At 38.0% G+C, this 72,089-nt stretch overlaps 3 protein-coding genes across 6 annotated transcripts in view; all 3 read left to right on the top strand.

Annotated features, from left to right (window-relative positions):
* The first annotated feature begins 13,639 nt into the window (after positions 1 to 13,639).
* Positions 13,640 to 14,750, top strand: ARL14 (ARF like GTPase 14). Its single transcript, XM_081329910.1, has one exon. It carries the CDS (start codon positions 13,753 to 13,755, stop codon positions 14,329 to 14,331), a length of 579 nt encoding a protein of 192 aa, XP_081186036.1. The 5' UTR covers positions 13,640 to 13,752; the 3' UTR covers positions 14,332 to 14,750.
* A 13,326-nt stretch (positions 14,751 to 28,076) lies between these two features.
* Positions 28,077 to 57,907, top strand: KPNA4 (karyopherin subunit alpha 4). Of its 2 annotated transcripts, none has more exons than XM_081328634.1 (17): positions 28,077 to 28,489; positions 38,115 to 38,159; positions 38,896 to 38,985; positions 39,074 to 39,103; positions 39,197 to 39,249; positions 39,800 to 39,895; positions 40,009 to 40,094; positions 42,623 to 42,709; positions 44,197 to 44,366; positions 44,452 to 44,496; positions 45,786 to 45,917; positions 46,318 to 46,446; positions 49,465 to 49,569; positions 52,384 to 52,455; positions 53,911 to 54,073; positions 54,283 to 54,377; positions 56,006 to 57,907. In XM_081328634.1, the coding sequence occupies exons 1-17, from the start codon at positions 28,421 to 28,423 to the stop codon at positions 56,102 to 56,104; spliced, it is 1,566 nt and encodes a 521-aa protein (XP_081184760.1). In that variant the 5' UTR covers positions 28,077 to 28,420; the 3' UTR covers positions 56,105 to 57,907. The 2 variants fall into 2 exon arrangements, with proteins under 2 accessions (XP_081184760.1, XP_081184761.1); XM_081328635.1 differs by lacking the exon at positions 28,077 to 28,489 and adding an exon at positions 28,819 to 28,929.
* Positions 57,908 to 66,498: 8,591 nt separating this feature from the next.
* TRIM59 (tripartite motif containing 59) overlaps positions 66,499 to 72,089 on the top strand; it is an 8,853-nt gene continuing 3,262 nt past the window's right edge. Inside the window, exon 1 of one of the 3 annotated variants that reach the window (XM_081328709.1) lies at positions 66,499 to 66,643. Coding sequence is in view for 1 of the 3 variants with exons in the window: in XM_081328708.1 (XP_081184834.1) it covers positions 66,544 to 66,555 (12 nt within the window). In the remaining 2 variants the exon portion in view is untranslated. Of the gene's footprint in view, positions 66,644 to 67,095; positions 67,177 to 72,089 lie in introns of those variants that run through there. The other 2 variants (XM_081328708.1, XM_081328710.1) reach the window with 2 other exon arrangements.

Here is a 72,089-nt window from a genome sequence, read left to right on the forward strand (position 1 = left end):
TACACTTAAATATACCATGTTTTGCATCAAATGTCATAACATCATAGAGTATAAACAGATAAATGTTATTTGTCAAATATACACGTCCACCCTTATCACAGGAAGTTGCAATAATAGGAAAGTAGAAATAGCAGAATAAGCAGATTTCCGAGTGCTGTGTGGAAAAGGCCCAATGCTTGTTATACAATAACGTTAAGATCCATAAAACCTAAATTTACTGGCTGTGGGTTCTGGATGATGGAAAACAGTTCAAATTCCCATCACCTGGGGGCAATATTCCTTTGTACGGTTAGACTAGTATAGGAGGTGAAAATAAGTCATGAATAAAAGAAGTGATAGAACTATTCCTTGCACCAAGAAAAATTGGCAAGTAAATGGAATGATCTCTATGGAGTCCCTGGTGTTCTCTGAGTTTGGTTGTTTTGATTGTTTACTTGCAGACATTTCGTCTTCAACACTGAAGACATTACCTAGTTGGGTAATGAAATGTCTACAACAAAACATCCAAGTTCAGAGAGCACCAAGGACTTCACAGTTCAGTCCTAAACTACAAATATTCTCTTTTGGAATAGTCTCCATTTGCCATCAGTCAATGAGTAGAAACATGAGAAATTCTTGTTATGTAACAAAAGAAGTTGTGTAAATTTCTTTTATGGGAATAATATTGATTATCTTCTAATCTAACTAAGCTTTCTCTAGCTTTTTTTCCTAGAAAACTATGTTCTACTTATTTAATGAATAATTCATATGTCATTTATGTTCAGCACTTTCAAAGAGAGGAGATCAGGAATCATTTCAAAAGTAAACTGAACAATTCTGGGGGGCACCAAGGTAGACAAAATCTGAAAATCAAAGACTGACAATACCACTTTTACTATAAAGTTATAGTAACAGAATCTTGCAAGTCTGAATGCACTTTCTTTATCTTTGTGAGAACTAGGGAAGGTCATATATGAAATGCTTTTTTAAATTACATTTCAAGCCCAGACTTAGATTTCTTTCATGTGGCTGTTATGCCTTGGTTGCAGTTCCTCCTCCTGTTCCTGGTGGGTGCAAGAATTCTGGGAGGTGAAGTCCACATGTCTTAAAGTTGCCATAGTTGCCCATGCCTGCCCAAGATTACAATAGTTTTTTATCAGTTACAATATTTCTCTATCCAAGTGCTAATCAGCTTGCCTCTGCTGAACTTTTCAAGAGCAGCCAGAGTTGGCTAAGTACTGTTGTGACAATTTTGCAATGACAATAACTCCCCCAAAAGCTCATTTCGCTCAGTACGGTTTTGGGGTTGACTTTGCACCCTAATGTATGCATTCTGGGGTAAAAAATTGAAATCATTTAAAATACATTCAAAGATCAATTCCAAGAAGATTTTGTCATTAATATCACTGAAATTTAAAAGTTGTTGTGACTATGGAGAATTTTATTTGGAGTTGTGAAATAGGAAGATGTTTTATGGCCGCTAGAGGTCACTCTAGGTCAATAAAACACTAGTTTTATTTTAAAGAAATCAGTAATACAGTGATAAACACTGTTAAATTCATGGCAATATTTCAGATTATTGCAAATAGTTGAATAGTAATGTTTACTTATGAATTCCTCAGAAGCAAATGGCCAATGTTTTTATCCTGATTTTCTCTGGATCCTATTTTCTTACTTCTCAATGACCCAGTCTCAGCTAGAAGAGTTGAAGTAGTGGTTGACATTCCAGCTCCTTAACATCTGTCCCAGATGAGTTGAGTCTACAAGAACAAGAATCCCTACTGGAAAAAATGATTTGAGGCATTGGGGATGGGTTATTGTCAGCTGTTTCTCTTTTCAGTCTCTCACAGACACAGGCATGCAATTTTATGTTCTATTTACTAAGCAATCCCAGAGTCTTTGCCTCTGTCTCTTTAAGAAAGAATAGTTGATTGCATCCCACTTTTTTCACTTCTAAGTCCAAAAATATGGCTACACCATGGAAGAGACTCTCTCTTTCTCTCTGTGTGTGTGATACATACATACATACATACATACATACATACATACATACATATATGCACACTGTATATATATATATATATATATATATATATATATATATATATATATATATATATATATATATATATATATATATATATATATATATATATATATATATATATATATATATATATATATATATGTTTTCGTAGATTCTCGCGGGTGTCTGTATGTGTAGATCTAGAGTCTCGGGTTTCTTCCCGCGTTCCTTTCATCTTCAGAAAGTTGTGGCGACGTTTCGACGAAATCCCATCCGTCATCATCAGGCCGGAGTGTTCCTCCTGCTGCTTCCAGGAGCAATGCGTGGTCTGGCTGTTCCTTTCCTTCCAACTGCCGGTGGGGCTGTGTTCTGATTGGGTGGAGGCGTGGCTGCTTTCTGATTGGGTGGGGGTGTCCTCCGACTGGGTGGAGGCGTGGTTGTCTTCTGATTGAGTGGAGGCGTGGCTGTCTTCTGATTGGGTGGATGCGTGGTTGTCTTCTGATTGGTTGGAGGCATGGCTGTCTTCTGATTGGGAGGGGTGTGTTCTGAATGGGTGGGGTTTTTTGTTGTGTTGTAATATCCTGAGTGTTGTGATTTGGTGTCCTGAGGAGTGGGCTGTGTAGTGGCCTCCAGAGCTTTGGTTTGGTCCTCGAACTCGGAGCCAAACCAAAGCTCTGGAGGCCACTACACAGCCCACTCCTCAGGACACCAAATCACAACACTCAGGATATTACAACACAACAAAAAACCCCACCCATTCAGAACACACCCCTCCCAATCAGAAGACAGCCATGCCTCCAACCAATCAGAAGACAACCACGCATCCACCCAATCAGAAGACAGCCACGCCTCCACTCAATCAGAAGACAACCACGCCTCCACCCAGTCGGAGGACACCCCCACCCAATCAGAAAGCAGCCACGCCTCCACCCAATCAGAACACAGCCCCACCGGCAGTTGGAAGGAAAGGAACAGCCAGACCACGCATTGCTCCTGGAAGCAGCAGGAGGAACACTCCGGCCTGATGATGACGGATGGGATTTCGTCGAAACGTCGCCACAACTTTCTGAAGATGAAAGGAACGCGGGAAGAAACCCGAGACTCTAGATCTACATATATATATATATATATATATACACACGCTAACAGGTTAATCAACAGCAAAGTTAAACTTCAAAACCCTCTGTTAATCTGTTATTGTAATTAATTCATAAAAAGTCTACAATGGCTTCTTATCTATCACAGATCACCCCAATAATCTCCAATCCATCCACGATCAAGTATCTTCATTTGGCTCTTAATAATAAAATCTTTCCTTAGGATTTTAATTGAGAACTTTCTGAACAATTGCATCTCATTTCCAAAGTTGATAGTCTCTGTTATAAATATCTCTGCCACATCCATTGTTCTAAAAAATCTCTGGGTGGAAGCTTTTTAAAGAGAGCTCCAATGTAGAACTAAGGAGAAATTTCCTGACAGTGAGAACAATTAATCAATGGAACAGCTTGCTTCCTGAAGTTGTGGGTGCTCTATCATGGAAGGTTTTCAGGAAAAGATTGGACATTCATTTGTTCAGGATGGTACAAGGTCACTGGCCTCGGGCAAGGGGTTGGACTAGAAGAACTCCAAGGTCTCTTCTAGCCCTATGATTCTGTGTTCTATAATGTAAACAATTGCCCCTCTCAAAGAGCGATCCATCAATCCAAGTCAAAATGCCTATGGAGGGCATTGTTCAATAATGAGAGAGGAGGGGAGGGATCCATGATAGACCTTGTGTCATCATTGCCGACATTGTCAGTGAAATGTCATAGATTGTTCATATGGAAAAGGAAGGAAGGGAAAAGCTAATTTAATACTGGAAAAGTTGGAAGGTTATTAGGCTAAATATGCAGGAGGATGAGAAAGATGGTATCACGGGGCCATGTCATTTAAAAACAGGCATCTTCATGTCTTGGGAAGCAGAAGGTGATAATGATCACAGTTAAAAGTCCAAGATGACTTAAACAATCCATAGACTAAAAGTTAAAAAGCTGCATTTTTAGGATTTGGCTTTTGTCAGCATCATTTTCTTTTTATTAGGTCTGCATCTATTACATATACAGAGCCTCATCATACTTAGTTTGAAAGTCAGTAATCCAACCCATGGGGAGTGCATCAATCCATGTGAGAAAAACACCCACCATAAAAACTCTGGCAATCAATTTTACAGACATGAATAAGACTTCATTTTAAATGGGATTATTTGTGTGTATATACATATATACATAAGGGACACGGTGGCTCAGTGGGTTAGGACGCTGAGCTTGTTGATCAGGTCGGTAGTTTGGCGAGTCAAATCCCGAGTGCCAAGTAACAGAGTGAGCGCCTGTTACTCATCCCAGCTTCTGCCAACCTAGCAGTTCGAAAGCATGTAAAAATGCAAGTAGAAAAATAAGGACCACTACGGTGGAAAAGTAACAGTGTTCCATGCGCCTTTGGCATCTAGTCATGCCGGCCACATGACCACAGAGACGACCTCGGACAAGCACTGGCTCTTCGGCTTTGAAACAGAGATGAGCACCGGCCCCTAGAGTTGGAAACGACTAGCACGCATGTGCGGGGGAACCTTTACCATTACCTTTTACATATATACATACACACACAAACATGTTAAATATTTAACCTGATTACTGATTCAATAAATTTTCTAGGTTGGCAAATTGTTCCGCAGAATAATGGATCAGCCAGGAAAAAAAAACATGTTTATTAAAAGTCTGACATTCCCACCAGGGCCTTTCCCTTCGGCTGCTTCCAGGAGGGGGCAGGACCAACCGGCCTCACTTCAGAAGAGGCAGACGGACAATCCAGACGAAAGTGGAAGGAGGGAGGAAAAGTTGCGACCAGGTATGGGGTCCAAATTCAAGGAGTCACATCCTCTTCTGGCCTCCCAGGCCTCCAGCCGGGCTTCCCCCCCCAAAAAAATCTTTAAAATCCAGGTGGAAAATTTAAAACACACAAATATATTATTTCTGTCTCCCAGAAGACTACAGGAAAAAAATTCCCAGGGCTGCTGTTTTTCAGGAGCCGGCGAGATAAATTCCTGTGGAAAATATCTTCTTCACCAGCGACATCCGGTAGCTGCTGCCCACCAGCTCCATGTCAGCCCCCGAGACGGTGCTGCCCTCGCTGGTGAACTGGGCAGTCACTGGGCCTGCTGCGGCCATCCAAGGGCTCCCAGCTGACCAGGAGGCCGGGGAAGAGCAAGCACTTATCCAGGTTCTAACAGGCCTGGTGCTGGGGCTGGATGTTGGCCACAGGCTCCTCAATGGGCAGCAGCACTTGCACATTGGTGAGGGCCACGGCCGAGGCAAGGGCGTTGGTGTTGTAGGATAGTCCACGCTCACCTAGGTGGCCTCCGCAGTGCACCCCCAGCTGACCGACAGGTGCAGCAGGGCCCACTCCAGCCCCTGCCTGGAGTACTGGTATCTGAGCAGGGTCACGTTGTAATGGGGGTGGGCTCCGCCTGCTCAGCTTGTTTCTGGAGATGCCAGGTCAGGGCGGCCATGTTAAGCCAGAAGTCCTTGCTGCTGGGGTCGCTCTGTGAGGAGTCACTGAAGAGCAGGCTAGCATTGGGCAGGAACTGCTCAACTGGCGCTGTGTGCAGCAGGTGGAAGCTGAGAACTGGGGAGGCCGGGGCGCTGCTGAAGACCTGGATGCCCGCTGGGAAGGACATGGTCAGCTCCCCAGTGACATTAATGAGGCAGCTGTCCACCTTCTGGCCCTTGAAGTAAGTGTGGATGTATACAGTGAAGGTCGTGGCCATGGGCAGGGTGCCTTGGAGCCCAGGACCATGGGGGAGGGCCCATGGCAGATGCCCAGGGCCAGTGGTGGCTGCTGCTGGGGGGCTGTGAAGAAGCCATGCTTGGTCAGGGCAGAGGTGCTCTGGGAGGAGGTCAGAACATACAGTGGGGCAGGGCTGAAAGAGTGGGGCGTGTCTGCCCAAGGCTAGTGGCCGAGGGCCTCTTGCAGAGGGTTCGTCAAACAGGAGGCACTGTGGGGGGGGCCAGGGGGCATGTGGGGCCGAAGGAGAGAAGGGAACGTGCTCAGAGGAGGCATCTGAGGCAGAGAGACCCCTGCTGTCCAGGTCACGGCTCCGGGGGCCCAGGGGGAGGGGCTGGTAGAGCCAGAGTAAAACTGTTTTGTGGCCAAAAATATAGTGTCCAAAGCTGGGTTTTTGTGATAAAATAAACCACAAAAACCTAAACAGGGTTAACATTAACCAGGCTTAGAATATAATGCCAATTTGATGCTAGGTCTAATTTACCTAGTTAAATTATTTGGGCGAGCCCAGTCAAAGAGTGACATCCATGCTTAGTTCTTGACTTGTTATTAGAACTGACTAGCAACTGTTTGCGTGGATGAAGTCATCTCTATGGATCTTCATCCCACTGTCAAAGCATCCTCAGTGGAGGGTGATGTCATCCATGTCTGTCTTCCAGAAATGGTTGTCAGCTAATTCCAGCAGTTGGGCAAGAAGTAAGATGCAGCCTCAGTCACTGGTAAACAAAGTTAGTACAAAATAAAGCAATATTTTGTGCACTGTTGCAACAACTTTATTCTAAAAACACTTGTGTTGTTACTGTATACATAACTTATTCTTTGTGGTGTCACATTACAAACATTAAAAAGAAAATAGAATAAAATAGAAGCTGGCAATATAAGCATTGCATAATCTGCGTAACCATCAAGTAAAAGTAGCTAATTCCACTGAGGATTAAAATTAATTGAAATATCTGGGAATATAAAAAGAAGCTTGTTGTTGTTGTTGTTAGCTGCGAAGTCATGTCCGACCCATCGCGACCCTATGGACAACATTCCTCCAGGCCTTCCTGTCCTCTACCATCTTCTGGAGTCCATTTAAGCTCGCGCCTACTGCTTCAGTGACTCCATCCAGCCACCTCATTCTCTGTCGTCCCCTTCTTCTATTGCCCTCAATCTTTCCCAGCATTAGGCTCTTCTCCAGTGAGTCCTTCCTTCTCATTAGGTGGCCAAAGTATTTGAGTTTTAGCTTCAGGATCTGGCCTTCTAAAGAGCAGTCAGGGTTGATCTCTAGGACTGACCGGTTTGATCGCCTTGCAGTCCAAGGGACTCGCAGGAGTCTTCTCCAGCACCATAGTTCAAAGGCCTCAATTCTTTGGCGCTCAGCCTTTCTTATGGTCCAGCTTTCACTGCCATACATTGCAACTGGGAAGACCATAGCCTTGACTATACGCACTTTTGTTGACAGGGTGATGTCTCTGCTTTTTAGTGTGCTGTCTAGATTTGCCATGGCTTTCCTCCCCAGGAAGAGAAGAAGCTTGCTTGATACCAAAGAAGCTTGCTTGATACCAAAGAAAGGCTGTGCCAGAATGTAAATAAGATGTGCCCAGGACATTTTGCTGCCTCAGGCAGAGATCCAATCATCGAAACTAAAACTTGTGCCAAGTTACTTTGGCACTCTCTTAGGAGCAAAAACAGAATAATTATTAAACATGCACACAGATTCTTAACCATTCATTGTTAACCTAACATTCAAACCCTGCAGCGTAAGGCAACTACCTGGCTATAACATATGAGTCATATGCCCTTAAAAAAACTATAAAATTGTTCTTTGGAAAGCAAATATGATCCATGTAACAAATCTGCAGGCAGTCAAATACCCCAATTTAAGTTCAGTGAACTTTAAAATATCTGCTAGAGGCTAAAAGAGATGCCCCCCCCAAATCAATCCTAATGATCAAGAAGAAAAACAACTCACCTAGCAGAGGAATATGTCCTCTAGGGGAAAAAAAGGGAGTGAGAGGCTATGATAGGGATGTATAAGACTATTGATAAAGAGACAACCGTTTTTTATTATTATCATCACACACAGGAAGAAGTAGATCCTGCCTTTAGGGACACCGGAAGCCAAATTTTTCTTTTGGTTTTTGCCAAGCTCCACTGTGTATATAGGTGCAGAGGATTACAAGAACTGGGCTACAGAAGTACAGAGCACGCTAAAAAAAAAAAGAGTAAAGGTTTCCCCTGTCCAGTTTTGTCTGACTCTGGTGGTGATGTTCATCACTGTTTCCTAGCTGAAGGAGCCAGCATTGTTTGATGACACTTCCGTGGTCATGTAGACAGCATGACTATACACAGAAGGTGTACAGAATGTTATTACCTTCCCACCGGAATGGTACCTATTTATCTATTTGCATTTGCATGCTTTCAAACTGTTAGGTTGGCAGGACCTGGAGCAAGTACCTGGGTCTTGAACCGCTAATCTTTTGGTGATAAGCCCCAGTGTCTTAACTGCTAGGTCACTGTGCCATCATAGAACGCACAGAATAGCAACAAAGAGATACAGAAATTTTAATGTCTCATGAATTTTGGCAGCCCAAAAGTAGAATCATTTTTTTAAAAAAATCTCCTTTTTCCTTTTCTTTTTCCTCTAGCCAACTGTTAATCCTTTCTCTTCTCTCTTAAGAGTAAAGTTAAAGACACAGGTGAGCTTACTTTCTAGTACATGTACATGTAATGTTGATGGAAACAATTAAAAAGAGGAGGGGGGAGTTGCGAATGTGTTCTTCCAGCATTTCTTAAACTGAAGCCCTTTGATTTTCTGGAGATTCTATATCCACGTTCTAACCAAATCTGACTCTACTGGGCTGAATTCCTTCACTTCACTACAAGACCAGCTACCTCTTTCTGCCATTTGGTAACTTCATCTCTTATGCCCCAAATCCTCTCAACTTACAGTTGCCCTTCTTCAAAAGAAAAGGCAAATTTCTCATTTGCTTGCATTCCAACAGAATTATACAATAAGCTTTCGTTACATCTGCCTCTTTTTGCTGCTGAGATTTCTAAAGGGGCCAGAGGAGAAATAACTGGGAAGATGCATGCAACCGCCTGAACAGCGGTGCTTAACATTTCATGAACCCTTTTGAATTTTCAATAGTGGTAGTCCTTGACTTATAACCACAATTGAGCCCAAAATTTCTGTTGCTAAGTGAGACATTTGTTAAGTGAGTTTTAGCCCATTTTATGACCTTTCTTGCCACAGTTGTTAAATGAATCACTGAAGTTGTTCAGTTAGTAACACGGTTGTTAAATGAATCTGGCTTTCCCATTGACTTTGCTTGTCAGAAGGTCAAAAAAGATGATCACATGACCATGGGACACTGCAATTGTCACAAATATGAGTCAGTTGCCAAGCGTCTGAATGTTGATCACGTGACCATGGTGATGCTGCAATGGTCGCACGTGTGAAAAACTATTTATATTTATAATTTAATTTCTATACCGCCCTTCTCCCGAAGGACTCATGAACCTTTGCTTTCAGTTACTGGAATATCTTCTTTTGGCAGCAATAACAACAATTAAATGTTCTGTATGCATCAGAATTAAGTCCCAGCAGAAATACTGTAGATCTGATTGAACCTATGGCCATGTTTCACATCTTTAATCTACAAGCTTTAAATCGGGTTGTCAACCTTCAAACGAATTTGGCTTGTAATGATAAGGTAGCTTGTCATTAGGTTTTGAGACAAGCTATCCCATTAAAGAAGACTATTCTACATTTTGTCAGATTCCTCTAATTAGTTAATTATTTCTTCTGTTCTGATCCTTTATATCACCCAGTACAGGTCCAAAGCTTGTAACATATTTTATCATCAAAAGCAGGCTCAATTGGCATCCCAATATCAGATATATGTCAGCACTCAAACCAACCTCTGAAACCTGAGAATACAATTCTGTTAGTAATTAACTTGTTCAAATTTACCTGCCCACTCCTTTTGGATTATATTAGTTGACTTATCTCATTTTGCCTGTACTTCTGGTTTATTGCTTAACTTGATTTTCTATTCAGTCAGTTTTAGAACTTTGTCCCAGCCGTGTTTAATGTTTACATTCTCCACTGGAACCTGGTCCTCCTTTGCCATATCTTCTTCATAACTAGAGTGAGGTGCTCTTCAGCTGAGTCATCCATGTAAGCCTTAATTCTTCTATCTTTTTAGAATTGCCTTTCTTATTCATATTCTTAATACTATTCCTGTCTGTTATTTGACTATTCTGACAAACATGAACAGTTAAAATTATCAGACAAGCTGAGCTGGGAAGAAAGCCATCAATTCAATGTACCATGGTTCCCGGCTACTAACCATGCCATCCCCAATAATTTTTTTTTAAAAAGCAGGATCCTGTCTTAGTTGGGAGAGGCACGGTACAGGTAGTTCTCAAGTTATGATTACCATTGGGAAAAATTGTGCTAAACAAGACGGTTGTTAAGTGAGTCACACTTGATTTTACAACCTTTTTTGCAACAGTTGTTAAGCAAATCACTGAAGTTATTAAGTGAACCACATGGTCATTTAGCCAATCTGGCTCCCCCCCCCCAGACTTTGCTTGAAAGGAGCTGGCTGGGAAACTCACCAATGGCCATCACATGACCCCAAGAAAAAATCTTGCCAGACTGAGGACTCTACTAACTGCATCTAAAATATATTCTGTGAAATATGAAGGAGAGGCTGTCTTCACCCTTTTTACAAAATAAAAAAAAATCCTGTGGATTTTATTACAAAGTCTTTGCCAACTATAGGGGGCGGTGTTCGTCTCTGTTTCAAGGCCATTGAGCCAGTGCTGTCTGAAGACATTTCCACAGTCACGTGGCCAGCATGACATTGCGGAATGCTGTTACCTTTCCACCGAAAGTCACCCAGAAGTGGTACCTATTTATCTACTCACATTTCCATGCTTTCAAACTGCTAGGTTGGCAGGAGCTGGGGCGAGGACAGGAACTCACCCCATCACTTGGCACTCAGGTCTTGAACCTGGGCTGCTGGCTTTCCAGCTGACAAGCCCAGCATCTTAACACAAAATATCTGAACTAAATTGCCTCTTACATTTCTGGAATATATCCCCTCCCTCCTGGGAATCCATCACCTTACTACATTCCATCACATTGGGTGTGCAATGAAGGCCATTTCAAGGCTATGTTGAGTATGCTTTTTATGGTTTTCCAACTGGGTTGTTTTTTAGTTCTTGTTTTATTTTAATATTTGTATGTATTTTGATTGCTTTTAATGTTGTGAGCTGTCCAGAACCATGTGCGTGACAAGGGCAGCTACATATGTTTTAATATATATAAATGAATTTCAACCTAATTCACACGTTTTAACAGCCTTTCCTTCCCTGTAATGCTTTCTAAGGGACAATGAGGTACAATGGGACACTTTTATCACTAAAGTGGGAAGGAATTGTACCATGTTTTTAATAAATGTTATTCTTCACAAAATATGGGTATGTAAAAATACTTCAGAAAACATCAAAACCAGGCTTTAGATAGAAAAGATGGAAAAGATTCCTGGATTGACTAAGCCATAACGTGGCTTGTTTAGCATTACAAACAAACCCAGCCACTACATTTTGTAAAGCATATGGTTTAGTGACTGAATGAACCCAACCAAGCATGGTTTACTCAACAAACTATGACTAAAACAAATAATTTCATACAATAGGCAAATTCAAATATAATCCGATGCAGCCACTCGGATCCAGGGTATAGCTGTATAGAGACTGCAATTCAAAGTTCATTGCCAGCACTGCACCAACCTGAGAAACATTGCAATATTGACTTAATGCGTGTTTCATGATTTAGTTATGCTGGTACGGTTAATTGACAGCATGTAAAGCTGTATGTTTCTATTCCATCATTTCATTTTTTCAAGGACAGGTGACTTCAGCTTCACTCTTAGTTTTGTTGCAATGTTAAAAAAATGTTATGATGTTCAGATGTTGCACTAAAAGATAATGTTTTTATACGGTTGTGATTTAGAGTTATATGACACCCAGACCTTAAATGTTGTATAGTATGGCTTACAGCTTATTATTATTATGATAAGTAAACATTGCCATAAGTATTTTGTTTAGTAAATTATGATTATGATACGGGAAATGAACCACAGAACTGCCTTTTAATGCAAGATTGTTTAAAGGGTCAACATCCCCTCTCAGTGAGTGCACTAAAATATTAAATATATATTTATTCAACTGAATGCAAATTTATCTAGTTTCTTAAATAACAAAATAGAATAAATTCTAAAATAGCTGATCTCAAGAATCCTGATTGTTTCTAACAATCAGGATTTGCAATCAGCTTCAGCTTCAATTCCTCTTGAGATTAATCCAAGGAGAAAATGAAACATTTAAACCCTGCAGGATGACTGCATTTCAAGTGTAAGCCTAGTGGTGGGATTAAAATATGTGAACAACCGGTTCTCTGTGTGGATGCCGCTTCCAGAAGTCCATTCTGGGCCTGGCCAACAAAAAATTAGCTACTGGTAATGCCGAACTGGTGCGAGCTGGTTAAATCCCACCACTGAGTAAGCCCCTCAGTTAAATTCTATACTCATCTAGCCAGACATTTACAATTTCTCTACATAATTTTTTTAAAATTTATATGATCTAGGGTTTTGCACAAGCAGTTCAAAGTGGCCCATTTTAATCAAGAATCCCTGATTCTCTGGAAAGTTAAAAAAATAGCTTAACAACTAGCTAAATTAGAAACAATTAACAACTTGGTAACTTACAAGAGTCAGAAGGATATCTGTATGCTATTTCTGTTAAAGTATTCAATCTTCTCATGGTTATTGGGAGGCCAAAAAAAAAAGTCAGGATAATGGCTACTACCATGCAACAAAACCCCTGTCTTTTTGAGTATCACATAAACATAAGGAAGACAGGACTTCAATTGCGTGAGTGTAGCAACAATCTTGATTTTTTTTGCCACTGCTCCCTCACACCCCTCAGCCTCAATGAGAAGTCGGTCTCTGGTGAACATCTTTGCTTTATTTCATTCCTATGAAGTCCAGTGAAACCCTATCCAGAAAAACAGCATGACCAACTGAGATTTGGATGCCGTAAAAAAATTAATCAAGAAAGCTTAAAAAATAGGGCCTGACAGTGATGGGAGCCTGGGAAGAGAAAGTCATGGAATGGGTGCTTTAATAAGAATACTGTACAGGTAGTCTTCAACTTACAACAGTTCATTTAGTGACCATTCAAAGTTACAAGGGCACTGAAAAAAGTGACCTATGATTGTTTTTCACACTTATGACTGTTGCAGCAAACCTATGGTCACATGATCAAAATTCAGATGCTTGGCAACTGATTCATATTTATGACGGTTGCAATGTTCTGGGGTCATGCAACCACCTTTTCTGACCTTTAACAAGCAAAGTCAAAAGGGGAAGCCAGATTCACTTAAGAACTGTGTTACTAACTTAACAACTGCAGTGATTCACTTAACAACCATGGCAAGAAAGTTTGTTAAATAGGGCAAAGTTTACTTAACAATTGCCTCGCTTAGCCACAGACCTTTTGGGCTTAATTGTGGTCATAAGTCGAGGACTACTTGTACTATAACATTGTGAAAAAATAATACTTACCCTTATATTAAGAGTAATATGTCTAAAGAGAAATGTCACAAGAGCAAAACAATAAAACCTTTGTATGTATTTTACTTTGGCATTAATCACCTTCTGTTTTTTATGTCAATATAAATCTATGCTTAGATAGCCTGTAAAATTCTGTTTGCAGGTAAAGTCATAAAACAAATACATGCCCAACCTTATTCTAATTGCAAAGCAGAAACCGGATATTCTGTTGCTTCCTCTTATACTAGCCTTTCTTCTCCGAGACACAAACCAAATCCATAAGGAGAACAGCAAACAAAACTAACAGCTTAACAAATGGGGCTTAGAAATTCTACACCACTGAAAATCAAAGAAGCCCAGATTATAATGCTTGGACTTGATTCATCTGGGAAATCCACTCTTTTATACAAGCTAAAATGTAATGAAGTCTTCCTAACTGAGCCAACAATTGGTTTTAATGTGGAGATGATTAAAACATCAAAAGATATGACCTTAACAATATGGGATGTTGGAGGTCAGCAGAAAATGAGGACCGCTTGGGACAACTATTTGGAAGACACGGATTGCTTGGTCTACGTGGTTGATAGCTCTGACAAGCGGCACTTGGAAGAATCAAAGAAAGAGCTGGAGCATATTTTAAGACACGACAGTACAAAAAACGTACCGGTGGTTGTCCTGGCAAACAAGCAAGATCTTCCTGGAGCTCTGAGCGCTGAAGAAATAACTCGGAGACTCAACATGAAGAAGCACTGCCAAAACCAAAACTGGTACGTACAACCCTGTTGTGCACTTACAGGAGAAGGACTCTCAGAAGCATTCCAAAAGGTGGCAAAATTTGCAAAATGTTGCATAAAATCTAAACAAGAAGGCTTTGCAATTTTCAAACAACTTTAAATTATCAATTCATAATCTGGATAATTAACCCATTGCTGGGGTAGAACAATAGTCTGTTCATTAACCGTCTGATTTTGTAATATGTTTTCCTAATTTTTTTTATAAAGTGAAATATTTGTGACAGACTTTGGGCCAATCACTTATTTCTATTGGCCTTCAAAATTATTTTGTTGCTCTAAGGAAAGAAATATGATTAAATCCTGAAGTATGAAACTGCAAAAAAGAATAAAATCAGCCACAATATGAATGGTTATGGAAGCGTGTTCCATGTCATCCATTTTGCATCCAACAATTATGTAATAATTAATGTAACAATTTTGAAGCTTCTGCAATAAGTAATTGGAAATGATTAGACAAAACCCCTACTTGTAATTAATACGCTATTAATATAAGATCAAATAAAATATAGATATGCAGTTCTGTCCTAAAGTTTATGTTAGCATATCTCCCATACAAAGATAAAATATTCAATATAATATATAAATAGTAAAAAAATATGTTTTATTTTAATTAAACCAGGTAAAGTGCACAAAAGGCTAAAGAATTTATTTTTTATTTAATTATTTGTTCTACAGCTGCCTAAAGTAATTATATCCCAAAACAAAACAGAGACCTCTCATAGAAAATCTTTAATATAAAGTTTCTTTAATTTTCATAACTCAATAGTATCCAAATTCCCTTTAAGAATTTATCTAGTATAAACATTTAACAGTAACTGATACCAGAGATATTTTGTCCCAACTGTTTGTTTCCATGGACAGGAAATTCTCTTATAAGGTACGTTCACAATGATCACAAACCACAGCAGTAGTTAAAAGAACCTGGGTTTTGTTTGTACAGAATCAGAACCTGGGTTTTGCTTAGCCAGGGAAACACATTGGTAATTTTGAAATACCTTTTATACTGGAAGAATGCAATGAGTGTTTGATGCATTGCTTTGTTGGGAAATGCTTCATAAAGCGTCTCATAAGTCTTAATAGGTATAATAATCTTTTCATTAGTGATATGAAGTTCTAACTTTCAGTTGGCTTCTAACTGTCATAGAATATCATGATAATAAAGCATTTGTACCTATTAAGAGAAATGAACAGTTATCTTATAGAGACATCTATTATGTCTGCATATTTTTAGTGTGTTCAAATGTAGTCTGCGTTAGTTGAATTTTTCTCACTCCAGCCAATGGATGCAATGATTACATGGTAGCCAATTCGTATTCTTGTTATGGCTTTCCTAAGTATAAAAGCAACACCATACCATTGTTTTTCACCCGAGTAATAATGGTGTGATCTGAGCCAACCCCCTGTCCATCTCAATTCAGTGATGCCTAACATGTCAGTGCATAGTAGTTTCATTTTATCTTTTATGGTCTTGGATTTTCCTGTTTCATGCTTCTTACTCTCCATATTCCCATTATAATTTGCATAACTTCAGATTTTTCTGAATGGCAGTATCACCAATTAGACATCCTGAAGGCTTTAATCTGGCCGCATCATAAATTCCATTAGAGTCTGAAAGATCCTCAGCTCTTCCTTCAATAGTAGGATAAATGCCATCAGAGAGCCATTATCCAGCACTATACAATTTTATATTAATATTTTATATTTTCTATCCATGGGGTTTTCATTGTACAAATAGAGGTCTTCTCCCACACACATGAATGGATGCATTTGCCGTGGTCACTAAAATGATCATCTATCTCCAGTATCTATAAAGGGCTGCTATCTTTAGCTGGGCAACTGGATGACCATCATGTCTTGAGTAACTCTGCTGGGAGTATATACTTTTGGTATATAATACCAATGTTTTTCATTCATCTCTGGCATAATAACACAACACAGCAGGGCTTGGGGGACATATTTGATAGCAATTTCAATATGCACTAAATCAGATAAGATACAAGTAGTCCTCGACTTACCACTGATTGCTTAGCGACCATTCAAAATTACAATGGACCCCCCCCCATATACGGTACGTATGAACTGGTTCCAAAGTTCTGACAGCTACCTCTCCTGTGGTCATGTGACCACATTTTGGTTATTCAGCATCCAGCTTCCATTTTCAACCGTTTGCAGAATCCCAGTCATGTGATCTCAATTTGAGACATTTTTTTGCTATAAACTGGTATTTACTTCTCAGTTCCAGCAAAAGTGCCCCATAGCAAAGAATGGTTTTGCTTAACGATTCAGATTTACTTAATGACCATGGTGATTCACTTAACAACCACTGCAAAAATATCATAAAATTTGTTTGGTCGCATGATGACCCACAACCAACATGACTTACAGCTGAAATGAGTAGTCTCAACTGGTTATAAGTTGAGGCCTACCTATAGTACTGAAAGTAACTGTACTGTAGCATGCATTTTAAAGCACCTCAGACTGAGAATTGTTTGGTGCATGTATATCACTTACAGGTTACTGTAAGTGCCCTGTGCCCCATAAAAATAGCATTTTCTGAGCTTTAACATGTATTATAATTATGGTGTAATATTAACCAGATTTGAAAAAGATTTCAAAATCCTGACTAACAATGCTAATCATCATGCCAATATGCCCAACCATAGTTAAAGCCAAGAAAATTATATCAGACAATATTATGATGAGGAAGAGTTAAGTATGATTAAAGGACATGTACGATACCCAAAAAGCAATTGCTATGGTGATGAAGCAATGCTATGGCAACATTACAAAGAGAAATGTCAGTATATCCATACTCATGATAGAAACCTTAACCCATTGTATAAGCTTTGACAAGGGGTGATGAATCTTTTTTTCTTCCACCACCCGATAAGTGGAAAACAATGGATCTCCAAAGGTTGTAGACCTTCAACACTCAGCATACTCTACCACAGGCCAGCAACATGAGTCCCACCTTTTTCTACATACATTCTACATGGTACAAGCTTATGGCATGATGCCATAACACAGCAAAGGGCGGGTGCCACCAGCCATAACAGCCGGTGGCATTGGACATTGAAACCTGACATTTGGAGGGTCACAGATCAAAAAAATCAAAGACTACTATTTCCATCTCATCTCCTGAGAAAGGCACCTGTATCCTTTTTTAATGTACTGATCTGAAAGTCAGTTCCCTCTGCCCCACAGTTAAAAGAGGCAGATTTTCAATGTTTCCATATTCAGATCTGCAGTTCAAAGCATCCTTGGAAGAAAGGAGAATTGGTTTTGCCCCATTTTCAAAATTTAAGAAAGATAATCTAACAACTTCCAGGGAATAAATATCACCTCACCTTTTCCAAAAGATATTAAAAGGAATTTCACAACAATCTCTCTGGCTCTTTCACCCTCCTCAGCCCTCAGTGAGACTGTGATAATAATATTGTGAGACATCTTAGGCCTTTTACAACTGTATATTACAAAGCAACATCTTTCTGAATAACCCCGCCCCCCCAGAAACTTGTATCGCTTATGCTCCTGTTCATGTCATAGTGTAAAAGAGATACTATACATTTACATTATGTACACAGACCACAGAGTCACATATGTGAGATATAAGTTGAATTAATGAATAAAAGAATTAATGAATAAATGAAGAAAATGCAGAGACACAAAAGAAAATAGCAACAACATGGTTTGGCATTATTGTTTAAAATAAAAGATAGTAAGCAATTAAATATTTTACCCAGGTGCTGTTTCTGGATCAAAACTTGGCTTCAGGTCTTAAAGGCATCAAAGCGGATTTTGGCCAGTGCTAGAGATGTAAGATTGTACTGATCAGTCAGCAAGAGTTGAATATATATATTTAAAACTCCGTATGTCCTGGAAAATCCATTAAAATCCACTATAGAAACACAGTATAATAAAACATGGCTTATGGATTCTATTGCATCTGATTCATAAACTATACTTTGGGTTTGAAATTTTCAAGTGACATGAATTAATTTCTGCTGTATTTTTAAAATTGAAATCAAAATATATAACCTGCGTGTTGTTTTCTTCTGTATATCTGTGTACTCACATTAGACACATAAACTACACTGAGACTTTTGGGATACCCTGTATAATACCGGTAAACTGTAATTGACTTCACAATTCTGGAAGATGAAAGAAAGACTGTTCTAAATGGATCGATCAGTATTGGTTAAGTGGAGCTTAATTCTCATCAGAATTGGCAAGAACAAAGAATTTAAAAAGATGAGAAGTCATATATAAATCCAAAGAGCACCTGCAAAATAAATAAAAATCCATTACAGAATTGTATAATGCTAACTATATATCCGTAGGTCTTAAGTATACAACACCGTGCTGATCTCATCCTCCACTGATTTTAATACATTTCTACAATTGAACAATAATTTAATAGACATTGCTCTGTATTCATCTTCCACTTTGCAATGTATCATCCAGCTTTTTTTTTCCTGCTGTGTTTTTTTCCTCTTACCCTGCTTCAAGTCCCTCTCCCTCTTTCTCCTGTTTGTTCCCTGAATCCAAGATCACACAGCACCAAACTCTCCTTTTATTTTTCATCATGTTCCTTCCTATTGGTTGTGCACACTTCTCTTCCTTTCCAAATCAAATCTGGATTCAAAAAAGAATGAAATCCTTTTAGAGCAAAAGCCGAGAGGAGAAGAATTAATCAGTCTTCGCTGCTGCACTCTTCGTTTTTTTTAAAAAAAACCACACTCCTATGTTTCCTATTATATGTCTTCATACAACTTGCATAATAAAAAAATGAATGGCATACATGTGGCCCTGTGCTGTTATCACATGGCATGTTAACTAGCCTATCCATATAAAAATGTCTGTATCACATTTTTATTGTGTGACTAACCATTTTTTATTGAAGTTTTATAAAAATTACAATATTATCCCATCCCCAACCCACCCCTAACCCCCCTCCCCCCTCTTCCCAAGGCTGATTACAGGGTTACAGATATATAATAATCATAATCTAACATTAACCAACTATATAAATAACCAAATACATAAAGCACTTTAACTCCCCTATAACATAATTACAAGCAAACTAAAAGTATCCAAATTATACTAATACAATAGTAATACCATATAATTAAAACTAATAATAAAAAAGGAAAGGAAAAGGAAAATTTCCATTATAATAAATTATAACAATCTAAAATTTACTCATAAGCTAAATGGAACTTTTTAGTCCCATATTTTTTCTGAATATAATCTATCCATCTTCTCCAAACCGAAATGTATCTTTCTTGTGAATGATCCTTCAGATAAGCAGAAATCTTAGCCATTTCTGCTAAATTTGACACTTTAAGTGTCCATTCCTCTATAGTAGGCAGGCAATCCTTCTTCCAATATTGCCCTACCAATAACCTTGCAGCTGTTATCAAATTCAACATCAAGTTAATTTCTTTAGTATCACAATCTGTAATAACACCCAATAAAAATGTGTGACTAACCATTATATAGGTAGTTATACTAGTCAGTGGTTCCAATATTCAGTTTCTCTCTGAGTTCTTTTATAATCCTTACTACCAACCTAGAATTGGCCCCTGCATTTAAAGTCCTCCTTTGTTGCATAAATTATTACTAAACTGTTATATACTGGGTTCTGTGCTTGATGGCGAGTGAGTTCAGCAAGAATCATTCTTTATTTGCTTACAGGAACTAAACTGAGAAACAGGGCTGTGAATGCAGCTATTTATACCCTGGCCCCTAGGTGGCAGCCAATAGGTTTAAAGCAACCTACTGCAGCCCTAGAAGCAGCTGGAGACGGGTTGTCTGAGCTTCCCTGCTTAAACAACTTTCCAGCAATTAACCCCACGTGATACTCTTTGGTAAGGCAAAGCCCAATACATTACACTAACCTAGCCGTGAAACATGGTTTTTAAATTACAGTGGCTGGAATCACCCAACATACTATCATATACATTAACTAGGCCTTTATCAACTCTCAGGAAAGTAATCCATGCATCCAGTGAAGAGGACTGCAAGTCATAAAAACTTTTTTGCCATAATAAATTGGGTTTTGCTTTTTGCAGAAAATGTACAATATCATTTGATAAACATTTTATAACTTCAACACTATAATATGTGGTATGATTAAGAGCTTTGACATTTATGGCTTTATTGCTTAAGACAAATGTTGATCTACTGATTTTGAAAATATTCTCAGATGTTATTCATTATTTATAAATGCTTCTATGTTGTTTCAATTATTTCACCTCTTAGATATCCACAAGCGATAAAATAGTATATTAATAATACAATACTCAAATAATCAAAATTTAGCATAATAATGTAAGCCATAACAATTTATCAGCCTGCAATTTAATTGTAAAGCATATCAAAGTCTAGCATCAGAATCTATGGCTACATCCTGGCTTCTTCTGACTTCTGACACCTTGGTTCCTGAAATCACATTTTCAAAGGCTCCTCCCACCAGGAATGGGAGCACAGTCTTCTATTTGTTGGGGGGGGATTTTCCATAGAGACGAGCTCCTGCAGAAAACATCTGCAGGAAGGTGAGAAGGTGACAATTCAGAAACCAAACTAGCCGGCTCTCGTGCTTAAGACAAGACTTAAACTCTGTCTCCCAGTTTCTAGCCTGGTGTCTTAATCACTAAATCAAACTGGATCTCAATTTTAAAAAGCATCCAATGACAATCTTGGGAAATGGGACAATGATTGGATCCTGCTTTGTTATATTATTCAGTTGGTCAGTGGTGTATTTCTTTGGTGTCCCATTTAAGGTCCTTTCCATTGTGAAGTTAGCAGTACTAGTAGTCCTTGACTTTCAACAGTTTAATGACCATACAAAGTTACAATGGCATTAAAAAAGTGACTTATGACCCATTTTTATACTTATGACCATTTCAGCATCCTCATGGTCATGTGATCAAAATTCAAATGGTTTGCAACTGACTCGTAGTTATGATGGTTGCAGTGTCCTGGGGTCATGTGATCACCTTTTGCAACCATCTGATAAGCAAAATCAATGGGGAAGCCAGATTCACATAACAACCATATTATTAACAACTGCAGCGATTCACTTAACACCTGTGGTAAGAAAGGTCATAAAATGAGGCAAAATTCACTTAACAAATGTCTCGATTAACAACAGAAATTTGGGGCTCAGTTGTGATCATTGTAAATCAAGGACTACCTGTAATGAGAACTACAGCCTGGCTCAAAACTGAAAGAAAACTATATTAATACAGTTAGGACCAAGCATATTATGAAGATTCTGGTGGAACATAAAAGATATTTGGGATACAGGGAAAGAGAGAATCACAAGATTCAGAAAGCCCAGGAAGACTTCAATTCCAGCACAATATTCGATCCTGTTTTGGGTTCCAGCCAACTGTGAATATGCCATTACGTCTCTTCAAACATCATTTGATAGCCTTATGATCCCCTTTAACAACATGAACAACAAAATTACAGGTTCAAATTTGATGATTCCACCAATCTTCCAATGGCTTCCTCTAGCAGGGGTGGGGAACCATGGCCGTTTTATGACTTGTAGAATTGCTGGCTCAGGAATTCTGGGAGTTGAAGCCCACAAGTCATAAAAGCAGGGCTTTTTTTCTCATAGAACGCTCAGAACGGAGTTCCGGCACCTTTTTTGGATGGAACCTTGTAGAGTAGGCAAGGTGGGTTGTATGACATATGTGAGTTCTGGCACCTTTTTCTTTTACAAAAAAAGCACTGCATAAAAGTGCCATGGTTCCCCAACTCTTCTCTAGGGCATCATCAATTCTACTTTGGCCACATAAAGTTCTATGTCCAGAAAACACATTCACTACAGTATTACAATGTAGAATACATAGATACTTGAGTGGTAATTTAAATTAGTTATAGCCTTTCAAAAGAGCACCATCTGGTGGCTCATTAAATTCCCTGGTTTGAAAAAAGCAAAAAACCAAAACAAAACCCGGTTTAAAATGATGAAAGTTCAGTAATTTTAATGCTTATTGAAACTATACTCTGCAAGATTCACTGAGCAATTATGTCTATTAATTCAAACATCAGACAAATGAAATGGTGCTGCTTGTTAAAAAGTTTGACAAGAATTTCAGTGGTTATTTAGAAAAATAATAGGTATATTTAAGTTCCTTCTGATAAGGCATAATTCCTAGTGTCCAAATGATCTTGTTCTTGTGGCAGAAATACAAAAGGTAATTACTATCATCTTCTTCCAGAAACATTTTAGAACTTCTCAGTCCAATCTACAATCTGGTGGTTTTTCATCCAAAGCACTTCACTATGTCCAATCCTACTGTTTTCAAAAATCATGGTTTGCTAGATACAGGTAGTCCTTGACTTACAACCATTTGTTTAGTGACCATTGAAGTTACAATAGCACTGAAAAAAGTGACTTATGACTGGCTTTCACACTTAGAACCGTTACAGCATCCCCATGGTCATGTGATCAAAATTCAGACGCTTGGCCACTGGTTCATATTTATGATGGTTACATTGTGCCACGTTATGTCATCATCTTTTGCAACCTTCTGACAAAGTCAATGGAGGAATCCAGATTCATTTAACAACTGTGTTGCTAGCTGTAGTGATTCACTTAAAACTGTGGCAAGAAAGGTTGTAAAATAGGACATTCACTTAACAACTGCTTCACTTAGCAGCAGAAATGTTGAACTCGGTTGTGGCCATAAGTTGAGAACTACCTGTATTACCATATGCTGTTTCTGGCAAACTGCTGTGTCCTCAACATAATTTGTTGCATGAGTCCCTGTTCAAATATTTTGAATTTTCTTAGAGATCCTGAATATATGACTTAAAGGCCAAACCCAGCCTTTAAAGTATGCTAAATTTTAATCATGCTTAATGCCTGCAAGATGATCAGAATACCATTTTTTCCAATCAGGCTTTTGAACATTACTGTTCTTTATTAATTTGCTTTTTTATCTTTTTATTTGGTTTTCATGCTTGCTAGTTATATTGCTGCAATGATAATATGATAGCTCAGATTGTTTTCTAGAGATAGTGGCACCGTTCAGCAGGATAGCAAATGGATGAAATAAAACAATGGTAACAAAACCAATAAGAATTTTTAAGTACATGAAATATACTTGTAACCAGGGCTTTTTTTGTCATAGAACGCTTAGAACGGAGTTCCAGCATCTTTTTTGGATAGAACCTTATAGGGTAGGCAAGGCGGGTTGTATGACATATGTGAGTTCCGGCACCTTTTTCTTTTACAAAAAAAGCACTGCTTGTAACTGCAGAACACTAAAGAAAAGCTTTTTTCCTTTCTCTGCAGCATTTTTGCATAGAATGCTTAAGAAAACAAGAGTCATAGAATTTAAAGAATTGGCTGGAGTGTAGCACTGAGTTAAGCAGGAGTGGGGAGAACCAGGCTGAGAAACTGCCCCATGTAGGGCTACAGTCAGCATGCTACAGAATTTAGAACGTAAAAGTAAAAGGGGATTGGTAAATATTGGAAGCACTCATCAAAGACAGTGTAGCAACAAATTATTACAGTCTTTACCAATATGACTCACCAAGCTGTGCAATCCACTCCAGTAATATTGGAGGGAGGGGGAAGGAATAAAACTGAAAAAAAACTGTATAGCTTTTTCTATGTAAAGATTATAGTGATAGCAACCATTGATCCTGATGATGAAGGTAACGAAAGCACTCCTCAAACATGTATGAATAATACAAACAAAAAGAAGATAATATTTTCCTGAAATTTGCCTGGACTTGCTTTTGCTGCTGAATAGCAAATTCACAGCCATTGCTGGTCCCTGATCATTTTTCTTTCTCAATTCACATTTGCAGCAACATAATTTTATCAGTGCATTTGGTAGCTTGTGAGCAAAGCAGTGATTTGAGAAAGAAAATGAAAGTCCACTTTAAAACTTTGTTTACTGCTCCTGGTATCTGTGCTATGTTTAATCAAACATAGTACGTTTTGGTGATTTCTTTTAATAATAAGCCCTTAAAATAAATGCATACATAAGAAGCAAAAAGTAGGGTAATGTTTTGTCCTAAGTCATGATGTGGCTTGTCTATTGTTGATTCAGCATGATTCATCAGACCATGGTTAGGCAAACGTTGCTTCAAGACTGTATGAGAATCCAAATACAAATCAGTATTAAATATTTGCATAAAATATATGCTAAATGTAGCTCTGATTTACATTCCCAGCGCAACTGTCAGTATCTGGACTTGTAGTTCAGCTGTGAAGCTGGTAGGAAAAAATTAAAAAGTTCTTGTTAAGAGATTCACCCATCTCGCACTGTTCTTTCGGGTTGCTGCTGAGTTAATGAATACATTTGCTCAGGAATCGTGTTTGGCTGACTCGTTCTGGTTTTTAGAAAATTTGTTAAGTCATATATCTTGTTAATTTCAGTATTAAGTTTAATTTCTTTTTTATTTTCTTCTTAGGACATTGGTTTTAGTGGTTCCTTTTATTGGTGAAATGACTTCCAGGTGAAACAAATGTTTTTGGTTTTTTAATTTTATTGTCTTGCGAATTGAAAAGGAGTACAAATGAAACCATTAATCCTGGGCACCACAAACTTTCAGTAGAACTAGAAAGAGGTGGCATTTAATATATTTCAATGCTTTATTTCTTCCATAGGCAAATTTTCTATTTCACTGGCAGTTACCGGTACGTACGTAACAGCTGTAATATTACCCAAAATTATTAAACCTATTGGCTTTAAAGATCATTTACGTACCTAAAATAGTAAACGTTTTGTACTGAACTGGTAAAGATGGGATATGCTTGGTTGTTTTGCATTTGTAATATAATAACACAGGGCTACAAATATAAAGAACATAATAAAATTGTTCAGATTTAGTATACATTCTGATTAATACTGTGAAATTCAATTACATTATTTTCTGCATCAGGAGTGTCCATACATGAGTAAAATGTCAAGATGATGGTCATATCCATGTGATCTAACCTTTGTTCTTCATTATTTGAATTAAGATGTTTTTAATCTTTTGCAATCAAAATTTACCAACTTATTATTTAGTTCTGGAATGAGAAGAATACAAGATAGTGTTCATATATATAATTATGTGCGCAAGAGAAGATATTTTTATTTAATCAATTGATTTATATGGTTGCAAATCTTGCAAATATGACTGGACAACTAACAACACACTGAAACAATAATATTATGAAAAGGTATTTGTATGATCATTGGTAATTATTGTCAATTAGATGTTTGAGTTCACACGCAGAAGGCTATCATTTTATACATGAATGTTCAGAAAGGCCAAGATAAAATATTTATTTATATTTATTATTTAAATTCTATTTAAATATTATTTAGCATTTAATATTATATTAACATATTATTTACTAAAGACATATATTTTATATATTTATTATTTAAATATTGTTGTTAAAACATAATTCTAAACTGTTTCTAAATATAACCCTACAAGTGTTTTTCAATTGGCTTCTCTGTGGATACAATGATACAAGTTCCTTCCTCCCTCTGTCAAAACTGGAAAAATGTGAGATTAAAAATCATGAATGTAAACTTTTAGTTCTTCCACCTTGCACTGGTATTTCCAGATTTTAATAGATGTTACTGTACATCCAAAAGTAAGTCAATGATAACATTGCACAAATAGCAACACAGCAATTAATTATTAATTCCAGAGATGTAAACATATTTAATTAGATTGTATAAATTAACAGTAAATTATAAACTAATCCTTAATTCAGACACATTATAAATAATGTATGGCTAAATAGAGGAAAACAAAGTTCTTCTTGTTATGGCCAAGTAGGCTGAAGTCAAAGTACTTTTATTCTTGCATGCCCTCTAGCTGATGCTTGCTATTGACTCTCTGAAAAAAGCTTTCTACAAAAGAGGCTTTGGGTGAACGTTTTACAGAGACACATCCTATAGATTGGATTGGATTATATCAAGGGTAGGCAACCCTGGCTCTTTTATGACTCATGGACTTCAATACCCAGAATTCCTGAGCCAGCACGAGTCATAAAAGAGCCAAGGTTGCCTACCCCTGGATTATATTATTCCTGTGTGACAAATGTATGGCTGATATGCAAAGCTATTCTAAGAATTAGTTTAGAAAACTAAATAGAAAAGAAGATTTTCAAACAGAGAAATTATACTTTAATAATGTTATATTGCAATAGTGGCAAATACTACTATAGTGGTGAAATGAACCTTCACCCTCAATATTATATTGGAAATGCCCCAATATATTTCTATCATAGAACCAAAACAGGCTAAATTTCTGTTTAATTTTCTAGAATGGTATTTTTCTATGATGATTTGAATAAATCCCACAAGAGATTAAGGGGTAAAAATTATTGCATGCACTCAGCCATTTGCTTCCTTCCATTTCAATACTGCTTATCCCCTCTTACTGGCTGTACAAGACTCTTGAGATACTAGAAAATAGAAACTATACATCCACACTCATTGGGAAAAGGGAAGAAGAATCTGTGGCTTTTATCTGTCATCAGTTTTTAGAAGTTTTTAGAAGCAACTATGCTGCCAAGGTACCTAACAATGAAAAAATGGCAAAAGAAAACTTGAGAATCAAGGTCTCATTTGTGAAATGGAGTGGCAAAACAATTATGTTTAATTACAGGTTGCACTGCTTTCATGTTTTGTTTCTGGGTGTTCCTTAAACTTTGGTTGGGCCAATGCAAAAGAACCTAGTATATGTGGCACATTCAGGTTCATTTCACCTCAAAACAAGTGTAGATTACATTGTTATACTAAACAACTTTAAAGATAGTTTTTGCTTCAGTTAAAGTACGAGTTTGTCTTTTAGAATAGATGACAAAAAGGCATTTATTCTGGACAGTTGAAATTTCTCTAGTAAGAAAAACGGGTTTTGAACATCACAGTGGGCTCAAAATATAGTTTTGATAATACTATACATAAAGCCACACTGGCCTATTAAAAAGTTTTCAAAATAAGCATCAGAAAATATCACTAGTGTAACAATAATAGTATTAAAACCCTGATATTGCCAGTACAATTGCCACTTACGCTGATCTTCTGGCCTCCTCAATACAAAGATGAGTAACTGTTTTAAGAAATCAATATGGTGGAAGAGATGAAGAAAATGTTCAAAACTATTTAATTAAAAATATGTTAAGAACACTTATACCCAAGTCCTAACTCCCTCTTGAGTTGCATCCGACGCTACACTTTTAACGTTTATGTATTTATCCTGAAAGCCACCCGCTCATTTAGGAATAAAATCGATAAATAAATGCAAAAGTTGGTATCAATACACCGTGCGTAACCTAGAGGCAAGCCCGCTGCCCTTACTAAACGTCCGCCAGGGTTTTTTCTGAACGGCCTTTCCCCAGAAGCAAAGAAGGAAAGGCAACAGTCGCAGGCACTCCAGACTCAGCCCAGTTCATTTGCTTCCTATACGAAGGGGAGGCAGAAAGCCACCGGGGAAGCATGGACATGACTAAACGTTCTTCTGCCGCGCCTGGACAAGCGAAACCTTTTTGGTCCACGTCGGGAGCCATCAGGGGCCACCTCTGCCCTTCAAATGACTACCCGGGACCCCGTCTGGTTGGGAAGACGGGCGAGCGGCTCTCCCTGACGAGAGGAATCGAAAGTTCCGCGAGCGCGCGCCAGCCCTTCCACTCTCCTTTCCCAGCCAGAGCGCTCCACCTTTCCGCCGCCCTTCATTTGCCTATGTCTCTCCACCCAGGGGCTCCGGCGTCCCGCCCCACCGCGGAGGACTAGCCAATCACGGCGTGGCGCTGGATAAGGGGAAGGCGTGGCCGCTGCCCTCTTTCTGAGAGCGAGGCTACAACCTCCTCCCCTGCCCCCCTGCCCGTCCCCTTCCCTCCCCTCCCCCATCTTTCGCTCGCTCGCTCTCTTGCCTTCGCTACCGGCACATTCCGCCGCCCTGAGAAAGGCCTACAAGGCAACGGAAGCGTTTGGAATAGGCAGGGCGGCCGCTGCCGCTTCTTAGTTTGTCATCAGGCCAAGCCGGAGCGGAAGGCGGCTCGAGGTAAGGTAGCCAGACCGCCGCGGTGCTGAGGGAAGCCGGGGGACGAAGACGCGACAGTAGAACCGGGAAGAAGGGCCCGGCCGGGTCCGGGAGAAAGAGGAGGGAGGAAAGAGGACGAAGCGAGGCCGCGCTCCCTGCCTCCCGCCATGGCCGACAACGAGAAGCTGGACAACCAACGGCTGAAGAACTTTAAGAACAAAGGCCGCGACCTGGAGGTAGGCACCCCTTTTCTGAGGAGGAGGAGGAGGAGGAGGAGGAGGAGGGTCCGGAGCAGCCCGCCGCTCGCGCCGAAGAGGCTTCCGGCGGGTTTGGAGATCAGTTGCCCGTGGCGTCTCTGCTAATCTCCCACGCCAGCGTTAGGCGGCCGGCCGGTAGGCCAGTCGGCCTGCTTTTTTAAGTGCCTCGAAGCGAGGCCGGAGCCTCCGCCGGGAGGGAGGAGGGGAAAGGAGGAGAAGGGTGGGGTTCGCTGTGCTTTCCTCGCGAGGGACGCGTCGACACTCAACACCCTGGGCTAGGAAGGGCCGCGGCCTAGTCTGCTGCTCTTCGCGGCGGCGGCCGTGGAGGCGGCATGGAAGGTTCCGTTTTTCTTGCTCAAGAGAGACCGGGAAGGGGGTGCTTTCCTTCTTGCCTTGAAGAGTGAGGCCTTACGCCCAAGGTAGGAAGGCGAGAAAAGGAGGAGCCCGAATGGCCGAAGCTGATGGAGGAGCCCCTTCCTCCCTCCCCCCCACCTCAGCTGCCTGACATGGAAATGTCCTGTCAGATGACTTGTTTTTCCCCCTCTTCCCCACCTTTTTTTTTCTCCTCTGAACTGCACCTTGCCATAAAGAACCAGATTTGGAGCCACACAGTTGCACAAATGTCCTGGTACTATATTGTTTAAATTATTCTTTTTTAAAAAACAAAACTACTTTGTACTATAGTTTTATCTATTCTGTGGTGTAAATATAATTTGGTCAGTTTTTCATTTGAAATTGTTTAACTTGTTCTACTTTTGGTTGTATTTACTGTAATACTGTACAAGAAAAGTGTTTGTGCCATGAGTTTTTAAAGTGAAATTTGAATATTGAACTTGTTCTGTAAGCCATTAACTTTCACAAGTGTTCCTTGTTTCAACCTAGCCTCAGCCAGGAAACAAATGAAATGAAATTGGCTGATCATTCTGCATGTAAGATACCTTGACAAATTAATTAATTAAAGCACAGTTTTCCAGGGTTGCTCAAAAATTGCCCTTGGATATGGTCAATGATGGAAGACACTATAATGTAAGCAGCTTGGTTATTGTTCCTCATCTGAGTAGAAATTCTTTTAAATTGTATGAATATCATCCCAGTTTCTAAGATGTCTTATCACAAATTTTGAATTATGTCTAACAGTAATTTACAACTTGATAATTTATAAAAGATAAATGGTCTCCTAGTGACTTTGGAGACATGTCTATATAGTTAGCAACAACATGGAATTGGTCTTATGCAATATTTTTTTCAACTTCTTTGCCTAGGCAACAGCGTCACAAGATAATCTAAAATATGTCTTTTACAAAGTTGGTACCAGTATTGAATAAATAAAATAATATGAGTAACAAGCTGATATAGCATGGTCATAACACTTTCTCCTTCAATCTAGGATTTCATGAATTCTTGCTGCCATTTCTACCTCCTTTATAACATAACATTTATCCATCTGAACAGCATATTATTTAGATTATATGGTCTTATATCATTCAAATGGCTGGCAGGTAAATAATCTTTTGAAAATATGGTCAGTTTATATTCTATATTTAAGATTCTGATAGTATACCTGCTTAGCTGGCAAGAAAATAGTGTTAATTAATGTTAATTAATGTTAATTAATAGATATCTAATATTTCACTCCAGCTCAGATTACAAGTAATAGTTTATCTCTAGTGAAAATTATAATTTCATGAAATTAACTAATTTGGTTTCATGAATAGTGCCATATTAATTCCCTCAACTTTTGGGCTCCACAGAAGGGGTATATAATGCTAGGAAATGCTGTGAATTCTGGTAGTTTTCTTGCATATTTAATAGCATTTTATGTGAACTTTAAATTGTTTCACAAATGAGATGTGCTGAACATCTGCAAAGTTTATTTTGAAAGGCTTTATTCTAAAATTAGAAAATGTTGGAATTAATCTGTGAGTTGTTGATAAGGTTTTGTTACCTACATAATGTGAAAAATAAAAACATTGGTTTTAATTTTACTAGATCAAAAGAAATCCAATAAAAGCAAGCTAGCAAATGTGGACTGAATGCTTCTGATTTCTTTGTAAAGTTGAACTAGGAGGGAGTGGCAAGAACTCTGAAGTATGGTTCTGTCATTCAGGAGGAAGGACTGAGATTTTTAAAGATTTTTTTGTAGCGTTGAGATGGAACTTTTTAATATCTAAAATGTTTGTACAGTTCCTAATTGAATGTAAAATTGGTGTAAAATTGTGCTTCAATGGTAACCAAATGCTTGAAAATCACAAGCTAACAAATTGTCCACTGCAGATGTAAACCCAAAGCTTGTTCAAACTCATTTAAGTGTATTTTGTTCATTCTAAATTTTATAAGAGAGAGCTATGTTCATTCCTAAAGATTGGGGAGAGTAAGTTGGAATCAACAGAAGGCAGAAAATTAGGAGCACTACAATATTTGCTGATAAAAATATGCTTTTTCTGCTTACTGCCAGTCTATTTTTTCGTGCAGGAGGTTAATGAAAGGTGGGTATTTAAGCGCACCTGGGAATCCTGCTTCTGTGGAAAACAATCTTCTTGATCCCAATATTTTAAAATAAAAAGAATCTTCAATATGAATGGGATATCATTCTTGAGTCATCTTTAAGTTTTGTGACATTATCTGGCTTATGAGGTAATTGATGTGTTATATATGATAGTAACGTAGAAAAGAGGCTTATGTTAATAAACAGCATGTGTTACTTTCAGTTATCTCTAATTTGATTACTATCAAATTATTTTTATGGCTCTATTTTTAAGAATGATAGGGATTGTAACCTAACACATCTGGAGTATATTAGGTTTAGGCTATTTTAAACTAATTAGCTGTACAATACACTTGAATGTACTTTTCTTAAACAGTCTTGAAAAGCTGCTTAATAGCTGTGACTGCAGTAGATTTTAGAATTGTTGAGATGCATTCAGTGAAATTTCAGATGTAATTGCTCTATGCCAGTTTATACTGTAATTCTTTAGTAAATTGTGTCATAGTTGCATCATGTGCCATCATAGAAATTTTACAGGTGTTAAAATCATGGTTAAATTGGATATTGTTAGCCCCTCAAAGTAGATCATCATGTTGCAGGGAATTGGTGCATAGACCATCCTCATTTTTCTTTATTTGCAGATGAATGTGGGCAGATTAAGGGTTTATTGGAGGTACTTTGCTGGTCTAAATGTCTACTCCTTTTCTAGGGGATGTATCATTTTAAAGTTGCAGAAGATACAGATCTCTAATTATAGTCATGTTAAGCTATTCTGGGAGATTTTTTTATCATGTGTTCTAATAGAACTAAAAATACTGCCATCTGCAACAATTTCTTGGCTTGCTATAAAGATGGTGATCTATTGATTCTTACTGTAATCAGATTTCATATTTATATTGTAACTTATTGGTTTGCCTCTTGGGCGATATGATTGGAGAGCTCAGTACTTCAGAGTCCCTGAGAATGATCTTGGTGGAAACCTCAAGTCCCTCTTCCCAGTAAAGGAGAGGTGCAGCTAAGGGTAATCCATAGGAGTTTATGAAAGTCAAGGTTTTAGCAATATGAAGGAAGTATTAAATCAAACTTAGAAGAAGCAGTGGCAGAGTATTTTGCCAGGATATCTATATGGACATAGCTAATATTTTTGGACATGATCTTGTATCATATGATGAGATTACCAGAATGGAAGAAACTATTAACTATTTTAGTTAGTGGGGAAGAATGTTAAACTTTATGAGTACACCTAGAGATGAAGATATGGCCAGAATAAATCTACGTATTAATAGACTATTACATGCAAAAAATCCGGCAAAGGAATGGAGAGGCAGTAATACTTTAAAAATACTTGAAATGTGTGGTTGGCTATATCCCTATAAATTGCAGAGTCACATCTATTGGAATTATTCTAGTGAAGATCACTGTTGCATATACACCTGCTTCAAACACATCTGTGGAAAAAACAGTTTTGTGACAAATTGCAAGATGTGTTAAAAGCAATTTAAGTAAAAAATGTGATATTGCTGGTGAGTGATTGGAATACAAAAGTTGAGGAAATGGGGAACATTAGGTAGTAGGATGATTTGAATTGAGTAAATACACTAAAGCAGTAAAGTAATAGTATTATCCAAATACAACTTTTTGTTTGTTACCAAAACTTAATTCATGTAACATATAGACAGGTGGTCCTCAAGTTACAACTGTAATTGAGCCTGGCAATTACATTTGTGATATTTATAAAAGTGGATCATGTGACCGTACCAAATTTTATGACTTTTTCAGAGACATTTTCAAAACTAAACCAGCTAAAAATATTTTAGCATTTTAAATTGGAAAATATCTAAGCAGCTTTCAGAAAAGCTATTATGATTGCTAAAGAAAGATGAAGCATGGAAGCCTTTAGTAACAAGAATGATCTGAAAAGATATATCTTTTACAGTATCAAGTAGGAATAAAAAAATACAATATCTTGGTCAACAATATCTACAAAGGTGGATATGGGAAAACTGAAGAAAACTGTTTTAAAAAGAAGTTAGAAAAAAGTGCATCTAACCTGGTACTGAAGAATAATAGTGGAATAGATATGATAGAGGCAACTGAGATCAGAGGAAGATGTAAATATATTGAAACCTTTACAAATTAGATTATAGAATGAGAGTATAGTAAAAATGTGATTTAACAAGCCATTCAAGAGAAAGGAATGTAAATACAAATCTCCATTAAAATCCAAAGCTACTTATTTAACACATATAACACAAACACAAGCCAACATTGTACAGTATTATTCTGTTGTTGTTTCCTTCTGGAGACAAGGCCATAAGTCTGCTTCTTTGGTGCTTCCAACCCCTTTTTCACTTGGCTCTTGTCTTCTGAGTACTGCAGTCAAACTTCCTGCTAGTCATCCCATTCCTCCGTCTTTCCAAATAATTCCAGTAATCTCTGAATTGCCTTTTCTCTGGGCAATATTTCCAGTGCTTCTTATGCTTTTACCAAACTTCTCACTAACTGTCCATTCCCCCAATCTTGGTATTTGTGTCCCACAAATGTAAAAACAAAATCTCAACAAAGTTCACCTTTCTTTCAGAAGGGTGACTGGACTCAACTTTTGTCTGTTGCATCTATTTTTAAAAAAATAGAAAACCATCAAATATAAAATGTTTGTGTGTGTGTATGTATATATGTGTGTGTGTGTGTGTGTGTGTGTGTGTGTGTAGGAACTTACTCCAGTCACCTGTGAGGTATGAATGGCAATAGGTTATCTGTCAAATGAACATCTGATACAAATAAAATAGTCATTGAGCTGTTTAAACTAATGTAGAAGAGACATTTAAAACGATATCAAGCTCTGTATAAAAAAATGTAGCAAGACAGCATGCATTCATACCTAAGACAAGAAATGGAAGGGAATGTATGAATTGCCAAAGAAATAATTCCCTGTATAGTTTTTTTCTAGTTTTAATATTTTATAAAGAATAATGCTCTATATGGAGGAATGAGAAAGAAGCATATAGGTTTAAGAAAAGGCAGAGGGATCAATGAACTAATGTTTAATATAAAGTGGAGAGAGCAAGAGAATTTTAAGAAAAGGTTGCTTTGCTTATCATAAACAATGGCTTTGAATTTACACCTTGCCAGAATTTAAAATATATTAAGTCTTGATTAAGTGATTGATTATTTTTTGAAGGTCTGTACTAGTTTTATAAGAAGCTAGAACAAGAATTGCATTTGGAGAAAAAAATGGCTTGGAATAGAAAAGGGAGTAATTTAAGGATGCATGTTGATCCCATATCTGTTACATAATAATTACTGAATTAAAGGCTAAAATAGATGGCAGCTAGAATCAAAACTGGGGGTTGAAAAACTAATAGATTGAAATATGCAGTTGATACCACTCTTAGCTAAACAAAAGACTTCGTTAAAAATCATTATGAAGATGAAAAATCAGGGTTAATAATAAGCATTAAAAAGTCAAAGCTAAAGCTACATCTAGCCTGCTTAGAGAACTTGCAGTGAATGCAAACTAATAAAAGTGATAATTTTGACTTCATAGACCTCAAAATGGTGAAAAGTAGACCTGCTTAAAGCATTTTTCCAATCCAGATGGCTTTGATATAAATACGCCAATAGCCAGATTCTTGAACAATGTTGTTTTGTCAATTATTGCAGAAAATTCTGATGAGTCAGTGATTTTATTAAGATTTATAAAATGTGCTTAAAATATATGTGTGCCTGTGTCTGCAGATTTATATTCTCTTTCAAGTCAAACTGAAAGATACTGAACCGATGGAAAGTTTGTCCAGTGGAAAGTTAATATTGTATGCAGTAACAAACCAAAAACCTAAACTGCATATTTGTAAAGTGCAACACTTCAGCTAGATGGCAGCACATAACCATCTTTCGTTGATTTAGAACAGGTTTTCAGCCTTTTCACAGACTGTACCACCTTTAGGACATGACAATATTTGAGTACCACCAGTGGCTTAGCAAGGTGTAAAAAACTTAACGACAAAAGAGGAAAAAAGTGATAAAGTACACCCACTCAGATGCTCCATATTTGAGAAGCTTTTCAGATAGATTTACTACACCGGGTCACTCATTCTGAAAATAGCAGCACTTTGGCTTTTGACAATACAGATAGCCTCAATTACCATCCACATTTGGAACTGGTTACTTGGTCAGTAAGTAAGGCAGTAGCTAAGAGATGCCACTGCTGTGCTTATGAACTCTGTTCAGCTTTACAGACCTGCAAAGATTCTAAATGCAAAGATAGATTGCCCATCACATTATTTTTCCCATCACTTGTTAACTCTGAACAGTTGCTAAATGAGGCAGTCACTAAATGACTACTTTTATTAGTAATTTATACTTAATCCCTTTTCTAGTAATGATTACCTTACCACAGAAATATTCATACGTCTAATTAGCTGTTGTGCAACCAACTTCCATGCGCAAGGTGTCCAGTGAGCTGCCTACCAGTCAGAGCTGATTTTTCAATTAAAGCACTGCTGCTTCAGACCTTTTACTGATGTGGCTGCCTAGCTATATAGGAGCATCTGTTCCCACCCACAAAACTGCACTGAACAATTTTACATATTTTATTCAAGTTGAGAGCACCTTTCTAAGTACTTTTGAGAAAGCAATGGATATCCTTCACAACCACCTGTTTTACATAGAGATCATTCATGGTTCCATGCTCCTCCCTGCTTTTGTCAGAAAGAAATTTCTAGAGAGGATCAATTCTCACAGACAAGCCGGCTGCAACCCTCTCAAATTAATGTGATTTCTTGTTGCTGAACTCGAATACCACAGCCACAGGTAGGACCATACTGGGTAGATTGAGGGGAAATAAATATGAGTGGGCAGAGATTCCCAATTCATCTTAAGGCAACAATAAAAAATAAATAAAACTTACTGTTTTATTGAAATAAAAAATTCTGGACCATTGAGTAAATTCTGAGCCTTACCAAACAAAAAAAAAAGATTTTCCTATCCCTCCTCAGTCTAATATCTGGGAACAGGAAAGCCCTCCATTTGAAGTTTTCTAAACTTCCTTCATCCAGATTTGGAAAACAAACTGCTGCCCTAATATTTACCCCAAACTAACCCAAATTCCAGAAATACGGTTTTACAGCTAATCAGCTGTAGCTGCGTGCGCCGATCCTGGGCTCCTGCCCAGTTCACTTGCTCACGCTTTGCTGGAAAACATGCTGCTTGCTAACTTAGCAGAAGCGCCAGGATCTGCATCAGGCTACAGCTGATCCACGCTTCTGGACTGCTCCGCAGAAGCGCGGATCAGCTGTAGCTGCACGCGCCGATCCTGTGCTCCTGCCCAGTTTGCTTTGCTTCACCAGAAAACATGCTTGCTAACTTAGCAGAAACCCCAGAATCAGCGCCAGGCTACAGCTGATCCGTGCTTTGGGGCGGCTCAGTAACTTCATACATACATACATCCTCTGAAGCGTTTGTCCTCGTCTAAATAGTTGGTTATTTTGTTAAAGTGAATTATCCATAATATAGATCACAAATTTTATTATTTTAGATGATAATTACACTGTAAAGACATCTACTGTAATATCAAAATGTGTTGACATGCGTTCTCCCCACTTGTTTCATTGGATGGGAAAGTGGGTAAGGATATTATATATCTACATTCAGAAAAACATGGTTACAGTTCTTTCTCTGATTAGGAGCCCTGTTGCGCTAGGTAGATGGTCTATGACTAATATAGAAGATTGAATGTTTATACAAACCAGTAATTCCTCACTAAAAATTTAGATGTTTAGGTGAAAACTTTTCTGAAGATAGATATACATATGTGTGCGTGGGTGTGTGTTCACTGACTCCACTTTCTTTTTAATTTTCTATCAAGGCCTGACAGAAACAGTTATTGGATACTCCATGAAATAATTAGTTGACAGTGCAATTCTTTACTCACAATTATGCATGCTTTCAAGTCAAGGGCCTAATCATAGTGGAAGAGGTTTAGTTGGTATTGTTAATGCTGAAATTCTTAACATATTGTCCATCAATACTTGTGAGCTCACAAATACATTCCTTGGGGCTTGATGAATTCCCTGCACCATTTGAGATTGGTGTTGTAACAAAAAGTGTGGATCTGTTGGAATACATGTAATTGAGCTTCATACAGGCCTTGTTTTTGGAGTAACGTTTTTTGTAGCCTTTTAGCTTAGTTGCATTTCATCACTGAAAATACCTTACGTGAAACCTGTCTTGTATGAAGGATTATATGGCACGTTATCACAATGTCTTAATTTGTCATCTTCCCCTCCCTCCCCCGCCCAGGTTTGGAACCCTGATCTGGAAAATATAAGATTTTCTTTCCCTCCTTTAATCTGAAAGAGGAAGTGAATAGGAACAGAAGGTGCTGTTAAGATCAATATGAGCTTAGCAAAGAGCTTCAGACATTACATATTTTTTTCCATGTCAGTAAGCCTAATATTCCTTCTAACAATAAATTTGAATGTTTTAATGTCTGAAAAATACTGTACTGGAATAACTTTTAATAAAAGAAATATAAATCTTACTTTAAAAGATATGGTCGTCTTGAAACTCTGAAATTGTGGACAGAGAAAGTTTCATGTCTGAGAAAAAAGAAAGCCTGAAGTTTTCGACGGCTGTGTATTCTGGTTGATGTATTAGAAATTGGCTTGTTTCATTACTGGGTACAGCTATTAAAGAGGTTGTTTTGATTCAAAATCTAGATAAGTTGGAAAAAGTGTTACAGGAAACCAAAGGAAAGATTGATTCATCTCTACTAAATTGTGTTATAATGTGACATTAAAGAGAACTATTTTGTTTCTAATATAAATGGATTATTTATTAGCATATGCAATGATCAAACTTACTGAAACAGTATTATGTCAATAAGTGCAATTTAATTACCTTAATTGTTAATTAATCAATTTAATTAATTGTTAATCTATTTTCCTTTCATCAGTTTTTGGAATGTTAATACTCATTTTTTTAAGTTTTGGGCCTACTTCATTTATCTATAACAGAATTTTGTAGAATTGATGAAATCTCATAGTCACACTTAGAATTCATATTACTTCACAAAACATTAGGAGTGGAATATAATTCTATAATATTTTAATTCTACAGACCATGAGAAGACAGCGAAATGAAGTTGTTGTGGAATTAAGAAAAGTAAGCTTTAACATTTTAATCATATACTTTTAAAATTAACATTGGCTCAGTCCAGTACATACTGGTGGCACTATCCTCATAAATATGAGAAATTTCTCTTCCCCTGTGTTTAATGTTCACCACTCTGATGTTCATAATGTCTATAAATTAGTTAAAATGAAGGGATTCACAAATAACAAAACATACACAAAGAGTTTTTTAAAAATGGATCAAAACAGCAAGATCACAATTTAAAACATTTTAAGTATTCACTGTGCAAACAATGAAAGCACTATTGTATGCTAGTTACAACCTGCCCTGCCTGCACAACAGCTTAAAAAATGAATCTGACAATGAAGCAACAACAGTGAATTAAGTTCATTGAGCCTGTGAACAATAGAAGGACAGCAAAAAATACAATTGGATTGAAATTTCTTCATAATTCACATGGACATTTTTTGCATTTGGTGACCTGAAAATTTAGACAGCATTGCAGCACTAGTCATGAATGTTCATGCTGCACTTTTCTGCATTTCAGAAAAGTGTTATAATTGATAATATGCTGTATATTATTGCATTTTATTATGTATGCCACACTTAAATATAGATAATTATAAAAACATCTGTGCATTTTGTTCTTTGCACTTATTTTATATTTAGTTTTTTTAATGTACAAATTTTAATATGTTTTAAAAAAAAATGGGAAAGCATTTTACAAATATTTCCAGAAGATAATTTTATAATTTTTATTTAAAAGAACAAAAGAGATGAGCATCTGTTAAAAAGAAGAAATGTACCCCATGAAGATATCTGTGAAGATTCTGATATAGATGGTGACTTGAGAGTGGTAAGAATAAGTACAATATACAATAGTCACATTTGTTTTGTTTTGTTTTTTAAAGAAACCATTCCTAACACTATTATCTCTATAACAGCAAAATACATCATTGGAGGCAATAGTTCAGGTAAATATCTGCTTCCATTTTTTTAATTCAATGAAGTTGTTCATATTTTAATAGTTCTGACTACAAAATTAATTAATGGGTTTATTTTTTTAGAATGCCTCAAGTGACAACCAGGGAATCCAGTTAAGTGCAGTACAAGCTGCAAGGTAAGATGCTACTTTAATCATTTGAATTGTAAGTTTCTGATTGTAATAAAGTTTATTAACGGAAATTGTGATCTTTGATTCTACAGCTTCTCTTAATATGAAAAGCTAAATTTCTTTAGTAAATTTATTTTTCTGATAGTAGATTTTCTAGTAAAAAAGTTTATAAATCAAAAGCCTATTTTTTAACAAATATAGATGAAATGATGCCCTGACATGTGTATGCAGATAGCTTTTGAATACAGATTGGTTACTTAACAACCATTTGATATTACAATGGGCCTGGAATGAATGGTTTATGGCCTGTAAAACACCATCACAAAATGTTCTCTCTCCCTCTCTCTCTTCCTGCCTCCCTCCCTCCCTCTCCCTCCCCTTCATAATATTTCATCTTTGTATCAATACTAAGATGGTAAATATTTGAAATGTTGGATAATTACTATCAGTTCTTTTTGAGATAATAATTTTGGATCTATGTATTTATTGAAAGGCCATATGGAAGAAACTAAAGCCAGAATGAAAATTTGATCTATTACTGTATGTTTTTAAATAGAAAACTACTCTCCAGTGATCGCAATCCACCAATTGATGATTTAATAAAGTCTGGAATATTACCTATATTAGTGCATTGTCTGGAAAGAGATGATAAGTGAGTATGTACCTTAACAGCAGATTTTTAAAAATAGAAGCAGATATTTGAAAATACTGGAATGAAAACTAAAACCTTGTCTTTATTTAAATGTGTTTAAATATTATCTTTAGCCCATCTTTACAATTTGAAGCAGCATGGGCCCTGACAAATATTGCATCTGGAACCTCTGAACAAACACAGGCTGTAGTTCAATCCAGTAAGTTAATTATTATTAATGCATTTCTGCATACACATTAACTTGTGCAAAACCTCTTTAAATAGAACTATGTACATTCTGAGTTTTGTTTTAAGAATATAATAATATATACCAATCAGTCAATTCTTTTAACTCCACAAATGGGAAACCTGCATCTCATGTGGGTTGAAATTTTCCCTGGCCTGTACATGGTTTATATTTCCCATCCTTCTTGTCTCTTTTTCTCTAATTGCTTATGAAGAAGTAGAGTGCTTTGATTAAGACATCACCATGTATTTCTGCGCTGAACAAGTAGAATGTTTCTACTTGTTTCTCACAGCCTCTGTAAAGCCAAAGGGGAGAAGAGAATATTCTAAAAACTTATACAAGTATTAAAATGTGGTCAGATTATTGGGTTTTTTTTAAAGGAAGTAAATGTGAGCCTATACACTGTCAGCATGGCATTTCTCTTTCCATTGAAAGATGCATTTTTGCAATTTTATACTTATAGACCAAAATATCTGCTTTTCTTCAGTATAATTCAAATATATAAAGGAAGTAATGGAATCCTTGGATTAAATCATTCTGTTACTGTATTATCATATATCACAGTGTGATTAAGAGAAAAACGTAAGTCAAGCTATTCTCCAAGGCACCTGAGGGCAGGACAAGAAGCAGTGGATGGAAACTAATCAAGGAGAGAAGCAACCTAGAACTAAGAAGAAATTTCTTGACAGTTAGAATAATTAATCAACGGAACAACTTGCCTACAGAAGTTGTGACTGCTCCAACATTGGAGGTTTTTAAGACGAGATTGGATAGCCATGAAATGGTATAGGGTTTCCTGCCTAATCAGGGGGTTGGACTAGAAGACCTTTAAGTTCCCTTCCAACTCTGTTATTTTATATTCTAACTGTAGCAAATCTTGGTTTTGGATATGCTGTTCTGTAGTATAGCCATAGAAAGCAACTTGCAAGCTTTTCCTTCTGTTTTAGACTTAGGTGATACTTGTATCATGTCTAACTTCAATGAACTTACAGTTCATGAAACTGGCTTATTTTTATCAAACGTAAATAAAATAAATTATAATTAAGGATTCAAATAAGGTATTCTGAAGTAAGGCAATTATTGGAGGAAATGGAAGTGAGGGCAAAGCTGTAGGTCAGTCTTATTAAGAGTATGGTTTAGCAAATTGAATTACATTTAACTATTTCAAAACAATATTGAAGGTTTGTATAATTAATATGAGATTGACTTAGTTGAGATTAAATAATTTGACTTTTAAAAATTGGATTCCTCACTTAAATGCTACTTTGGGCCTTGAAATTTCTTTGTAGAAATTTGCAGAAATATTTCATTCTGTCTTCAATGTATTATTTTTAACATATTGAAAATAGTTGCATCAGATATGAAATATAAGTAAAATCTTTATCTTATGTAAAACAGTTCATTTTTAATCTATAATACGTAGAGGTTTGATTTTCTAAAAATGTTCCAGAATTAGAGTCCTGTCTAGTATAAATGCCTTGTTCTTAATTTATATAATTTGTTTTGCTTAATGAATAATAATTTGTCTAATGAATATGTTTGGTGTGGAACTTATTATCTTCTAGTTTTTGCTAAACTCTATTAGGATCTCTATTGGCTGCTGAGAGTTTTAATTCTGTTAACATATAATGGCCCAGAGGTATCCAGACACTACTTTATGTCAGTTATGATTTTTTCCCCAAACTACTTTTGAAGAAGTTAGTTAAAGCATACTAAAATATGGTTGTATAAAGACAGTGTATTAAAATCTTTTTTTACTGAATACTGCATGGCCAGCAAAAAGTTCTTTGTGCTTTTTAAGTAAAAAAGTGATGAAAATATTTTTAATGAAAACAAATATAACCAGCCCTAATTAGCTTGATATATACTGGTGAGTATGATGGGCTCTCCCCTCTTCTTATTTCCATTTAAGTTTCTGGAGAATTCTATATTGATTTTAGAAAATCTGCATATTCCGTAATGTAACTATTCAGAAACAAATGTTGCAGTACTGAATAGAATGAGGGTACAGGTAGTCCTTGACTTAACAACAGTTCCTTTAGTGACTGTTCAAAGTTACAGTGGCACAAAAAAAGTGACTTATGACTGTTTTTCACACAACTATTGCAGCATCCCCATGGTCATGTGATCAAATTTTAGATGTTTGGCAACTGACTCATATTTATGATGGCTGCAATATCCCAAGGTCATGTGATCACCTTTGATAAGCAAAGTCAATGCGGGAGCCAGATTCACTTAACATCCGTATTACTAACTTAACAATTGCATCGATTCACTTAAGAACTATGGCAAGAAACATCATCAAATGTGGCAAAATTCACATAACAACTTTTGCTTGGGCTCAGTTGTGGTCGTAAGTCAAGGATTTTCTGTATTTTTTATTGTAGCAGCTTTCAGAAATTGAGGCTTTGGATTTCATTATCCATCAGCTTAAAGTCATATACTAAGAGTGTGTTTTTGTGCTTTGAAACAATTCAGTAATTTATGACTTTCTTTTGCAGATGCTGTCCCACTCTTTTTGAGGTTGCTGCATTCACCCCATCAAAATGTTTGTGAACAAGCAGTATGGGCTTTAGGCAATATCATAGGTTTGTTATATTTTAAATAAAAACATGCTGATTCCATCACTTAACATTTAATAACTTGCCAGGCTTGCACTGCAATATTAATATTAGTTTTTTCTCAGAAATATTTTGTACATAATCTTTTTTCCCCATTTCTCCAAAAGTATTTTTAGTGATAATGCATGGATGTTCTCATAAAATTACATGGAAGAATATAACACGAATTACTTGGTTCATGGTGTGTCAGATACAGACAACCAGACCCACATGTGAAGAGTTCAAGATTGCTATTTTATTATACTCTGCCTGTTATACAGGCATCTTCCCAGATGCCAACCTCAGCTGAAACAATTTTTATGGAGCTTAAAGGGGGTCATTTCTGGATCTCTTGTGGCTTTGCAAGGATTTGAGGCTAATTCCATACTTGAGGCCTGCCCAGCTGGGTGCTTCCCAACATGGGAGTGCTTTATTTTAAATTTTTCATAGGCTATCCACTAGAGCAATGGTCCACAAATCAGTCCAGTTATCCCTTTTCCTGGTATGAAATACAGGCAGTCCTTGACTTGCAACAGTTAATTTAGTGACTGGAGTTACAATAGCACTGAAAAATGTGATCTGTGACCATTATTCACAACACCATTGCAGCATCCCCATAGTCACGTGATTAAAACTCGGATGCTTGTCAACTGACTCACATGTCCTGGGATCACATAATTCACTTTTGTGACCTTATAACAAACAAAGTCAATGGGGAAACCAGATTCACTTAGCAACCATGTTACTAACTGAACAGCTGCAATGGTTCACTTAATAACTGTAGCAAGAAAGGTCACAAAATGGGGCAAAACTCATTTAACTGTCTCACTTAGCAACAGAAATTTTGGGTTCAATTGTGGTTAAGTCAAGGACTACTGTAATGTCATTACCTCTTCCTCACAAAAAAACCCAGAATTTCTTGTTTTACACAAGCATTTTGATAGCAGCAGTCCCAAGCTGGATCCCTCAATTCACAAACAAGCAATTATAAATTGTTCCATTACCCCCGGGATATGCCCAGATTATCCCTTGGAGTACTTATCCCCAGTTTAACAATTTCTGATTAGAGGATTGTAGATATAGAAATAGAAAAGAGCCATTATAGTGTGGTGATTCAGGAGACTAAGTAGTAGACGTTCCTTAGACATGAAAGCTGGTTAATGACTTTGGCCCAGTCATCAGCCCAATCCACCTCAGTGCTGTTGTGGGGAAAATCGGAGGCAGGAGTATGTTTGTTGCCATGAATATTAAGAAATATATAATGATAAGAGCAACTTCTCAGTGGAACAGATTTATAGGATTAGGCTTTTCTTCACTGCAGGAGATATTCAGAGAAATGGTAGTCTTTAGATTGCTAGCCTAAAAGACAAGCATTTGTAATAGCCTATTAGAATTATCCTGTTTGCATACAGAGCTTTGAAAATATCTACACATATTTTTACTAATATATTACAAATGTTTAAATATTTATACAGGTGATGGGCCACAATGTAGAGATTATGTCATTAGTCTTGGAGTGGTGAAGCCGTTGCTGTCATTCATCAGCCCATCTATTCCAATAACTTTCTTAAGAAATGTAACTTGGGTAATGGTCAACCTGTGCCGTCACAAAGACCCACCTCCACCAATGGAAACCATTCAAGAGGTAATCTATTTGCTTCTTGGAAATTAATCAGTTTAGGTCTCCCTGCACAGTTTTAAATTTTGAACCCTTTTATTGTTTCTTCTAGATCCTCCCAGCATTGTGTGTCTTAATTCATCACACAGATGTAAATGTGAGTAATAAAATATTTTGTACAGTATCTTTAAAGGCAAAATAAACAACCCTATCAGAATTGGTACCTGCTTACATATATATTACTCTTATTAGATTTACTTTTCAGGAAAACTGCTATCTCAAATAAGTAAATACGTTTTGTGTTGCTACATATTGTCAACGCTGCTAGCATCGGATGTTCTTGCTTTGACAATATATGGAGATGCAGCCTTTTCCTTTCCTATGCTTTATTCTTAGAATTAGATGATACTGGGGGAGGAGGAGGAATGTGATGGGAGTTAGTTAGACATAACAATATTGTAAAAGTGTATGAACTCGGGCTTTTGAAATAAGAGAAGATAAGAGATGGTGGGTTGGAGAATTCAAACTAATTGGAGAATGTGATTTATGACTGCTAATTAGAGGAGGGAATTGTGTTTGATACTATGTGCTAAGGGGAGGATAATTCAGATTTTGGCTTCGACCATGTATGTGCCGAAGTTATGCTGCTCCAATAAAGGTTCTTTAAGGTAAACAATGCCTTGAAGTTCTTTGAAGAGTTTCATTTGTCAAAACCATGACACATCAAGGAATGTTGCACATAATCCCTTAACCATGGCTTCCTGGTGTTATTACCCTTTCTCCAAATTTAATCATTGAAAAGTTACATAGATCCATCATAATTTACATATTGTCCACATCATAGCTGTCATTTAACTACATTGTCTTGCTTTGCTTTAACTTTTGCTTTTAATTTAGATCAACTTTACTTTTTACTTTACTTTACTTATTTTACTTTACTTGGCAGATGGGTGGTACAAAAATGTGAAATACACATGCACATGTGTACATTTATACATACGTTCATAAATGAGATTTAATATTGCAATATAACAATAGACAATGTGAGAATAGCAAGAAGTTAAGTTTGATACATATTTTATAATTAGTTCATGGTTAGAGATGGAGGTTAAAATGAATCTTGGGGAAGGAGGTTTCTAAAAGAATTCTAAAGTGTAGAAGACAGCAAAATAAAATGGGCAGAACCGTGATAAAGGGACAAGAGACCTAATGATAAATTTGAATGCTTAGCAATTATAGCATAGTACTTAATTGATGGAACTCTTTATGGATTGGAAGCATATTTATATGCTTTTTCCCTCACTATTATTGAGCTATACACTAAGATGTGAGTGTAAGTTAAATTTTATAAAAAGACCTAGAAAATGTTAAGTAGAATAAAACATAGCAATCAATTATTGATTTCTTGCTTGTGAAGTTGTGGTGCATTTTTCTTCTTCTAATTAGATATTGGTAGATACAGTCTGGGCCCTCTCATACCTAACGGATTCAGGCAATGAACAGATTCAGATGGTGATAGATTCTGGGATAGTTCCTCATCTGGTTCCTCTTCTCAGCCATCAGGAAGTTAAAGTACAAGTAAGTATTCTGCAAGCTTCCTTTCTTTAAATAGAGTTTTTAGGGAAAGCACTGCATTAGAAATTAATATACGAAATTTTTTGAATGGTCATTTTATTAAAATGAGAGGTGTGAAGTATTCTGATATGAATAGACTGTTTTTAATGTGAAATGGCATTTCATATAAATGAACTGAACAATACTTTAGACTGTCCGTAGAATTTGAATACCAAATTATTTCCCTGGATAATACTTTAAAAATTTTATTTCTGGAATCTTTTCACTGATAGCATTCAGCTTACAGTCAATAACTTAAATCTGGTGAATGGGTGAAATTAATGCATAATATTTTCAATGAATCACCAAATCCTTTCCTTTTTAACATATTTGACCATCAGGTTTGAATTATTTTTTTTCCTAGACTGCAGCACTCAGAGCTGTAGGCAATATTGTTACTGGCACTGATGAACAAACCCAGGTAGTTCTGAATTGTGAAGCTCTTTCACATTTTCCTGCTCTGTTGACACACCCCAAAGAAAAAATTAATAAGGTATGTAAATATGTACAACACTATTACCTATTATATGCTATTGATAATAAATTAATATAATTGATCTTTTGACTCCATGTGAATACAGCTATGTTCAAATTTTACTGACTCTTGGAAATGATGAAATGGAGGTTAAAATGTAGAGGGATGAATGTGAATAGGAGAGCAAGGTTGTTTTATTCAGTATGGAAAAGAAGAAAAAGTGTGTGTGTGTGTGTGAGAGAGAGAGAGAGAGAGGGAGAGGGAGAGGGAGGGAGAGGGAGAGGGAGAGGGAGGGGGAGGGAGAAAATGTGTATGGTGCATATTTGTATTTAGGACCAAATAATGATGCAAACTGTGGACACTGAAAAGAATTGCTGATTTTGGAGTGCATCTGAGGCAGTTGCTAAGTCATAGGGCCTTTGTGCAACATTGCCTGTGATTAAAGCCCAAAACATGTTCACAGTTTGTATCTAGAAATTGTAAACCTCTGACATATTCTTTTTGTCATATAAATGAATATGTAATCTGATCCAAGAGTCCAGTTTAATGATTTTTAAACTACCAAAACATGATTTTTATTCATAAACAATAAGCAGTTTCTTAAAAGACTTAAAAGCACATTTTATAGAAGTTTCAATTTATTATACTTAGAAGTTATGCTATTTTTTTTAAAAAAAGCTTTGACAAAACAGTCTTTTATTTATTTACACATTTCATTTAATTTAAAAATGGCCTTTCTAGGGCAGCAAAAAAGAGTAAATACAATTATAGACTTTAAATGTTAAAATTCAAAAAGTGAAATATAACTTAAAGGACTATATTGTACATATTTGTTATTTTGATTTTATTTAATGTATTATAGTTATTTTAATATCTCTAAATACCTCAACGTCCAATGAGATTTGAAACTGTAGATCCATTGAACAAATAAATGTGTGTAGACTACCAATCTTATTGAATTTGAAATGGATCATCAGGACTTGACCTTTTTCATTGATCTTAGATGGATTCATGTGGGCATAGTTTGCTTTACATATTCGGACTGAATTGGTTTGGAAACATGTCAGTAATATATGGCTATCATAGAATTAATGTAGTATACTTGATTAATCCACCAAACCCCCAAGCAATTGTATTTTGCATCAGTTGAACTGTCCTAATGGTTTAAAGTTGAAACTCAAATACTTTGGCCACCTAATGAGAAAGGAGGAGTCACTGGAGAAGAGCCTAATGCTGGGAAAGATTGAGGGCAAGAGAAGAAGAGGACGACAGAGAATGAGGTGGCTGGATGGAGTCACTGAAGCAGTAGGCATGAGCTTAAATGGACTCCAGAAGATGGTACAGGAAGGCCCAGAGGAACGTTGTCCATATATTGCAATGGGTCGGACACAACTTCGCAACTAACAACAACAATGGTCTAACGGGCCCAGATTGATTACATTTAGTAGCATAATCTGCATGTAATTAATGCATGTATGATCAGAGAAAATCCATACCCATTAGTGAATAAAGTTACTGTATCAATCTAAGCGGTTGCCATCCCAGTTTGCACAGAAGATCATAACCCCAAGTTCAAATTTGAGCTTTCAGTGAGGGGTCTAATCTTACGTACCACAGCATGCACCTCATTAGCTAGATCAGTCATTTTATTTATTTATCTATTTATTTTAATCCCATTTATATCCCGCCCTTCTCCGAAGACTCAGGGCGGCTTACAATTTAAGCACAAACCAATGTGCTTAGCAATTCCCACAGCACGTCTAGTTTTCTGTAGATTAGTGTTCAGTGCATCTATATCCATTCCAAAATTACTGGCTTCAGAACATGAGTTGATATTTACCATTAAGCTTATAAGGCCAGCTCCCAACTCAATGTAATATAAAATTGTTGCAACAACTCAGCAAACCTGTATTCACTAGGCTACCCAAAACTGCTTACCCCTTATGATACTTTGATGCAAAATTTCTTAGATTAGAGTAGTCATGGAATAACCCAGAATATATATTATTTAAATATACGTATTTGTTTAAAAGTCTTTTCTGATCATGGGCTCAAGTTTTTAATCCAGTGAACTTTTAATGCAGTTCAGCATTGCACTATGTCATTATAACAAACCCTGGTGGCTTAGTTTGCTCAATAACTGTAGTGTCTGTTTAAGCTTCATGCTAAACCAATCAAGCTACTTTATAATTTAACATAATATATGAAGCCAGCCCATTATTTCATTGTCTTGAAGTCCTATGGAGGTCAAGACTTTGGAAATTATCATTACAGTGGCTTGATAATACTTTTAAATCATTCTCTAAACATAGTGCAAAAGCTGGATGCTACCAGACTTTAGGTAATATGTTTCATTTTTAATAACTGATCTAGTGGCTTTTAAAAAATGTGCTCTCATATAATTTTTAGTCTATATATGTAGCATGTTCAAAATCACTACCATAAGCACCAAGGATTAAAACCAGTGAGAAGGGAATCCAGCCCCTTTAGAATTCTGATTAACTTTAGGCTCATTTCATTATTAAATATGATGAGCTGAACATTGTAAAATGTTACAACTTCATAAAGGTTTTTGCAAATTCATGAATTATATGGCTGCCCATTTCAGGTGCCTCTGAAGGGTATACAAGGATTAAAAAATAAAAGGCCATGATTTATACAACTAGTGCCCAAGGGGAAACAATAACTCACACTTCCCTCCCCCCCCCCACAAATACTTAATAAAATGCTTAATACGAATGTTATAATTTATTTATACCTGACTTTAAGTTCAGAGGGATAATCCAGCAGTTATTGGTTATAGGTAAAAGTATATATCCTATAATTTAATTCTTATCCTCTTTAAATATAACTCATGTTGGAAGCAGACGTATGCTGAACAATTTCAACACAATAGGTTAACATGCAACTTAAATGGTACCCAGATTTTATTTTACTGTGTTCATACTGAAAACCACGTAGCCAAGAGTCAAGCCATACTTTCAGAATTTGTAATATTTCTTTAAGCATTGTTAAACTTTACTTTTTTTGTTGCAGGAAGCTGTATGGTTCCTATCTAACATCACTGCAGGAAATCAGCAGCAAGTCCAGGCTGTGATAGATGCTAACCTTGTACCAATGATAATACATCTTTTAGATAAGGTTAGACAAACATTTACTTAAATTATTTAGGTGGGTGCATATATGTCTGCCTGATAGCTCACTTAACTCAGTAAACTTAGCTTTTTTCTAGCAAAGCAAGCACCAATCCTCAAGCAAGCTGCTGATTATATCACTTAAATAATTATAATTCAAGACTGAGAGAATGAAGTTATGTAAGAGACAAAGTTGTTTAAAGAGACTAAGATATTTTAAATCTGTGGTAATTTATCTAATGAACAATATATCAATTCCATAAACAGCATTTTTCTTTTCAATAGATTTCTCAGTTGTTGTCTACTACTACTATATGCCTTGCGCAATAATGAAACATTAAAAGTACCAAATTTTATAATGCAAATCAGGTATTAATCACCAGATGCTTTCAAAGGCAGTCATATGTCAACAAAATGCTGCAGGACAGTCTGGACTAAATGCAGTATTTCTTTTGGAGAGATAGTGAGGATCTTTTCATGTACAGAAGTTCTGCTGTAAGCAGTAGCCTAACTAAATAGCTCAAAACGTATTTTAGCCATTTTTCTACATTTGTACAATGAATACCACAGAAGACTTGGTTTTCCAAATTTGGATGAGGTTATCATTTCGTATTTTAGAACAAGTAAATTGTAATACAAAGCAGACATCATATTTGCTCGTCAAACTGAAGGCTAAATTGTATCAGGCAATATTTTGGGATATTTGCAGTTTTGATAGCATGATATGGACCCTGTTAGAGTTGGGAAGGTCTACCAACACAAAATGGGACTCATAATGCAGTAATTTTAGTGGTGGCATTAAAGCTATTACCTATAAATATCTGCAGGCAGTAAGGTCACTCTGTGTGGAGAGAGTTTCCTCCTTTAAATTTCTGGGAGTCTACCTCTGTGAAGATCTGACCTGGAAAGTTAACACAACCCAGGTGTCTAGAAAGGCCCAACAGAGGCTTCACTTTCTTAGGGTCTTGTGGAAGAACAGGGTAGAACAACGGCTAATGACCCTCTTTTACCAGTCTACTATAGAGAGCGTCCTCTCGTATGGTATTGTGGTTTGGTATGCTGGTCTGACAGCCGCGGATAGGAAAGTATTACAGAGGGTAGTGAGCACAGCACAAGACATTGTGGGCTGTTCCCTGACACCACTGGATGACATCACCAGGGCTCGTTGCCTTGGAAGAGTGAGGAAGATTCTCGGGGATGACTCACACCCTGGACGTTATCTCTTTACTCTCCTACCATCCGGTAGGAGATATAGGAATATAGCCAGCTGTACCAACAGGCTGAAAAATAGCTTTTATCCGTGGGCTGTTAGGCTTTTGAATGGGATATAATCTCTGTGAACTTATGCAGAATTGACTTGTGAGGCTGGTGTGTGGTGTAGTTGGTTCACATGATGTGGTAGGATGGAGGGTTTGTTGTCACTGTGTGTTGGGGGGAGGGAGCATGGGGAGAGGCTCAGGTAATCTCAATGTACACATGTTGTACTTTGACAATAAAGGTTTATTATTATTATTATTAACAGAAATTAGGTTGGTATTCTATTCTCTTTCCTGCCATTTTCTTTTTTTCCTTGCATGTCAACTCCAAGCAGAAATATACATAGCCACTTGGCCCAATGATCCCTTGCTTTATGAATTAAGGGATTAAAAGGATTTGAGGAAATGAACTTATACTGCCTCCCAAATCAGTGTAGCTAGCTTCTACTGTGGGTAGTTCACTAATAGTTAATAATAGTTTTAAACTTTTATGCAGCCCAACTCTCAACTACTCTAGAAAGCTTACAATAAAAATTACAAATTACAATAAAATCAGTAAACCATTAAAATTAGAAGATAGCAAGTTCAGTGAAGCAGCAGTTTCTTTTTCACAACAGGGTCTGGGTAGAAAACCGAATCTTCTCAGCACTGTTAACCATTTGATAGGAATGAGTCAGAGACATCTTCTCCCCACCAAACTCATATAACCTCCAGACTTTGGGACAGAGCCTTGACAGCTTTACTTGGCTGCCCAGGGTAGAAATATATAATTTATTATCATAAGCATACTGATGATACTGAACCCCAAATTGGCAGATGACCTTACCCAGCACTATCATGTAGATGTTGAAAAGAAGGGGCGAAAGAGAGGAACTCTGTGGAGTCAGGAATCCAGTCAGTTCAAATGAATATAGTTTTATTGCATGCTAATGCTTTCTACAAGAATCTGAATACTAACCATCAAAGCAAATTGGCAGCAGATAAGAATCAACCGAATTCAAGGTGGGCTAATTTAGATCTCCTGCGGGCATGAAGGGCACTCAAAGCTGATGACATGTTTGATCCCTCCCTTGGGCTCAGGCTGATCATCTCCTACAGTTAATAGTCAAAGTACAGGTAGTCCGTGACTTAGTACCAGTCTCTTAGCAATAGTTCAGAGTTAAGACAAATCCCCCAAAAAGGACTTATGACCCAGATTTGAAGCTCCAATGCACGCACACACACACACACAAACACACACACACCCCGGCAGTCACATTACCACATTTTTTTACACTTTGCAATATACATTGCAATATACAATTGGCCAGGGTCATGTGACGACCCACTTTATGACCACAATTTACAACCAAAATTGCATGCTCAGTTACAGTCATAATTCAAGTACTATCTATACCCATTTTGGTTCTGATGCTGGGGAAAAATCAGCCTTTGGGAGACAGGAGATTGGACTTTAACAAATTAAGTGATATTAAACTAATTTTTAAGTTTGACCATTAAAAGTCTTTCATTTACTTTATTAAGAAAAGCCTGAAAATAATGTATCAACTTTTTCATATTTTTAGGGTGACTTTGGTACACAAAAGGAAGCTGCCTGGGCTATAAGTAACCTGACAATCAGTGGAAGAAAAGATCAAGTAAGTAATACTTCATACATACTTGAGGCAAGGGAATATGGTAGAATTAAAATGCAAATACAAATGGGAGGCACAGTCCAATTAAAAGAAGTTATTTAGATTCAGTTTGTGTTTTGTTCAGGTGTAATCTGTCTCAGATTGTAGTATACAAATTCTTCAATATTGTTTTCCAGTGTAAACCTGCTGAGAACTGAATTACATAACTGTATTAGATTTGTTTTGGAGACTTTTAAAGTTTATACTCAAAAAAAGTCTTTAGAATAGTTTTAACTTCTGGTTAACTGAAACAAAAATGTCTCAAAATAGTTTCCAGTCTCACATTACTTAAGTTGATAGTTCAGTTAGAGTCTGGTATAAAAATAGATAATAGTACTTTAAGGGTATTCTCAGAATAAACATTATTAAGGTAAATTATTACAGTTCAATTTTTTTCTGTAAAGTAATTAAAATCATGTGTATTTTCAATGATTTAAACCAAAAGATTATAAATAGTATTCAATGCACAGAATATTTATTTATAATTTGTTGATGCACGGAATGTTTTCCTATGTTCCCTTCTTACTGCAGTGGCCTTCACTCATAGGTCAGCATATAGGTTGTGATGAGGCATAATAGAATAACTGGTAGACCTCGCTTAATTACTGCCTTGTTTAGCAAATGTTCAGTTAGATAACACTGAAAAATTAACTATATGACAGTCCTCACACTTATGACCATTACAGCATCCAGTTGTCACAAGATCGTTTTTTGTGTGCCTCACAGCTAGCTTCCGACAAGCAATAAAGAAGCCAGCAGTAAAATCACATGTTGTGATTGCGTAGTGTCTCATTTAACAACTGGGTCACTTACTAGCAGAATTGCTGGTGCCAATTGTGGTCATTAAGCAGGGACTACCTGTAGTGGAAATTGTGTAGATACATTTGTACAGAAAAGTATATTTCTATTTATGCAAAGAACTTGAAGTTCAAAAAATTGGATTATTTTACATTAAATTAAATTACCGTCCTTAAACTTTAAATCAGTAGGAACATGCAATATCTTAGAAATTGTGAATTTCTAAATTCATCAAATGTGTGTTCAGTCTGATAAATAACAATACTTAAAAAAAAGATTTATCATTAAGATCTATGTAAACCCTAGTCAGGGGTCCCCAACCCCTGGGCCATAGACCGGTACTGGGCCATGGCATACCAGCAACCGGGCCACACAAACAAGCAAAGCCCCATCTGAGATGCAGGCAGCACACAAAACCACGCCCCCTCTGGTCTGCGGAAAAATGTCCATGTAATCAGTCTCTGGTGCCCAAAAGGTTGGGGACCTCTGCTGTAGATGATACCTTTCAGGTTAAGGAATAATGAGAATCTATTCATTTATTGTTTTAAATATACATAAAGTTTTCTGTTTTTAACATTGTCTTCATTTATGGTCCTGATATCATTTATTTTTGTTTTTTAGGTGGCATATCTAATTCAACAAAATGTAATTCCTCCATTTTGCAACTTGTTAACAGTAAAAGATGCTCAGGTCGTGCAAGTAGTGCTGGATGGGCTAAGTAATATATTAAAAATGGCTGATGATGAGGCAGAAACCATAGCCAACCTTATTGAAGAATGTGGAGGTATAATTTAATTGTTTGATTTAGTAAAAGATTTGAATTTATACATTTCTATCAGTTTAAATTATTTCATATTTTGTCACAGATCCATAGATGTTGATATTCTAAAAATATACATATTTATTTATTGAAATGTGATTACAGAAATAATTATGTCCTGAAAATATTTTATTTATAGTTGATTATGAAGTTTTTCTTTGCTTTGCTTATAGGATTGGAGAAAATTGAACAACTACAAAATCATGAAAATGAAGACATCTACAAACTGGCTTATGAGATCATTGATCAATTCTTCTCTTCAGATGATGTAAGTAAATTCTGTTTATGAATATTGAATATGTATACCAAGCTCTGTTATGTTTGAAGGGTTAAAATTGGAGGTGCTTTATTTTTTAACCATTTTATTTTTATTTTCTGTTTCTCCAACCTGATGTATGAAAAATTATGCAGCTGTTACAGAGAAAGGGGAAGAGAGGTTTGTTCCCCTGATCAAAACTAATCCTGAAAAATTCACTGAATGCTCTTTTAAACTACAGGTATTCCTCGTTTTGGAATTGGAATTGGAATTGGCAAGCCACTTGTTAAGCGAAGCAATTGCTAAGTGAAAAATCACATCACTATGCTTACGATTTTATTTAGGCTTTTCTTTGCTTTACAGCAGGGGTGTCAAACTGCTGGCTTGCGGGCCGGTTGCATCATGCAGAGGCTGCACCCACCCCAGCTCAGGAATGCAAAAAAAGTCGCGATACATCGCAACATGTCACATGACACAGCGAGTTTGACACCTGTACTTTACAGCATCAGAATGATATGGTACCAAATGGCAGGGAAGTTTCTGGAACGACTCATGAGGAAGTCGGATAAAAGGGCAAATCTTATAGTAGCCCTTTTCCCCATTCAACCATTCTTTGGGATGCTCACCCCATTGCTGGCATAATTAGCAGGAAGAGAATTGATGTTTTCCATTCATTAGAGAGAAAGGGATTACAAGAAAGTAAGCAGCCAGATAGTTGGGAATACACATTGAAAGAAATGTGCTAGCCCCACTGCAAGCCTGAGTGACTTGGGAAGCACACAACAGATTGTAGGGTGAAATTGCTTTAAGATCTTATCAGTGTCAGGCAGCAAGACCAGTGGTATGATCAACTAATTAAGGTCACAGTACTGAGTTTGTTGATTTGTAGTTAGCACATTCAGGGATAAGCTCAGCTGTGGACAAAAGCAACTCAGAAAGAGATCACTTATTCAGGCAATTTTTCTGCTCTGCAGGTTGAGGGGGGTGGGGGCAGCAGGATATGTCAGGCATATGACAACATACACCAGACCTGGGCATTTGACTACCCCCAGGCCACATCCGATCCTTTGGCTGTCCCAGTCTCACCAATATGAGGTCAACTGAAAATTAGAAATCAAATGTTAATGAGTGTGCCACAGAAGGCAGAAGAAGTCAAGTCAGATCTGGCTTACTGTGTGCTCCTTCAGTCAGCTGGCAGCCACAGGAGGATGAGGATAGAAAGCACTTTTCTGCGCTTGTGCAGCACTTGCCTCTCGTGTGGAGCAGCCTGGGTTGATGGAGTTTGAGGACATCAAATTGGATTACATAGTTTCAGCCCTCCAGCACAGTCTGTTTCTCAAATGGCCTCTTGGGACAATTATCCACCCTTGACATATATTAACAGACAGTAAAAGCAAACATGCGACACAAAGTTTCTTTTTCATCACTATTGTAACTGCGAATTCTTGTTGTCCAAGGCAGGCATTAAATAAGAACTTATCTGTAATATTGCCAGTAATAAATCTACACCCACAAGCCAAAAGAGGAGTTAATAGGATGAAGTCTTTGTTTATTCCTGCAGCAAATGCAGTGTGGTGCCTTATAAATATACAGTATCTAATCCCAGATCTTGCTGTGTTTTTTTGTTTGTTTTTTTACAGATAGATGAAGATCCAAGCCTTGTTCCTGAAACAATACAAGGTGGAACATTCGGTTTCAATTCATCTGCCAATGTACCTACAGAAGGGTTCCAGTTCTAGAGTGGTATTTCGGAATTTAGGTACAATGCAGCACTGAATAAAAAAAGGTTTGATCCATCAAGCTTGGCTCATGGGATCCGCTGCTGCATTAAATCGGGAAAGAAAATGTGAAGATTTCATTTGGAATCACAGAAAAGCCCGAATGAAGTCAAGATGGCGAGTGGGTGCGAATGAGAGTGAGTGGCAAAATGTAATGAAAAACTTCACACTGAATGCTTATATAGGTTGTTCAAAGGAAAAGGGCTACAGGTCAAAGATATTCAGTGCCTGAGGAGGGACATTGATTTAATTAGCGCAATTGTGGGGAAAATGCAGTACTATTCTATCATCAAGCCATGTAAGCATAAAGGAGAATAGGATGCCCATATCAGTCCAAGGAGAATGAGCCCAGGCCTTGCTAATGAAGCACCGTGTGAATGGACAACATTGATTGAATGTCTGGACTCAGTGCTGTGGGGCCACATGTTTTTTTTTTCAAATCTAGGGCTCTTTTGCTCATAAAGCAGACTCCTAGTCTTGGAGTGGGGTGTGTACGAGAGTATGGTTGTGATGCTGTATGTGAATGCATGCAAGCTTGATTTGCCTTCAGGGGGCTGATAATAACCCTAGTCAATCATCAAAAGGAGTGCATAAGTGTTATAACACTGGACACACAAAAAAAGAGACCGGTTTAGCAGCAGACTATGGTTTTACTCCTGCAGCCTGTGTTTTTATTTTATTTTATCCCTTTTAATTTTAGTTATTTTATTTCCTGTATGGCTTATTACTAGTTGCTTGTAAAGTCAGAAAACATTGAGGAAGGCTTCCCTGTGCATTTGCACCAGATGATTGTTCATTACTTCGAAAAAAGCTTTCCATATCATCAAAACTATTTTGTGTAGATTTTTGCATGGAATCCATACATTTCCTTCTTCTAACTATTGTGTTGCAGTACACAAAATTTATCATATTACTAGAAAACAATGTTTATCATCTTTTCATTTTCAGAGATGACATAAAGCTATTTTTGCACGTGGTAAACTACAGCATAGCTCATTTTTAGATTTTATTGAGTCCTGTAACCAGCTGTTTCTGTTGTGGTAGAATACCGTGCTGTGTTTCAATGTTAATTGTTTTCAACTTTGTTTTCTATGAAAATGATATGGAAACCTCAAAATAAAATTTGGTGCATATGTACTGCTGAAAAGATTGGAGATGTGAATAGATGTACAAATCAAGTCATGGTTTGAACACCGTTGATACCACCTAATCTGTCCAATTGTTCTAGACTTATCTTTAGATGTAGACAGCCATGAACAATCTATTTTGAGCCACTTTAGAGAGAACTTTGTATTCTTAACTTGCATGAAAATGCAAGTGTTTTTTGTAATTGGAATAATACCTCAATTTGAGGTTCTGCACACTAAATTAAAGATAACATTACAAATATGTACAAAAAGAAAACTCTTTATAAGGTGGCTCATTGTAGGAAATGCTGTGCCTTCCCCTTTGAGCACAAGTGTTGCATGATCAACAGTTTGCTGTAAGAAAACGTACCAGGTTAGCCACCATTAGCATCTATATCTCTACCTTGTGTTTTTTTAAATCAGCTGGTAATTCTGAAATGCAGTAGAATGGATACAAATTATTTTGTGATCATAACTCTTTGTTGGACTAGAGTATTTTTGCAGCATTCCTTATCATCAGAAACATGGTTAAAAGTTTAAAACTAGATGCAGCAGAAAACTAGCTTGTGAAATTTATCCAAGTAGAATGCAGGCTAGGCTGTCTTGGGGAAAATAAACATTAAAACTTAAAACAATATTATGTTGGCGTATGTATTTTTGTCTAAAGAAATATTTGCATCCTGCAAATATTATCATGGTGCAATAATTTCTTATTTCCTTTTCTAATTTCCATGTTCCATTTATTCATTTTAAGCAAGGGTAAAATATTTCAATATTCTGCATTCATCAACTGGAATGAACACATTCAGCCATATCAAAATTTTCTCTTAAGTCATTAATTACAATAATATGCGCAAAATAAGTTTTAGAAATATTTAGGATTGTTCAGCTGCTTGCCAAATCACAAACAACTTCGAGATTGCACATGGCAATTTAGTTGCTCCATTTTTTCTGGCTAGAAATAGATCATATACTGTCAGTGGGGGAGGGAGATGTATAGTTTACATGGGGCAAGACCACCCAGGAAATTGATACACACTAAAAAGTTAAAAAGGAAGCCAGTTTGGTGTAGGGTTACACTAGGCTAGAAATCCGGAGATCTTGAGTTATAGTTTCACCTCACAAACCCTGCTGAGTGACCATGGACTAGTCATCCTCTCATCCCTAGAAAGGAAGCAGTGGCAAACAACTTCTGAACAATCTTGCCAGGAAAACTGAGTACATGTCCAGGCAGTCTCTTATAGTACAACATGATTGAACTGGGGGGGGGGAGAGAAGGGGTTAAAATGGGATAGGTAAAATTGTAGCTCAAGAGTGTAACTGCATTTTTTACATTAAACCTAAATTTATTGCTTAAAACTATATTCTTAATACATGACAGAAGTTGTTCCACTGATTTTATCCCCAAATAGAATGTTTGCAATGATTTTTAAAAGAAAATGAGGAAACGCCATTTGAGGTTACAAAAGCTCTTTTTTTTCTTTCCCATGTGTAGCAGATGTCAAATTTAATTGAAAATGTTTTTTACAAGAAAAAATATCTTACTGATGGCTATTTTAAATATTTTTAAAGTGGTCTTCCTATTTGTGTTTGCACAGTGCATATTTAAATCCAAGATTCAAAATTAGCTTATTGCTCCATTTTGAATCCACTAATAAAACTTTTGGATCTTAAGTATTTGAAGGCCAAGTACTGTATCTGTCAAAGGCAGCTTTGTAATTGGTTCATCTTCACCTTAGAGATAGTACTTAAAAACAAACTACCCTATAATAAATCTCTCACAAGAAACAAGATGGTCTAAGAATAAATATCAATAAAGGGTGGGGGAGAGGAAGCAAGACTGAAGAATCAGATAAGCTTCAGAACATACATTCAGAAAATATATCTAATAAAGATAAATTGCTTAATAAAATGTGATACAATCTAAAGCTGGAGGTAGTGTATCAGTATTTAGGTGAGATAGCTGGCTTGCCTCAAGATATTTCCTCAACAAATGGCTCAAAGTATACTGTGATCTCTGGAAATGATAGTTCTCTATTTTAGAATTGTAGACCAAGTTCCTGTTCTGATCTGAATTTTAACATTAATTCACACAGAAGTACTGAAATAACCTTTGAAAAGTAGCTGGTCTGATTTGAACAAAATGGTTATAGTGGTAGAAATACATTCTTAAAGGTGAACAATTGTGTAAATCTGAAGACTTTACACCACCTAAAACTGAAATTGTATATATTTGGGTTTACTCAGCTGAAGTAACTATTATAAAATGCCTGCATTTAGTTTTCCACTGTTTCACAGGACGTTTATTTTTTATTTTATTATTTTTCATTTCCCCTTAATGAATGTCCAGTGAAATTATTTCTCCAAAGTAAAAATATCCTTTAAGGATAAATACGGGAAAGGGATAATAGTGCTCGAGTCTTGCTTTCCTAACACGTTCAGATTGTTGAGGTTGGTCCAAAAGTATGTGCGCTTTTGGCTTCCAGATTGCCGATCAGAAACTAGGTTTCAGAACTGCAAACAGTCTCTTCATTTTCACCCTCCACCACTTTAGCTAAATGCTTATTTTCCCTCCGGAATAGCCGCCGCGGCCACCCTCGGCCAGGGTCCTCTTTCGCTTTCTGCTGTCCCCTTTGTTTTTCTAGAGAACATTCATGGGAAGAAGACGTCTGCAGTTTTCTGCAGTTTTCACAATCGTAGAGCTCTTTCTCTGACGCCATGTCGTCCGTTGAGCTGCTCTGGCGTCCAACTGTATTCCTCAAAGAGAAGGACGCTGCGGAGCTGTCGGTAAATTCTCCCGGTCCAACGCGGCTCGGGAAGAATCTTAACTCCTCAAGCTTTTCCAAATCCCGGGTGGTGCGTGGCGGTTCTATCGGCGCCGGGGTTTTCAAACTTATGTAAGTGGCGGCGGCTGCCAGAATGCAGGCCAGGAAGCCCAAGAAAAGGCTCTGGCCGGGGCTGATGGATAAATCATACCCCTGAAATTCCTTCCTGGTGCGGATCCGCCTGCTGATCACCTGCAAGAGGCAGAAACCGAGCGCCGTCGCGCAAGCGATCAACAGCGCAGCGAAGCCGTGGCACAGCGGCGCCCACGAGCGCCACCGCCGCCATCCCAAGAAGTCCAGCGTCAGGGCCAACGAGCCAATCAGCACGCTGAAGACGCAGCAGAAAGCGATGGCCAACATGAGGGGAGCCCCGTTCGGGCCCAGGAGCAGCGACCCGGAAGCGGGACCGGCCTTGTTGATGACCCAAGACGCTCCCAGCACAATCTGTATCTCTCCGCCGCTCACCAGCACCCAGCTGGGATAAGCGCCCGCCGTGCCCACCACGGCTAAGGCCATGCTTTGCGTCAGCGCCGCTGCCAAGTTTCCCTCCCGCTGGCGTCTCCTTCGCCTCCGCCGAATCAAGCGGAGTCTTCTGGGCTCCGGGAGGCTTCTGGCGTCCTCGGTACTCTTGCCCGTCTCCATCACGATCAGCCGCGATCCCCTAGGGCGCCGGCTCGCCTGGCTCTGCTTTGCCCGGCGACTTGGTCAGAACACGACAGGGACAGTTAAAGCCCGACTTAGGGCTGGGGTGGGGAAGAGAAGATGTGGAAGAAAATCCCGCTTTTCCCGCCGGGCGAGTGCGGTTTGGTTTTGCGGAGTGAATAGTTCGCAGCTACAGGTACTAACTAGCCTCGGTGGAGAAAGATCTTCCCGATTGATGGTTCCCAATTACCCGCTAAAGTTATCTGTTGGCTTTAAAACGTGACGAATGTAAGCTGCGGATAGGCCACGTTCTCACTAAATTTCAATTCAGACGGGAGTTTTTGTCAACCTTTCGTTACTTGGGAACATTTCAAGAACGATATCCATAAAATCGTACAGAATGCCATCGCTCTTTGACTAATCCCCAATCTGTGTTTAGGACTACAAACGCTGTTAGAATTTTTGTCGAGGAGGCGGGATTCTGAACCCTGGCATATAAATTACTATTTTAAAAACCGTTAAACCCGGAGAGTTCTGATGAAATACAAACAAGCGCGCAGGAATAGACCAGTGTAAAAAGATGGGGTGTATCCTTTACTTTTGGGTTGGGGGGGTGGGCCAAGCATTGCATTGGGATTGTTAAAAGCAGACGTACTAAATTACAAATGTATTACACGTTAACAATTTTAATAGCTTGGGAGTCCTTTGTAAAGTGAAGAATTGTTAAATTTTGCAGTTGTGGTTATTTTTCTTAATTATTGATAATATAAAATCTTAGTGGTCTAACTGGTTCCTAGAGCCATGATATCTGACAAGTTTGTTCCAGACACAATTGTATTTTGGGATCAAGAAACAAACTGCCTCAAGTTTCAAATACTGTATAATTTTTTTACTTTTTTTATCCTGGCTGATGATGGTATTCCCTAAAGCCATAAGCAGTTGGAGAACTGGTACTTGAAGAATCATTTTATTCCATATCTATTTGAACATACATTATTTCTTTCAGTCTCCTTATCCAAAAGATGAAACATGGCCATTATAACATTAAAATAAAATGATAATGGGGAGAGAGATGTTCTATGAAATATTTTCCTTCGATATAATCTGGATTCTAAAGTCAATTATCCTGAAATATTGTTGATATATATATATATGTTTTCTGAATTCATGATACCCTAGAGGTTTGTGATATAATTAATTCCAGTATTGCAATTTAACCGGGCTTATCTTGCCACAAAATCAAAACTGCTAAACTCCAGCATTTAAAGGAAAGCAGTATGAATAAAGTGCAAACACAGCTTATGGCAGGCTTCTTCAATCTGGGCACCTCAAGATAATATGGAATAATTCATGAAATTGCTGAGGCTTCTAGGAGATGGAAGTCCACCCCGAGAATATCCAAGAGGCACACCCATGTGTAGGGTTGCTCATATGTCTGGTATTGAATATAATTTTCCCAATTTTCTGAGTTATAATGTGTCTGGCCCGCAGGCCGGTGGTTTGACACCCCTGATCTAAGGCTGAGTCAACCTTGAGCGGCCAGGATCGAACTCCTGGCAGTTGGCAGTTAGCCTGCTATGCTGCATTCTAACCACTGCACCACCATGGAAATATTTTACAATATTTTGGTACCATATATATCAAACAGAAGTATGCCAACCTGATACCCAGATTTGACTCAATTTTACTCTAGGTAATATTTGCATCCTTGAGTTATACCAACGGTTTGTTTGGTTTTTGCTTTTGGCCTTCCAAACAATAGTTTTAAAAATCTTTATAAATAAAGATTAAAATTCCTTTATTTCAGGAAAAGGAAAGTTTGAAAGTTTAATGGAGCTGTGCAGAAGATTAGCTTATGTTCACAATTGTGTAAAATGGCAACTTGTTTTTCATTAGAGCATGAAAAGAAGCACATCAGATAACATACTGAGTAAAGAGTGATTTGTATTATCACATTTATTCTGAAATGGATTTTAACTGTCCAGACACAATTCCAGACATTTCTCAGAATTTTTATGGCAGGTTATAAAATATACAATTAATTTTATCAGTAAAGGCAGATGCTCATACACTCTGAAAAGATAAAACATTTATGTCACAGTGGCAAAAGTATATCATTATTTGCTTTTTCAAACTTATTATAGTAAACATTTCACAATATGTCAGAGTATGTACTTTAAAAAAAAGTAAAGGTTCCCCCGCACATGCATGCTAGTCGTTTCCAACTCTAGGGGCCAGAGCTCATCTCTGTTTCAAAGCTGAAGAGCCCAGGTCATATAGAAAATAAATATGAAGTCTTTGTTTATAAAGTTTTGTGGATTATGTATATAATAGATGGGAGATCACAGTCCATTGGTGTTTTCCTGCAGAATCGGAGGTGTAAATATTCTGCATTGTTACATCTACTAGTCAGAAAAAGAATGTTTTAAAAATTCTAAGCATATCATATTGTCTTTATTTTTGATACCTAGTTTGCTTATTTCAGTCATAGCCACTGGTTCTTCACAGTTAGAAATGGTTATCAAATATCATTTCCGCACATTTCTACTGGAAAGGTGGGTAAATATTTCCTTTACCTTTAACATTCTGAAAATACTTTAGGTAAGGTAAGGTAAAGGTTCCCCCACACATGCGTGCTAGTCGTTTCCAACTCTAGGGGCCGGAGCTCATCTCTGTTTCAAAGCCGAAGAGCCCAGGTCATATAGAAAATAAATATGAAGTCTTTGTTTATAAAGTTTTGTGGATTATGTATATAATAGATGGGAGATCACAGTCCATTGGTGTTTTCCTGCAGAATCAGAGGTGTAAATATTCTGCATTGTTACATCTACTAGTCAGAAAAAGAATGTTTTAAAAATTCTAAGCATATCATATTGTCTTTATTTTTGATACCTAGTTTGCTTATTTCAGTCATAGCCACTGGTTCTTCACAGTTAGAAATGGTTATCAAATATCATTTCCGCACATTTCTACTGGAAAGGTGGGTAAATATTTACCTTTAACATTCTGAAAATACTTTAGGTAAGGTAAGGTAAAGGTTCCCCCACACATGCGTGCTAGTCGTTTCCAACTCTAGGGGCCGGTGCTCATCTCCGTTTCAAAGCCGCTTGTCCGAGGATGTCTCTGTGGTCATGTGGCCGGCATGATTAGACGCCAAAGGTGCATGGAACGCTGTTACCTTCCCACCATAGTGGTCCCTATTTTTCTACTTGCATTTTTACGTGCTTTCGAACTGCTAGGTTGGCAGAAGCTGGGACGAGTAACAGGCGCTCACTCTGTTATGCGGCACTTAGGATTCGACCCGCCAAACTGCTGACCTTCTGATCGAAAAGCTCAGCGTCCTAACCCACTGAGCCACCGAGTCCCTATGAAAATACTTTAGTATTTACTAATTGTTCAGCAGCAGAATAGTCTATATAAAAGATTTATCAAATTGATCACAACCTTCCTTAGGCTAGTATGCCCCAGATTTAAAATGCTTGTAGTCCTTGTGAGTTGCTCGAGCAGATTGCCTCAGGGGTGTTAAGTTACCTGACTAAAATGTGATCTCATCTACTGTTGAATATTCTAGATCTCATTTGAAAGATGGCACATATGAAATTCAACACTGAAAAAGCACAATTAAAGAGTTCATGTAGTCCTCAACTTAAGACCATTAGTTCAGCAAAGTTACGGTTGCTGCAGTGCCCCTACAGTAATGTGATCACAATTTGACCATTTTGTAAGCTGGCTGCCCTTATGACCAGCTGCAGGGACACTGAAATTGCCTCCATCTCACCCAGTTGGGTCCCTTGGGCCTTCTTTCACTCCGCCGGGTCCCCATAGTCTTTGGGCCTGCTTCCTGCCCAGCTAGGCCTCACATCCTTGGATTTTTTGCGCCAGACCTTCATTTACATCTTCCAAAGATCACCTTTCCAAAGGAGTGCCAGCCTTCTTATACAAAGCCACCTCATGGTATTCTGGAATCAACCACCATTCTCAGATCACAAGAACTGTGGCCTCTTCCAAAATGACATCAGCTTCTGGGATGCCATGAGGCAGCTACTATATAGGAAGGCTACACAGTATAACAGCTGGGTATGCTTTCCAAAAGGTGATCTTTGGAAATCGCCTTTCCAAAACAGAATCAGCTGATGCATTCCTTGTGCATTCCCAGAAGCAGATGAATTCTGAACCTATGATACCATAATGTAGCAGTACAGTATATGTGCAATGAAATTTTGTCAATGTACAGATAATCTAATGCCATCAAGATTTTCTGGTATGGCATTGTGTCAATAACCACTGGGACCACCACAACTGGTTTAGGTCAATCTTTCAAGTTCAGTTTTCAGATCTTTATATTGTGTGAGCTTTTACAATTGTCTTCTATTCTACTAAACCCTAAGATTGCCACATCAACTGTCCACATTTTTCTCTCCAGCCAGTTAAACCTGGTGTGTTATGTGCCTAGACTTTTATCAGCTTATATTCAGAAATCCCACAGTATTTTAACATGCTTATTTTTATTGCTTTTTCAGCATATGTTCCCACCAATTTTTCATTATTGGCACATAATTTTTACAGATTTTCAAGTGAATCATTTTGGCGGCTGTGTTATTGTTTATAATCAGCTTGTGCTCTTTTTTGCATGCTTCTTTACACAATCTGTACTTTGAATCGTTTTTCAAGTTTGGTTTTGATTGCTTTACTTAGAATAGTTTGCTTTTGGAGCAACCCAAAGCAAGGCACCAGTTTTTTTTAAAAAAAATATTTTCCATTTGTAAGGCATTGGCCGCTCTTATTTTTTTCTCCTTGATTTTTTTGTAGAAATAAACCATATAATGCTTTTCTTTGCCAACGTTCTATTCATGTTATTACTTATTTTGATATTCACGTTTTGTGTCCTGTTCATTCACTAAGTTCTAATATTTAACTTGCATTTCCCTCCTCTTCCTCCGTTTTTCCGTAAACACCCCCGTGGGATAGCTTGGGCTCAGAGCCAATGATTGGCGATTGGCCAAAGCCACCCAGTGAAGTGACACTGTACTTGAACCCGGGTCTCGTTGCTCCTAGTGCAGGGGTAGGCAACCGTGGCTCTTTTATGACTCGTGGACTTCAACTCCCAGAATTCCTGAGCCAGCTATAGCTGGCTCAGGAATTCTGGGAGTTGAAGTCCACGAGTCATAAAAGAGCCACGGTTGCCTACCCCTGTCCTAGTGCATCACCTGAAGTCCTATTGGGGCAGTCCAGGCTCCCCACGCGAAAGGTATCAGATCCAGTCTTAGCAACAAGAGGCGCGCCTGGCAAAGTGTTTTTGTTGCACTGCTACAGATCATCACCAAAGCATACTTCATTAAGACAAACTCTGTAGCATTTCGGCACGCTTTCGGACGCGCGTGTAGTTTCCGCCTGGCTTTCAAATCTCGGAACGTTTGAAAGGCAGATCCGGGCGTTTTTTGTTTCTGAAGTCTTCCAGAAAATCGTCAGGAAAAAAAACAAAACACCTCGGTCGGTTAAGCCCGGCCAAACGACAAAGAGATACAAATGACGTACCGGCACCGCCCACCCCAGGCAACCGTTAACGGTTATCTCGCGGTGAAACGCATCGCAGCCTCCCCCCTCCCCCCCCCCGCTCCCGCCTCGATCCTTTCCTTTTTGAACAAAACCTACCGAAAACTTGGATTGGCTCGAGGACGTTGGCTTCTTTCGGCGCGTGCGCAGCAGCGAAGCGGCCGGCCGTTTCTTCTCTCTCTCTCTCTCTTTTTTTCCTCCTGTCGATTCTGATTGGAGGCTGCTGGAGGAGCATCGGTAGAGGAGGCCGCCGATGCCGTCTCCGGTGAGGGAAGCCCGTTTGCCGCGGCAGGAGAAGTTTGAGGGAAAACGGGCGGCCCGCTGGCGGTTCAGGAATCCGGCGGGAGGCTGAGGTGAACTTCGACGACGGCGGCGGCGGCGGCGGGGGGGGGGGAAGAATCGGCGCCGTGCCTGTTCGCTTAAAATAACCAAGCGAGGAAGGGGTTCAGGCCCTGGCCGTTACTGCTTTGGGGGCCCTCAGTGGCCTGTGAGCGGAGAGGGACGGAGGGGAAAGTTCGAGCTTACGCTAGTTTGGTGGAGCAGTGGGCTAATGCCTCCTTAAGTAACACCAGCTGCCTGCAATTAGTGCAGGTTCGAGTCCCACCAGGCTCAAGGTGGACTCAGCCTTCCATCCTTCCGAGGTAGGTAAAATGAGGACCCAGATTGTTGGGGGCAATTAAGCTGACTTTGTAATAATGCCGCTTGGGGTGTGTGTGAAAGCCCTAATAAGCAGGCATATACATAGAATGAAGGCTACTGCTAAGCTTGTAAGCCGCCCTGAGTCTTCGGAGAAGGGCGGGATATAAATGGAATTAAAATAAAATAAATTAGTGCAGGTTCGCGTCCCACCAGGCTCAAGGTGGACTCAGCTTTCCATCCTTCCGAGGTAGGTAAAATGAGGACCCAGATTGTTGGGGGCAATTAAGCTGACTTTGTAATAATGCCGCTTGGGGGTGTGTGTGTGAAAGCCCTAAGAAGCAGGCATATACATAGAATGAAGGCTACTGCTAAGCTTGTAAGCCGCCCTGAGACTTCGGAGAAGGGCGGGATATAAATGGAATTAAAATAAATAAATAAAACTTCGTTTGCGAGGGGGAGGTTTATCGGACTGCTCGTATCTTTTCGAGTAGAGCTGGAAGGGACGAAAACCTTCGTTTTCTGCAGCTGACAGCTTCCTTAAGAGCAGGGATTGTCAGCACCCTGGTTCTTGGGTGCTCACCGCTGATCTCCTCTCGCCCTGTGTTGAGTTTTTCTTCTGGTGATCTTCACGGTCATCTCTGTCCCTTTAGGCAAGAGCAGGGGTCTTCAAACTTGGCCCTTTTGTGACTTGTGGACTTCAACTCCCAGAATTCCTCAGCCAGCCATGCTGGCTGAGGAATTCTGGGAGTTGAAGTCCACAAGTCACAAAAGGGCCAAGTTTGAAGACCCCTGGGCAAGAGGCTCTTGTAGTGGGAGGCTTTTGCCTCGTGTGTCACGTAAGTGGAGAAGAGGCCATCCCAGCAGGTGTAACTCGTAAGTTACACTTTTCCTTTGTCCTTTTCCTTTCCTCCTTTGGTTTTTAATGTGGGATTAGTTATCGGTTCGGGTTTCTCTGGCTGGTTCGTGGCCAACTGGATGAATTCAGAAAAGTCGCAAGCGGCTTAGATCGTCCTCGGCTTACAACCACAACTGAGCCCAAACTTTCCATGGCTAAAGCAAGGCAATTAAATGAGTTTTGCTCCATTTTATAGCCTTTGTTGTCACAGCTTTTAAGCGAATTGCTGCAGTTGTTAAGTGAATCGGATCCTTAAACAAATCTGGCTTCTCCCATTCGCTTTGCTTGTTGGAAGCCAGCTGGGAAGGTTACCAGTGGTGATCACATGACCCCAGGGTGGGACAACTGTCATAAATACATGCCAGTTGCCAAGCATCCAAGTTTTGTTCATGTGATCGTGGGGATGCTGCAATGGTCACATGTTTGAAAATTGTCATAGTTCCCTTTTTTCAGTGCCATTGTAATTTTAAATAGTTACTAAACAAATGGTTGTAAGTTGAGGACTGCCTATAGTTTTTCTCTACCAGTGCTAGTTTTCTATCTGTCAGCCTTCAAAATGTATAGCTGTTCCAGTTGGATCTTCCACTATCTGCATTGTTGGCCATCACCAATTAACAGTGGTCATACACTGATAAATCTGTTAATAAATCAGATGAAGCTTAGTTAGGGAATATAAAAACAGCTTTCCTTAGTCTTCTGTTTTTACAACATATGGTTGTTTATTTGGTTCATTTGGTCATTGTTTGTCATTTTGGGAGTTGTAGTCAAACGTTTGGATGCTTGGGGATGGACACTGAGGACTGCTGGTAAAGATGCTGGCCTAGAAACCATGGGACTGAGTTCTAGTCTCACTTTAGGCATGAAAGTTGGCTGGGTGACTTTGGGTTAATCACTCACTCTCAACTGAACCCACCTCACAGGGTAGTGGGGGAGTGAAGTGGGAAGGGGAAGGAGAGAGAAAGAATAGATTGGAACTAGAATTGAATTCTTTATTGGCCAAGTGTGATTGGACACACAAGGAATTGTCTCCAGTGCATAAGCTCTCAATGTACATATAAGCAATAAAATCATTATTTTAATCGTAAAAAACATCATAAATCACAAGATACAACACTCAGTGATGGTCTTAGGATACTAGATAAGCAAGATAAATCCTATTAGGATACTAAATAAAACAATCTAAATTATAAGATACAAGCAACAAAGTTATAGTAATAAGAAAATAAGGAATAGGTAATAGGAAGAATGAGAAGGATAATAGTAATACAGCCCTACTGGGTAGTTTATATATATTTGCTTCCTTGAGTTACTTATAAAGCAATAAAGGATAAAAATCTAATAAATTATTTAAAAATAATACAAGGCCTCCAGATTACTTTTTCCTTCCTTTGAAGAGTCTTTCCATTAAAATATGCCGGTAAGAGGGGGAAAATCTAGAAAAGAGGAAATACTTTTGCATAGTACCCAGTCTTTATTTCCAAAATGATTTTTTAAAAAACATGATATACAGTAAGACTATTTTACAATATCGGGGGTAAACAATTCCCAGGTGTCACACACAGTATAACTTTTAAATGCAAAAAGAGTCTTTTTTTTCCTTTGTGGAACATTAACACTTAACTTCTGAAAAGAAGGTGGATCTCAGGCATTTGTCTTTGGCCTCTTCCTCTTATTCCTCTTTGATCTAGAGTTTGGTGTATCCTTGCCTTTTAGTGAATCTCAAAACATGGGGATGCATTGGTAGTAGTATTCACTTAGGAAGAGGCATGTTACTTTATATATTACAATTTCCCTCAAACTTTCTTCCCTCGTGGAAAGATAATATGGGAAGGTTATATTATATTAAATGATTGTATCATTTCTTGAAATGTTACATTGAATTTTATGACAGACAGGTGATCAAATTGTAGTTTTACATGAAATTAAGCTTAATAAAATTAATATTCTAGTGATGAGCGCCTGTTAACTCGTTCCAGCTTCTGCCAACCTAGCAGTTCAAAAGCACGTAAAAATGCAAGTAGAAAAATAGGGACCACTACAGTGGGAAGGTAACAGCGTTCCATGCGCCTTTGGCGTCTAGTCATGTCAGCCACATGACCATGGAGACATCCTCGGACAAGCGCGGGCTCTTCGGCTTTGAAACGGAGATGAGCACCGGCCCCTAGAGTCGGAAACGACTAGCACGCATGTGCGGGGGAACCTTTACCTTTTAATCTTGAGTAGAATACCGTGTTTCTCTGAAAGTAAGACCTACACCAACAATAAGCCCTAGCTCGATTTTCGGGTGTGGGCCTAATAGCCCTATTCCAAAAATAAGCCCTAGTTTTGGGGTGAGGCACACACCTAAAAATCAAGCTGGGGTGGGGGGGTGGAGCTGCCCCACCCACCCCGCACCCACTTTCCTTGGAGCCAGGCCTCTCCTTGCCGGACCACTTTTTCTTCTGAGGCCTCTTCTACAGCAAGGCCTGCATTTCTCAGTCACAGGGCTTTCCGGAAGGCCTGCACAGCCAAGAACCAAGCTGTGGATCCAATCCATAGCTTGGTTCTGCAAGACCTCAGCAGCTGAGCACTGGAAAGGCCTGACTGCAAAATGCAGGCCCGAATGCAGCTGCAGAACTTCGGCCCCAGAAGAAGTGGACCGGCTGGGTGGGGCTATCTGTGCCAGAGGTGAGGTAAAGCCTACCCCAAAATTAAGACCTGGTGCCTCTTGGAGGCAAAAAATAAAAATAAGACTCAGTCTTATTTTTGGGGAAACACGGTAGTACAATGTCACTTTCATTTTCGGTTAAGGGAATGTTTCCATAAGTAAATGCTTAATGGCACCCATGTCTCAGAGATGATTAATCTCTTAAAGTACTCTGAAATGAGTTTTTTTCCCCTAGTCTTGGAGACTATAGATAGGGAAAAATGTTATTTGATTTCTTTGAAAACCCAGAGTATCTTTCATCTGGACTCTCTTTTACATAAATCCTGAATTTAGGACAACTTGCCATGGCCAACCCATCACGGCCAACTCACTGTGGGACTACTCTCCATGGCCAACTTGCTGTGGGACAAGAGTTACACTAATATCAAAAAAAATGGTGGAAAAGAATCATTAAAGAAAAAAATGCCAGATAAGGGACAAAGTGAAATGTGAATGACGGAAATTAAAATAATGTTTTAATTATTTTAATTAAATTGAATTGTTTAATTGGTGAGTTGGCCATGGTGAGTGGCAAGTTGACTGCGGCAAATTGATCGTGGCAAAATGGCCAGTGAGTTGGCTGTGGCAAATTGTCCCATTCCATCAAACCTTTTGGTGAGGATGTGTTGCCAGTTACTCCAAAATGTTTATCATCGGCCATCTGTCAGGAGTGTCGTGTGATAAATATTTGCTATGGCCCTTTCATCACTTGTGAACAATAAATGCCTTGAAAATTGTTAGGATGAAGATCAGCAAAGATTAATGTATGTTCTCTGAGAAGGCTCAGTGCTATGAAACCTGTTTACTTCTGTTTGAAAATCCTTGTTGTCTTGCTTAAGAGTTTACTGTGTGCAGCTCTAGCTGTAATGTGTAGGTGTGGACAGAATAGCTTTTCCAAAATAAAGTTATAGGACACTTGAAAGCTCTATTACAATTGGCCCAATATAACTGCCTTTCTCTAAAATATGTACAGTTCTCGAAACAATCACTTTTGCTTTATGAATAAGTGAACAATGCTTAATTACAAAAATCAATCTATAAGAATGGTAGATACTTTTGTCCAGCTTCTCATCCCAATGTTGCCAAAAAGCAACCTCAGGTTGGATCTGGAGTGCTGCTCCTTAATTACTTGAGCAACTGGATTTCAGAGGCATTGTTCTCTATTGGTGGAAGATAAAAAACAACTTTTGTTTTTGTGATATTAATAACTCAGGCTTTATAGATTTTTATCTGTTTTTATAGTGGCAGTTTTATCTATTGTTTTTGTTCTCTGAAGCATTAGACTATACCAGGGGTTGGCAACCGGAAAAAGGAAAAGAGCCACTCAGAACCGGTTCCATCACACAAACAAAAAAGTGGGAGCAGCAAAAAGTACGCGCGCGTGCGTCCACTCACGCGCATGCGCAAAAAACATTTTGCGCATGCGCAAAATGGGAGGCACCTGTGCGGCGGTGGGTCTCCCCTTTGGAGAGGTGTGCGCCGTCCCATCCGGAGACCTGCCGCGTTCGTCAAATGGGGCCAGGCCGGCGCGCGCAGGGGGGAGGGGGCGACGGGGGCTTTTGTCCTAAGAACAGCGGCT

This window comes from Vipera berus (assembly GCF_964194415.1).
Source record: "Vipera berus genome assembly, chromosome: 5".
In the NCBI taxonomy this organism is placed as follows: domain Eukaryota; kingdom Metazoa; phylum Chordata; class Lepidosauria; order Squamata; family Viperidae; genus Vipera; species Vipera berus.

Coding starts and splice junctions, on each gene's coding strand:
- ARL14 (XM_081329910.1), top strand. CDS start 13,753: ATGGGGCTTAGAAATTCTACACCACTGAAAATCAAAGAAGCCCAGATT.
- KPNA4 (XM_081328634.1), top strand. CDS start 28,421: ATGGCCGACAACGAGAAGCTGGACAACCAACGGCTGAAGAACTTTAAG. Junction 40,095..42,622: donor ACAGGCTGTAGTTCAATCCA/GTAAGTTAATTA, acceptor TTTCTTTTGCAG/ATGCTGTCCCACTCTTTTTG. Junction 49,570..52,383: donor TAATACATCTTTTAGATAAG/GTTAGACAAACA, acceptor TCATATTTTTAG/GGTGACTTTGGTACACAAAA.